This window comes from Schistosoma mansoni, chromosome W (genome assembly GCF_000237925.1).
Source record: "Schistosoma mansoni strain Puerto Rico chromosome W, complete genome".
Classification (NCBI taxonomy): domain Eukaryota; kingdom Metazoa; phylum Platyhelminthes; class Trematoda; order Strigeidida; family Schistosomatidae; genus Schistosoma; species Schistosoma mansoni.
The window spans coordinates 30189277-30261365 of NC_031502.1; the positions used below are offsets into that span (position 1 = coordinate 30189277).

Genomic DNA, 72089 nt, shown 5'->3' on the forward strand with positions numbered 1-72089 from the left:
GAAGGCCCAGGACAGAGTGGGTTGGAGAAAGCTGGTCGGCGGCCTATGCTCCATTGGGAGTAACAGGCGTAAGTAAGTAAGTAAGTATCAGCTGATGAGCCTCAAATAAGCTGAAATATTTGTCTTCAATCTCACTGCTATTCATTTGGCAGAAACTAATATTTAATTTGACGATTTCTAAATAAAAATACGCTTTACTGCTAATAATATTTAAAATCTTAATACGTAAAAATATTTATGACTTTGTGATTGAATATGACGACCAATGATTTCATGTCCAACTGAGATGCAGTAATGTTATATAAAAACGATCTTCGGAGAGTTAAATGGTAAGGATTTAATAATTTGAAGATATTAATTAACTAAAAAGTATGGTAGTTTTCTGCAGTAAACTGTGAGGTGAATTAGCATAAGTGAAACAGAGCTACAGCAAAAATATTATGACTGGTATCAATTGTAGCGAAAAAATTGGTTTCAATACATTGAAAGCAAATGACTATTTCAATTAGTCAACAACCACTTCCTTCAGCAGATGTGATATTAGATTAATCAGGAAAATTGAAAACCTATAAGGTCTCAGGAAATCTCTAGCTCCCGACAGATATCAGTTTATGAAAAGATAGAATTCTGTAAATAATATAGGCTTTTTGTAAAGTTAACACTTTTGCCTTCACACTTAGCGTTAGATAAAGTTGCCATGGGATGCTTTGAAATACTATCCAAATACTGATAGGGAATTTAACAATCCAACATCATTGAACGTAATCGTTTAAAAATGTAGGCAGACTACAATCCAGTTTTTTGATGCAGATGCTTTTGTTGCTACTCGCTTTCTAATCAAGTCCATAGATCATAAATTAGAATCAGATTTTTGAAAATTCAACTTACTTTAAATTATAAGCCACTTTCTGCCTTATCTTCTACGAAATTATTATTGATGTAAATCTATGACTGCACACGTACTCAAAGTTCCCAGTTTTTATAAATCTTTTGACTTAACTCGCTATAAATGAAATAACATAATGGTTGATTCATAGAAGCGGTCTAATGTTTCTGAGAAGAATATGAATCATTGGTACTTAATGTCATATTAGAATGCGTTCTCGCCACACTCACTAATATTGGTTATAAATTACTGTAGTCAAATCTTACAATTCTTTCCCTAGTGTATTCTTAAATCGTATACTTATGAACCTGACTCAACTTTGTCACTCAATAATATTACCAAAATCTTTTCAAGCGTTGAAAGTGTTTTACAAACTTTTAGTAAAATATTATTAGACACTGTTTTCAGTTAACTAATAAGCACAAATCTGTCAACTGGAAAGACTAGATTATTAATCCAACTCATTCTTATTTGTAAGCTTCATTCACTAAAATAAAGTGATTCACCTCCCTAATGTCTGTATCTCAATAAAATGTCTCAGTTATAAGCTATGTACAATTAAGCTTCAAGAAACAAACTGTCAGAACTTTGTTTGAAGAATTGTATTTATGACAGTATAATAGTGAATTATGTATGTATATAGTTATGAGCCGTCCTTACATAATCACAATCGACAGATTTAATTTATAAACTCATAATACTTACCTGAATACAATTGTAACAAATGATTTTGTTGTGAAAATTGGTTGTGTAGGAAAATGATGCTGACAAAGACCTCTTTCACCACCGGCTTCTGCCTGAAAAAAGAGATCATCAAAATTATTTAATTTACACCAAAAAAGTAAAAATGTTCACAAATCGGAAACAAAAAAGAGAGGACAACAAATATTTGGAAAAATTATTTCATTTTTTTCAAATTTTCCAAATGATTATTTTCTTTATAAAGATGAACATTAAAACAGGGACACATTTGATTATTTTTCGCGAAATCTTTTAATCAATCAATCAAACCGATACAAAACGTGCTGAATGGATCATGATCTCTGTATTCCTTAAATTCTTAATAATTACCAGAAATGAAAATGAAGTGTTATCTTTAAAAAAGGAAACGATGTGTATTTTTATATAACTAACTCATTAGCCATGTATTTAGGTATAATCCTCACTTAAGTTGTGAGGATTAGTTAAGCTTCTATCCGGATTCTCAAACCAAATTAAGTGAAGCGTGGTTCGATCGTGTGACACAGTGACTGGAAGCCGAACGCCTTAAGCACTCAACCAACACTCATGGAATATAATCCACTGTAAATAATAGAACTTGTTGTGCTTGAATTTAGTTATTTTTCTTCAAATGGAAATTCTGATAAAATCTAATGGAGTAATAATATACAAAGCACGTCCGAAGGTTCATTTTTAAAGAACTTGCCACAAACAAATGTCATGGAAATAAACACGATGCACAACTAGTTTGTAAAATAAATTTTACAGAATACTCGCTTTATGAAGAACTATATAATGTACATGACCTTAAAGGGTCAACAGCTAAGAATATCATATTTACTTATAAATGCTGACATTATTAAACTCGATAAGGATCAGGAATTCCGTAGCTGCCACAAGTATAAGTTTGCTAATCAAGTTTATCATTTTGTATTTTCATGAGACAGTTTTTCATTTATTTGTCAATTACATCCCATCACCGTAAAACTGATAAAATATTACTTGAATTAAGTTCTAAACTAGATCAGTTTAATCCAGTGAAAACAGCTGAATAACTACAAATTTATTCATATTTGAATAATCACTGTTATTCCTTTGCTATGAAATCACAAAAGCAGGAAATTGAAATGAAAAAAATATCACATATTCTGAGGTCAAAACATCTAATACCCATGGTCTACTCATTTGCCTCTATAGTTATTAAATACATTAGTTACTCTAACATTTATATCTACAGTTCGTTAGAAAAATATGTACCAACGTTCTATTGGTTACATTCTGATAATCTACGTATTTTGTAACAATCTTTATGCTACAGGAAAAAGTACTCCTTTTGTATGACATATGTATATAGTGCTACACTAATACTTAGTAAAATCCATTTTTAATAACTTCAAGGACTATAAAAACAAGAAAACATTGATAATACGTTGGAACTTTGATTTCTTCTTAAGAACCATTGATTTAATAGGTAATATGTAGCACATTGGCTAGCAGTGGAATCCAGGATGGGCGTTTCGTCCTATTTGGGACTCGTTAGCTGGATGTACCTGGACATTAGTGTTGATGTTCAATCTGGGACTCGCACCCAGTACCATTCGCTTCGAACGCCATCGCGTTATTCTATTAGCTACTGTAGCATATATCTAACACTAAGTCTTTCAATGGTGATCTCTCTAGATTTTTAAAGCGATCACACTCAGCTCAAATTTTACCGTAAAAATCAAAACTAGGATCCAGGGACTTACTGAGTCTGCAATAGGAAAATTATATAATTATCAAAATACTTTTTAATAAGTATTTCAATGTTGTGTAAAAAACTATGTGAGCTCTCAAAAATCGTTCCGTGTAACTTATGAAACAAACCCTTAATAAGTTATCATAAAAATATTTTGGTAATCTCCATTCCTGTCATTTATTGGTTGGCTTTATGTAAATAAAAAGGATAAGTATATGAATTACTATAACTATATTTCTACCATTCATCACGAAAAATAAGCGCTTTTTTAGAAAAAAATAAATCATCAGCATTTAAACGTTAAACGAATTTTATTACATAATTTTGTGTTAATTGAAATTTCCCTATGTATTGACAAATAGATGTTTGTATCGGTCACGTCCATCCAGTCGTTGTCATTTGAATTCAACTACATCCCAGTAGTTCTGTATGAATATTCAAATCACATAGTTTATTCAATCTAAACTATACAAACAGCATATCAACGACATACATAAAAGGTCCATTATTAATCATAATGAAGCATCATAAAACAAACTAACCATAGCACGATATTGTGGTGTATTTGAATCAAATAAATATAGATAGTTTTCATCACATAATAAATGCTGTTGTGACGGTATGTAGAACGACTGAAATCTTATCATGATACGTGAATTCACACGTGAATGCACATAAATTTCACAACTGAAATTCACTGGATACTTAGAATTAAGTTTGTTCTCTAATTGATTATTATCATTTGTTACAGTTTCAATTGATTGTTTTAACAATTTTGTTGTCGTTGTTGTTATTACTGTTGAATTTACATGGTTTTCTCGATAGTTATGGGAAGTATACGATTGTGGAAAATTAGTTTCGTCAACTGTTACAAATTTACTTGGTAATTTATTTGATTTTTTAGGATGATTGATACTCGTTTTATTGTTTTGTTTAAATACGTTCGATTTCGAATTTGATTGGTGTACATTTTTGTGAAAATTATCATATAGTTGAGCATATTTTGGATGAGAATAGATTACAGCTCCAGTTAATTCGAAATATAATCGTTTTATTGTCAATCCTGGTATATCATGACAATGTTGAGATAAATAATCTAAATTTCAACGAAAAAAGTGGCAGTAAAACTCAGTATTGTATAAGATAATGCTATGAGACTATAATTTATGGACGATCTTTGAGCGATGCCTTAGTGACCTTGAGAATGTCCTCTTACTTACTAGGGCTTAATGAGGGTTATAAAGCAGTGTGAATAATAAGAATCACTTTGGCAAGACTATAACTATAATCAGAAGCGTTTGAGGGGTCTCAAGGTCAGGCTGCCAATTTTAGTACCTGATGCTCGCGTGCAATCAGTTTACAGCAGATTTCAGAGAAGACGTTATAATTGGGCGGCTGAAACAAATGGGATTATTAAGAACTTTATTTGTGATTTTGTTAATCAAATTACTTGTGGACCTTACTCAGACTACAGTGATGTTGTCATTCGATGAAATATATGTTGGAGGAAGACATCTGCTAGAATAGGAACTTTTTCGCTCGATTTAGATTGAGACTAAGTCAAATTATGATTATTTTTGCTAACTAGATAATAAAAGCACTAGTAACACTGACTACAACATTTAGAACTTCGGCTATTCAGTGGTATGAGTGTTGTAGCGATGTATGCGCAGTAAAAATGACAAGCTTAGATGAGTCGTTTGGATGAATGAATTTTACGCAAAAATCTGAGACCTGTTATCCTAAATCTGACTGGTTCATCAGTGAATTATAATCTTGCCGATATTGTAAAAATAAAATTGGAGTAACTGTTTAAAAGAAAAAAGCTAGTACATAAATATGACAGTGCTGGGAATTATAAACGCTTTAAGAGGACTTTAAAATTTATTTTTATCCTTTCATAGTGGGTGTTAGCAACAGAGAAAACAATCTTTTGCAACTCCATTAGTAACAAATCAGTTCAAAGCGTAACTGAATATTATTTTATCAAGGCTAAAATTCAACATTGTGACTTAGCTATAGTTTAAAATGAAAAATCAGTAACCACGAATTAACGAAACCTGAATACCAGCCTAAGTTACTTCTAATCTAAACAGAAGTTGATGTTACTCATGAGATTTCATACTGAAGTCGCATTTTATGGAGTTAGCCTATCGAACAAAAATTTGTTTGTATAATTTGTATTTAGTTATCTTTAGACTATGCTCATACAAAATGTATCCATCAAGCAAATGTTTTACTAAAACATAGGGCAGTCTGCAGATAAAAACAAATGTAAACCTAAATAATATCTAAACTGTAACACTTATAGTAAAATTCCCTATCAATTCAGGCATGGAAATTAGTTCTTTTTGATGTAAATCGCTCCATATATATTAACACAGGTTCTCAACATATTCTTTTTCGTAGTATACAATCTACATTTATAATTATGATTCTATAAAAAATTCTGTTTCCTAATCAGTTGTTAACTTGTGAACGGTTAGTTTCAATTTGTTCTAGTGTTACAAACACCGTACTCAACGTTACTTTCTCGTGACCACTGACAAATAACTAGCAACTGAATGGAGAACGAACATGAAATATCCATTCTAGGATGTTTCTTTATACGTTGAACTACTACTTCACTGGCTGGTTATTTCACAATTGAACTGTAATTTCAAAAAATAGGCAATATAATTAAACAGTAAAATAGTGAATTAATAAATGAGGAAAGCCATGGAACGAACATCAAGCGCTGCAGGATTATGTTTTTTTTTTAACTTATAATGAATCCAGGAAATAAAGAAAAACTGATTAGTCCCGTTTCCACTCCAGTTGTTTCTATAACGTCAGTAATATTGGGCGTACAAGCTGATAGTTACATCATTGAAATTTTAGACATAATCCTACATAGTTAACTAGAGGAAAAAATGAAATAACAAGAAGCTTTATTCTTAGACATTAGATTGATACTGATCATAACATCGACATAAATGCAGTTTTAAAGATTATCTATAGAATTCCATCGAACCTACCCCATGTTAACATTATCAGTCTCTTACATACCGAGGAAGCCATAGTAACACATGTCAACAAACCTAGTTATTGTATAAGAAAAACGTTTATGCAGCATTTCTATTTCCTCTGATCTCCCACTTAGTTATTTATACGTTTCTAAAAATATATTTTTATTTTCTAAACAATTTCATATCTGTTCTACTAACGTAATTACTTGGTTTTCTTTGCACCGTTTCATGGAAACTAATTTCGAATTTTCACCCGTTGAGTTACTTACTGATTAATATCAATTAGAGAAGATATTCAGATACACGTTTAAACTGACCTACCACCACTTTCTTAGTGTTTATTCAACACTTAACTGAATTATTCTATACATTTCTATGCCGATTTAGTGAGAAAATAATTGAAAATAAATATTTCTTCGTCCATCATATATCGTTATTGTTTCAATGAGTAAACTAGGAACTTAAAATATTGGACAAAACCAGTAAATCGAAATAAAGAAGTTCAAAGCAAATAAGCGATAAACCCTTAGTCTTTCCTATGGCTTTCTAATATATACCAAATTCGCATTGTCGAGTAGCCATCTCTCCACTTATAATCAACAATTTCACTAAGAGACCTGATGCTTTCTTTAATTATTTGAAACTTAATCTGTTACATTTATAGTTAGCATCATTACTTACTAGAACATCTCTTCAGATTGCTTTAAGATCGCAAAATCCTGAAAAACCAACACCTGAAATTTATTTCACATGCAATACCAATCACAACACGTTATAAATATTTACCATTTGACATAATATCTTAGTAGTCATAACAGTTTTATGAGATGAACAGTCTTCATGTTGCCATGTAAACATCGTGTCTTGTATATATGTTGCCCTAAATTTGAGAGCTGTCGATAAACGGTTTTTATGAGTTCCCGTTGTCATTTTTCAGATGTACAAGCGTAACGATGTAGTAAAGAAGTTAAATGTATTACATACTCACACCGATAACATCTAATTTTTTTTAAACGATAGACATATTATAAATGCATGGTAATTTTCTATGACGCCCTGTGTACTTTTTATATATACTTAATAAAAGGCGGATAAATATACTTGAAAAATTTATTGTACTTTTTACCTCCCAAGGGAATGGTTTCGAAAGGATTTGTTAATTAATTCCTTAGAATTAGGAATAAGCGGAATGCAACTAGCCTATCCAACAGAACCAGTTATAATTCTTTTTTATTAAGGACAGTTGAATAACCTGAACTTGGTTTCACGTAACGAAATTTTCGTCCATCTAAAATGTATGTTTCATGACTTTAATGTAGTGGTTCTCTATAATTTATCAAGATATGTTTATTGGAATTTCATAGGCAATTCTTTCCTGAAACATTCGTTTATTCTAAACCACAGTTCTCACGATTGATTGGATAGTACTGAATTTTGTTTTCATTCATTTAGAAGGGTCAGTTCTATAGCACCTCTAATAACCCTGATCAGATAATTTTCTATGGTACCACTATTGCTTTAAGTATAGAGCTTTATTATTAACGACTGTAGGTTGACAAACATCTATTTTTAGTTTTTGCGTAATTTAATTCATCAATCGCGGGGTGTCAAGAAATCAAAAAATATCTAGATAAATGTCATTATCGGTGTTAAGAAAAAAGTACAATTTTTCAGTCTTAAGACATGAACACTAATTATTCACTTAGGCAGTATATAATACAGCACTAAGCTGGGAAAAACTTTATCTTAATTATTTTATTTGCGGGGTTGAGTAAGTTGTTGATAACTGTAATAGGTAGTTAAAAACAATACTCGTACTTTGTGACAGAATTAAGCTAATCACAGAAATCAACACTCACAAAATTTAATCTCAACTAAGGTTTCCCGATAGGTGAGCAAGCAAATATAAAAAGATGAGCACTAATTAGTATTTCTAAGTAAACTAATGGATAAAAAGGTTTCATAATTAGTGAACAAGAGCAGTGACGTTATTACTGATTCAACTATAAAGTGACTAAACGTCTACTAGAATAAATCAAGTTCTTTTATCAATAACCATTATCGGACTATCTAGTTTTCAGCGTTGAATACATTTTTATTGATCAGATGTGCAAAGTGATCATTAGTCCAAGGAATAAAAAATTGAGTATATGTCCTCCTGTCTGCGCTTAGGTTATGCTAATCCAAGTCAACAAAGTAACCACTTATCAAAAGCCTTCTGGTAACCTATTCGCATCAAATATTCATCATGAAATATAGTAGCATGATTTTAAATGATCTTTGCTCATAAATTTTCGAACAGCTGAAGTTCATAGCAGAATACTGCTAGTCAAACTTATCACTACAAGGAGCCTGTTTAATTTGTGCATTCAAATCGAATCACTGATAATAAACTGTCAATAAACTTTTATTTACAGTAATACATATGTGTATTAAACTATAAGTCAATAAGCGAATCGTCTTTTTTTCATAATATTAATGCGATGACTGACTATGAAAATTTACTACATGGTTTTAAACAAATAGATATAGCAGATAAGATTTTATCATCACTAAGATAAACAGCCCATTACTTCAACTTACCGACTCATGACACCTGCATTTACTGAGCTGGAAAGTTGAAATATAGGGCTGTTTATCTTAGTGATGATAAAACCCTGTCTTCTATATCAGTTTCCGAGAAATGGAAACAGATATAAGAAGAATGAACAACAACTGGATAGAATTAGAAAGGAAGGCCCAGGAAAGAGCGGGTTGGAGAATGTCGGTCGGCGGCTTATGCTCCATTGAGGGTAACAGACGTAAGTAAGTGAGTAAGATAAACAGCGTAAATGCAGGTGTCATGAGCCGAGAAGTTGAAATAAAAGGTAAGTAACATGATATGTATAACTTTAGACAGCTTTTAAAACGACCCTTGTATGTAATTTTAAAGTTTAAAACCAACCATATTACATTTGAAATCAATATTCATACATATGTATTTTTAGGACTTGAAAATGATTCTGTGATTACTGCTTTTCCCTTATATAATCTTCAAATAATTAGGTCGCATCCTCGTTTTCAATAGTAAGTTTCAAAATAATTGGTTCATTATCGAAGCAGAATGTCAATATGTATATAGTATTACACCTTATCATAAAGATTAAAAATATATAAAGCCATAGATACACTTTGTACTGCACAGTTTACATGCCTTCATAACAGTAAATTCTATTTCATAATTTGCAAAGAAGTTCGTGAAATGAAATTTTCATGAACCGTGATCGTTAATGATGTTAATTTAAAAATAGGCTACATACTAATATGACTGACATTTTAAAAATCGGAATTCAACTAAACATGTTATTAGTATCCCGTTTATTGCAAGCCTTTAAAGTTCTTGTTGCATGTTATTGTAGGCCAGCTGTTCGACTTGTTTAGGTGATTATAAAACTAGAATAAAACAACCATCTGTTGCTTCTTAGCCTTAAATGGTTCTTTATATGATGTTATTTTTAAAGGTAACTTTTTTTCTGAATCATCGAGAATTCATCAACTAAGAACAGGCGACACTTATTTACCAAATTTTTAAAAAAATTAAAGAGGTCAAAAATCTACAAAGGTTATCCTTTTTGAAAGTAACAGTTTCCTCAATACCCTTTGTCAAATATAAAAAACAGACATCCATTGACCTCTACAGCAGGATGTTATTTATGAGTTTCCCTTATATTCGTAACGTAAGGTATGTAAGAGCTAATTACATTTTTAAACCAACATGTGTACTAGTTGAGGTAAGGTAAACAGATAATAAAATAAATCTAACTAGTAAATGTGTTTCACAACGGTAACAAATATGCTTGTTTTTTCCTAATTCGCAGTATTTAATTGTGACGACTCATACGCAAGTAAGAGGTTATCATTACCCGTTGATTACACAATTATATACCAACATCAGCTGATTCAGTATTCAAATGTGAAAATAAATGGCTATGAATAAAAATAGGTAATAAACTAACAAATTAACAAAAGATTCATCAGAAATGATGAAAAGACAAACTATCGTCTTTTTGGCATATATATGTATATATACTTCAATTTATTTGACTATATCTGCTTATTTCAATTTCCATTGCTTGTTATTGTTGTCGACAGAACAGTCTTGTTCACATACACTTAGTTATCTTTTATGGGCCTCATTACTCATCACTGTTTTTGAAAAGATTTTTCATTTTACAAAATATTTTTTTAAACATTGGATTAAAGGATAGTACTGCATATGAATAAATGTATGTATAGGCAGTGTGCGACTAAATATTACATAATAAGTGATTAAGTGAGACTTTGACGAATATAGTTGTTAAACCTTTGAAAGAAGAAGGATGAAAATTACAATGTGAGAAGATAAGCAGAAGCGGAAATAATAAAGTATTTGGACAAATACTTAATCCACTATTCGACAACACTTAAACGTATCAGCATAATAAAAATAAAATATGACCGTTGTACTGTTCCACTCTTCAATCACGTTTGACCGATTTACAAAAAAATTAAAGCTATATTACATTAAATGTTTTGTCCCGATGTAAACCTTTTTTTACGGAACAATGCAAAACAATTATCATATAACTTTTGGTAGTAACCAAAAGGTTCTCCTACTGTTGGAATTTGAATGACCTTTTTCAAAACACTTTTATTCAACTAATATCCAACCAAAGAGTCTATAGATAAAGTCTTGTATCTTCAATAAGTTTTTTTATATTTTATTAAAACCTAAAACGATGTTCAGTAATAAACCTCACGTACGTTTTTTGTTTTTGTATACGAAATACTTTTGTTAAGCCTAATTGCTGAGGAAGTACAAAGTTGATGGTTACATAAATTTATAAAAATTTCAGGATCACTGCAAAACCCTAAAAATAAGTAGTATTTTTATTCGTTTAATTCAACATTTATATGTTTGCATCAATTTTAAGATTTCCCAAGTTGAACTAAAGATCTTGTAAACTAATAACTTGCATCTCATTCTTCATTTAATGAAAAATAGACGTTTGTCAAACTTTTATTCAAATCGCGTAAAAACCCTGTTAACAAACTATTTGGTGCCAACACAAATGTACACAACTGACACCTGTTAAAAATACCATCATATTTAGCTTTAATTAAAAATAAAAATATGTCCTACAAAGATTTAATCAAAACTTCAATCTTACTATTAAAAATCCATTCGTTTTGTTCAGTTACACCGTACTTATACTACTCATGGAAACAAAATAACTATCAAGATACAGAAAAGCTCGGTTGTGTTATTATTAGCTTTTTTTGATGTGAAAAGTAAGTATGATCAAATATAAATTAAAAATTAATTCTTTTCGCTATAAAAACCTTTAAATTCCTTAAATATGAACGAATGCATTTTAACCCCACAACACAGTCACTAATCAAAGCAGAATTATACTAGAACATTATACATCCAGAAGATACAGGCGTTTATTAACAGTTGTCTACGCAAAATACTTCGATCCGTTGACCAGACACTATCAGCAACATTCTACTGTGGGAGAGAACAAAACAGGTTTCAGCGGAGGAAAAAATCAGGAAGAAGAGCAGGAAGTGGATATGGCACACATTGAGGAAAGCACCCAACTGTGTCACAAGGCAAGATCTCACTTGGAATCCTGAAGACCAAAGGAAAAGAGCAAGACCAAAGAACACATTACGCCGAGAAATGGAGACAGACATGAGAAGAATGAATAATAATTGGATAGAACTAGAAAGTAAGGTCCAGGACAGAGTGGGTTGGAGAATGCTGGTCGGCGACCTATGCTCTATTGGGAGTAACAGGCGTAGGTAAGTAAGTTATACCTTTTCATGTTCTTCTAAATAATCTTATTCTTTTTCGTCGTATTTTATAATCCAAGCAAATTACCTATTCACTTATATAATTAATTATTCATTAACATCAACTGATTTATTACTTCATCACGTAACACGTAGTAGTGCACATAATTCATCATTATTTATCATATACCAAGGTCATTTATTATTCATCTTATGTTTATCCAATGCAAAAATTAGGGTAGTTACACAATACAAAACAAAGAAATATATAAATTGCCCATAAAAGGTTAAGTAAAGACACATTTCACTAGCCACTTTCTTAGTCGTATACGTTTATACTATAAAAAATATTTTTGGCGACTAGTTTAGAGCATTTAACTTTTGGTATATATTTGTCAAATGAATATACAACTAATAAACACTAACCAAACTAAGCAACACTATCAACACTGTTCTGTGTCAAATCACTCCCCCCCCCAAGAAAAAGACGAAAAACAATAATTTCATGAAACAGTATTCATTTTAAGTGTATCTATGTACAGGTATATAATATACATTTATGTATCCTTTATAAAACAGTTGTTGTTATTTTTCCAATTCTAGACAAACATATTATCAACAACGAAAATAACAATAACAAACAGATTATGACAGTATTTTTATGACTGAATAAAAATACACTTAAATATGGTGCCAAAATTAATTTATTATACACAGTTACATATATATATATGTATAACTGAAAGTAATAAACAGACCATATAGTCAATTTGATAATAATAATAATATCAGAAGGGGGTTTTGCAGAGATTTTAGTAATCTCATGAGACGGGATCGTGGATGCGCACTGCTGAGGAGTCTCATAATAGGACGAAACGGCTGTCCAGTGCTTCCAGGTTTTCAATGGTGGTCTAGCTTCAATTGACCCATGATCTCAATAATAATAATACCTTATCTAAAATTTTATAATTCAATCTAATTAAGTTCATACGTAATTACTGGAAGTTTTGCTATGATCTGGACGACTGATCTATTGAGACTTTATAACGTTGAAAATCTAGCATAATTATAATTTTAAAATAACAATAAATCCAATAATATTCTGATTTAAATGACTAATTTAAACGTCTACAAGAATTTGAAGATGAGACTCTAGGTGACTACATTATTATTCAAATTGATGACTGTTTTTGTTCATTTGTAAGAGCATAAATTTGACGACCCGGAAATTTATTAATCTCAATTTAACGTTACACTTAGTACACTGGTTAGAAATTTACTTTCTCTATGTAAGCTTGATAAGCTGTTCAAAGTGTTACATAATTATATAAACTTTAGAATACTCTAAATATATTTTTAGCGACCTTCTTTTTATTAATTGCACGAACATAACTATCATATTGGATAAACTACATGCAATAGTTCACAAAAGTATATAAGCTTCATTAATAGGAGCAATATGATTTTATACTATGTTGCTGGGAGTACATGCAACACTTTCACTTCAATCACTTTTAATATTCAAGATCTTCTAAAACTAAGTATATTGTGCATCATATCCCGCTGTACTAAACAGTTTGAAATCAACCGTAGTCTACAAAACAACATTGTCAAAAAATTAATTACTCCTTCTTTAAATATATTTTCTAGAATTTATTTGCATTCTACTATCTTTATATAGTATGGATTTTTCAAACAGTTGACCTAAACAAGTTGTACAAACTTGACTGTCATTGATTCTTTGTGCGGTGTTAATTTCAAAGTAATTAAGTAACAAAGTGTTGAAATGCCAATAGTTTAAAACAAAGGTTAAACTGGAATTTGATTCTCTTTTATCAAAACTGATTTCGATTCACTAAAGGAAATGTAAATTTTAAAAACTGTTATTATTATCTTGTACATTGAGAAAAAGGGTTGATTGAATAGGTGATACAACTAACTTAAACATATCTTAGTCACGTTTTCTGGAAATATATTTTCAACAGGACGGTCTTATTTCTTGTTCACATCATAATATTATTGTTTAGTGAAATCAAAAATGCTTTTCTTTAAAAGCTTATATTCAGTCTGCACAGAATCATTAACAGTTATCTGAATAGAAAAACTACGCAGATCCGTAACAAAAGTATATATACTATTATAAATACAAATTAAACGATTTGTAACTGTTAGCATTTGAAGAACGTTTTCATGATGTGTTTGTTTCATATCCTGAAGCTGCTGGTATTCAAACGTGAAGTATAATTGAAATAAAATGATAGATCCTAATCAACAATTGAGTTGTATATAGTATTCAATATTCACTTAATCTGGTCGGAACCACTTGATGAAAGTATAATGCAAATTAATTTTGTCACATTATTAAAACTATGAATGCATGTGACCCTGTATAAATGAGTAGTTATGCATACTTATGAACATACTTAGCAAGTAGAACTTTAAGACGAAACATCAACGTTTTAGAAACAAAATATCTAACACCGAAATAGTATTCAATGAAGTGGAAAGACAACTAGTCAAACCGACTGTTTTCACACAAGTGTTGGGCAATGAAACGAATACGAAGGTTATTTATTCAGCTTCCATCCAATTAATGAGAAAATGGTACAATAAAATTATTTTACTTCACTTCGCTATTTTAACTTTTTTCTAATTATTTATTTATAAACATGTGAATCATCCTACTGTTAATGTTAAGGACTGAATTTTGATCAGTCTCCTTTGGCAGATGCCCGACTGCCTCTATATTACCATCTGTATTTAAATACTTGTGAATTAATTACAACTTCAAGCCAGTTCACTCGGAGTCCATTTATCCCAAGTAAGACTAATCAAAATTCAATCCCTAATGTTAACAACAGGAGATTCATCTTCTTCACACAAACCAGAGGTTATCTAGGCTCAACACCTCATTTGACAATACGTCGGGGATTTGAGTTAATACAGACTAGGTTCGTGTCCCAGTAAGCACATTAACACAGGTGAGGATACATCCAGAAGATAAAACCCAAATAAAATGAAATGCATGTCCTAGATCCCACTGCTAGTCACTATCTATATTTACTGAAGTTTTTAATTATGTTGTCCAACCATGCTTCTGTTTACGGCCAATATAACTTTATATATTAGGAAAATATTACTAAGAAAAATAGTTATTAATCTTCAAAAAACATATCTGATCACAGATAAACATCAGATGGAAACATTCCAGTACCAACAATCATAAAATGGGATTACTGTTCAATACTTATAAATAGTATACACTTATGAGCCTACATAGAATTAGGGATAGAACCACCATACTTTGCCACAAACAGGTCACAACTGATCGACATTGTTTAACTCTAAGCAGTTTAACGCATAAAAAGTTGGGTACGTTGTGGACTGTTCTTGGAAATCTGTTCCTCTTTCCAATTTTTGATTGTTTTCAGCTGGAACGTAAATTGATAATAATCAAAATAAACACTATCTTTAATTCAGTCGAATTACTACACATCGTCTCACTAAATCAAACAGTATATATCTGAATTTAAAACATAGTTGGACTGTGAAAGGTTTAAGGTTTGTACAGTTATTTACGAGAACAAAGTTCCGATAACACTTTTTCCAGAGAAAATTGTATTATTTAGGGTAGACTATTCTTTTCCTGATCAATCACACTTAGTTTCCTGTTTCATTCTATTTTATACAAAGAAATCATAAAGAAGGAAAATTTTCAGTTTTAATAACGACCTATTTATAGAAAGCAAATTTAGACATTCATATGTCACATATATTATGATTATTCACTGGGATTAAAAGCTCATAAAGTTTTCTCTTTCGATCACAAAGTAAATGTGATTTATGAGCTTCATTGATTCACAGTTGTTCTCTGTGACAGTAAGTAATACAAATTGACATTTATTTGAATATATTAGTCTTGGTGACTACCGATTAGCAATTTTTCTAGGTTAATATTCTCGTACTGGCTTGATTTACCCATTAAATATCGTTTTCTGTGATGTTATGATTCCAAACTGCTTAACTGGCTTGTATTTGATACCGAGATTTCAAATTAAACGACACAGTGAAAAAAACTGGTGATAATGATTCGACTGCCAAAATAAATCAAAATGATTTATGCATACACAACTTTCTGCGTGTCTATTTACAGTCAGGCGAAAAAACAGGTTTTTTCTTTGAAATCACGAACCTATCCAAACCTGAGTGTAGGAAACGGTCATTTCTTCCTAGAACGGACCTCCTCAGTAGTGTACATCTGTGACCCTGTAGGCATGAATCGAACCGAGGGCCTTCGATCTCTCTCTTCTGAACGCTCAACTTCTAAACCACGTTCAGGGTCTTGGATACATATACCTGAGGAGTCCCGTACTAATACCAAACGGCCATCAAGTGCTTCCAGAATTAAGACGGTGGTCTATCTTATATCGGTTTATGATTTCGATGAACTTCAACAACTTCCAAAACCCCTTACTGACAATCAAATTTGTATAATTAAACTAAGCAGTATTTGACATCGATTTAGCTCAATAATCAGTCTTTTCATTCTTACATATAATCAATTATATGCAACAAGTACTGATGTGTTTGTAAGGGTTTTTTTGTAATCAGTGTTAGCATTGGCACATGTTAAATTTTCTTCACCATCTATCAAATCTGACAGTAACTAATTGGAGATTTTCAGTCTTATTCAGAAAACAAACTTATTTGAATCCCCATGTCGTTTTTTTAAGTTTAACGAAACGTTATTTTAAATAAATTTAAATTTATGTTGGGCTTTATAATAAAAGTGTTTTCCATCTTTTGTCTTTTCTACGAACTCTAACAAAGTAAAAGATCTGTAACTTCCCATACCAGACATTTTATTGACAACCGTTATCATGATATTTCAGAACAAATGTTATGAAATGTCAAATTTCAATTTAATTCCACGAATGTTTGTTTAGTTCACAAGATTTAATTATTCTTCAGAAAATGAAAAACAAATCAATGATGAATTCCAACATAAAGTAATTCTAGGGCACTCTCTCTTTTGGGGAATTTTCGGTCGGATGTATGTTTGCATTCTAATACTGATGTTCACACCAACATTCATACCTTTTGCACATCACTCCAAACACCGACGTGTTATTTACCAAGCTTCCGAATCCAATTGGTCACTAACATATTCAAAAGGTATGAATTTTTAATTACTAAACTGCAGTCCCCAATATTAATACGAAATACGAATGCTTACTAGTAATGGTTGTTTCATTAGTAATAAACAAATTTTTCGTTATATCCAAATGAGTAGAAAGACTTTGTTTTTGACGTTTCGTGAATTGATGTAAGCCACTTATTCAGAGTAAATAAATAACCGAATTAAACTAACACAAGTTTAAATTGTAAAAAGTAAACAATTGTTCCCTCCATCCAATGCTCAATTTATTTGAAATTATCAAGTTTAACCTTGGCATTAATACCTCTAATGGTTGTTTTATTTTTATCCAATGAAATCGGTCTTTAGACCTTCCTTTTATTAAATAAATAATATATTTGTAATATCCCAATGAGTAGAAAAACTAGATTTTCTGACGTTTCGTGACTCAGCGTAAGCCACTTCTTCAGAGAATATATATATTTACACTGAGTCGCGAAACGTCGGAATATCTAATTTTTCTACTCATTGGGATATTACAAATATATTAATTTATTTATAACAATCTACCCAATGCTCAATTTATTCAAAATTATCAAACGAAACTTGGTAATGATACCTACTTCCTTTTATTGTATGACTTAAATGTTTTGTTTACTTTACGTGTATGCCTTAAATAATTTTTCTCAAAAACAAAAATTTTTTCCATTGCATAATTGTAGTTTAAGAGCTCCTTTTAAAAGCAACCTCATATTGAACATATTACTACGTACTTATTTAGTTTATGATTAGTTTTTCAATACTTTTCAGCCACTGAAGAAATGAACAGTCTTATTTGAAAGTCGTAATAGACCATCATTTAATCGTCCTTTCTTTATCGAGATAAAACAATGATTTTGAAACAAAAATGTACTTGTTCTAAGTCTTATCAGTTTAAATATTGTACTTCACATCAATAGTTTGCTGTGGGAAAACGCTTACGCATTCTTATTCCTCAGATGTATTTAAGTTATTTGAGAATTAGACAGTTTCTCTGAAACTGATCCAAAAAATCTATATTTAGTGAATATGGTTGTTTTTGTCCAAACATTAAGTTGATTAACCTATCCCAAACATTTTAATCCTAGTTTCATAAACGATAAAGTAAACTAGAGCCGTGAAATATTACGAATAATAATGCTCTATCAAATGAACTATGAAACCTAAACAACAACCGGATATTCACTTATGAATTTTACTATTCATTTTGTTGTACACTTTTCAATTTTTGTTTTATTGTGAACAAATGATCTTTTAAATGATTATTAACTTGGCTCATATCTACATAAGTAAGACATTATTTAGCTTTATGATCCTTAATTCAGAAAACCAAGCTTATAGCTGTCAGCTATTTTTTGGATATTTTTATAAGTGCTCAGCGTATGTTCACTTCGAACTGTAAGAAACTGAATGGTGATTTAAAAATTTATCAGAAATATGCATTTGTTTAATACTGTTTTTCATAATGAAACGTTGAATGCCTTTTACATATTTCAATATAAAAAGAGTAATATCCTGAACACAGTGAGTCAAAATATATATAGATAAAGGGATTTTGATAAAACAATGAGAAGACGGAGTGGATCTGAAAAATATGACGTATTTACGCCATACATTTTGAACAATGTGGTCACACATAATTTTCGAGGCACTTTATGTGAAAACTACTCAAGGTTAGACAAACGGAAGTTTAGGTAAACAGTTATAACTGTAAATGAAGGAAAGAGAAAATTAACACAGTATGGAAAGAAAATGAAATTGTTTCACTACCGCAGACTAGATAATGGCTTCAAGTGTACCGGAAAAATCCAAAGTTGCGACAATTTTTTTCTGTACACAAAAGGTGGGGGATTGACGTTAAGAATGGCCAAAACTTCTATAAACCTAAGCATTCATCCTTGACAAGTTCTATGCAGCGTTTTAAAAGCTATGATGATGTTAATTTTACACCCCGTTTCAATTGTATGCTTTTGCTATCAATGAACATGATTGTCTACTTCTTACGTTTATCGGAATATTAGATACTAATTGATTTTGAGGTCATTTAGGCGTACACTTCATAACTCCTGATCGCATTGAAATGGTCTAAAACTTCATTCATTAAATGAAATCCCTAAATCAGAAAAAAAGAAATCAGGTTAACTATTTTAAACACTTAATTGCGATTATTATTGAGATGTGGAAATCTTACAATGACTAGTTGCTCTGACTTAGCTCTTTAAATTACTCTTCGCTGAATCAATAAGTGAATCGCAATACGCTTAACGACGAAACAGAATCAGATGCACTAATTTGTGATTAAACGTATTCACAACGTGGATATTGTTAACGGTATGATACTTGAAGTTACAAGCACTAGAAGTAAATGCCTGATTTTATTAAGATGTCCAAAACGTAACTTCCTAAACGACGAATAAGATCAAATTGTTTGTCTACTCGAATAATGATTTTTTTATGACGACTGATTCATTGTATGATACCTAAGCTTAAACATGATCGAAAATACAAAGATAACTCTTGTTATATTCCACATAAAACTACTGACTGTATACTTTGATTCTGTCCAGAAAAAATAAGAAAAGTCCTATTCATTTTAACGTACTTTAAAAGATAATAAAAATGTTGGATTCAAATAAATCTTCTATCAAGTACTGAACATTGAAAGATAATGATCCAAAATCTCATGAATTATTGTTCTTCTTATAATTGTAAATCGTTGAAGTATTACGTAATAGAATACAAGTCCAAAACACTATACTTTTGCTTGATCTCAATTACTTTGTCTACCTGAATTTACAATGAATCCAGAAAATTGTTTCTTATTCACTGTTACATCATTTATCTTAAAACAAACCCTGACTTGTTTCATTTCAGTGTAATATTTTCACGTGGCTTCTTATGTAATGTATCATGACATTAACCTTTCCTTTCAATCTCAACTTCACTGCATTGTTTGTATTGTCTACTTTCAGCACAGTAAACTATTGCGAGGTTTGAATGTGCTGCAATTATAATAAGTTTTCACTTGGTCAGCTAGTTTTATAATGAAATTTGTTTTTTTCCTAATCTTGTTTAAAATGAACATGAATCTAACAAACAACTCAAAAAAATAGTCAGCATAAATGTGTAATTTTGTTACCATAGACATGGAAAAAAAATGACAGTATACAAAATTAATGGAAATTTACCATCTACTTGTGTGTTCTTTCTATTAGCATAAAAGTGTACTAAGCATCACTATATGCAAATTAGTTGTTCAATGCATTTTTCTGTTTTAAAACTGTTAGTATTATTCTACAATTTATTCTTCCCAGTCTTCTTTGCTTCAATGTTTTCAACAGTTACAAACGTCAGTAAAAACATGTATGTGACATTACTACCCACTTTCAATCGATTTACAGTGAGGTACTCAACCCTGGTCGATTTTATCACCATATGTTTATATATGTTTAATTGTGAACATTTTACTGTGAAAAAATAATTTTTTCAAAAGCCCAATTCCATTATCGTACTCAATAGTGTTTCCGAAGATGCCAGTCCAAAAGCGGTTACGATTCTTATCAGCCACAATAGCTTTAAATAGATTTCAGTCTGTCCTACTTAAACTCATTCAGGTTTCTTTTATGATTAACATATGTAAACAAAATTAGGTGGATATAAACAAAACACTGATCGTCTAAAAGGTTTCTCTTTTACTGTTAGTCACATTTCAGATAAATCTGAATAATATGATGTTGGCAGTGATAACAACACAGAGAATAATGAAACATTTATTAATAACTGCTTTTGGAAAACTAATGAACAGCTGATTGAGGAGCATAGTTTAGTTTTAGTCGTAAATTCCGAACTCGAAAATTAGTAAAGAAATTATTCCATACTTCACCAACAATAACGTGTAATATAATTTACCAATATAATTTAAATATCTGTCGATGTTTAGCTTAACCAAGACGTCTATGAGAATGTTAAAATAGTTTACCTACTTTACAGCTTAAAAATAAAAAAGCCATGAGGATAGATATTTAACCATTGGTTTTATGACAGAAAAATGGGTAAACGTTATGGCTGATAATATCTTATACAAAGATAAACTTATCTAATGAATGTTACCGTTCGCCAAATTAATGTTACCATGGGTATCATGTCAAATTTGCCTAAAAATTGGAATTTTTGATGGTTTTGGAAAATACTTCTAAGTGCATGTACATTTGTCTTCTCATTCTCGTGAAGAATAAAAAAGAATGATTCTTTCAAGGATTGTATGTCATTTAAACACAGAAAGGCATACAAGTCATAAATACATTGTCCATAAAACATAAGGAAATCTATTTTAAGAAAGTACTAGGGAAGTATACTTATTTTAGAATTTGACTTTTGAAACAAGTTTTGTGTCTTATTAGAAGAAAAAATCCACCTAAAGTGAAATCTATCACTCCTGCTTCGCCTAATTCAAGCCCAATAATTGGATCCAAATGGAACTTTTTAAGCAGTAATTTTACGATGCTGATTGAAGTTTTTTGACCCTATATCTGACTCCAGTGATATCATATAACGGATTGTTATTGAAATATACATATCATCAGTCCTTGTATACAATTATCGACTTAATTCGCGTTGGTAAATAACGGAATTAAATAAGTCAAATACAAGAATGGATTTTTGAATACGTATGTTTTGTACGCTCGTTGATCTGGACAGAAAATCATCAGAGGGATGAAGCGAAGGGATGGAAGAGAATAAAGCAAAGTAGGATAAAGCACACTGGAGAAGTAAAGTGAGTCAACTCGATTTAATCAGGCGTTAATCAGTATTTATAGTCACACAAAAACAAGCTACAGACATGTGATGAGCAGGATAAGATATACACACATTCTCATAGAAAAACAGTCATGGTTGTTTATATGTGGATAATTAGCAAGGTCAAAACGTGACTCAAGAAGAGTGAGTAGATTGGCCTGTCCGGAAGCTAGAATAAGCTATGTGGGCTTGGCATAGGGACCAGTCACTACAATGACTACCAACCATATTTTTCTAGAGTCTTCCCCTTAGATAAAACGTAAACAATTTTTAAATGTCAACTAGATTAAGTACACAATGATAGTTACAGTGAAATCTGAAAAGTAAATTACTAAAAGCCTTACCACATCTGTTTAACGTGGTTTTAAGTATTTGAAAATACGATTTTACTGAAGGCTGTTTATTATTTTCTTTAAATAGGGACTTTAGTATCAGTTAATTCTTTCATTTGTTGCTAACTCTGACAAATGAACTACAGGGCATCCAAAAAGTGAGCTGATGAATTAAATAAATTAAAACGTGCATGGTTATAGCTCTTGTGCGTTATGCAAAAACTGAAAGAGACTACTGATAAAGGATTCAAGTAATATAAGATATCCATCTGTTTATTTGAATGAAGAACAATCAGCACCTTGGGTTTTGAGGAATGATATTGTAATCTAGGAAGCCATGAACAATTTCAAGCACGTAACCAAAAAATAAATACCTTAATGTTTAGCAGCTTATGATGCACATATTCTAGGAATTTTTCAAATTTGTTGATAAAGTACGATGATCATTCACCATTTACGTACAGAAAAAATATCCTTTATGCAATCAGTTTGCTTATTTTACGAAATCCTAAACCCTCCTCAAAAATAAAATTACTCTCCCTAGTGACCGTATATTTGAACCGACTGCCCAAAGAGTTTGGGCTGTAATTCCATAGGCATTGAGCGATGATTAATACCGATTTATTTAGTTAGTCGAAGATTCTAGCCTGAGATTTATCAATACTGACTTACAAGACCACTCTGGTTTTTTTAGTTAAAAGATGATTTGTTTGATATAAAACGTTCATGGACTTTAGGTTTCATCATTGTCACACACATAGTGTGTTCATGATTGATACTATGATTCATTCAAACCAAATAAAATGTATTATATTAAGGTATTATGAAAAGTAAATTTACGTTAACAAGTCAATTGACGTTCCCTATAAGGTAGTGAAAAACTAAGTATATTACAAGTAATATTGAATTATCATCTCTCGAGTACTAACATTTACTTATGTTAAAGATAAACACCTTGATTATATATGTGCTACTTTCCATTAGTGTAGCCTAAATAACCCTTGCTTTAATTTGTGTTTTTTAATCCCATGAACGGCCACCATCTAGACTGTTACTGATTGAATTCCAACCAATATTAAAAATTGCTAAATTTATGAAATGTAGATTTGCTAAGTAGTTACATTTTTCTAATGTTATAGATGAAGTCTATTTCAACATTCTTAAAGTAAAAAGATAATGAGTATTCAGTAAGTATGTTTTGTTTGTACCTCATGGAATTTTAAAAATTCGTGTATGGAATTTCCAAGTATTTCAATAGAATTTAAATTTTATGACTTTCATCGTCCTATAATAAATGGATATTTGCATCTCTGACTCCTTTATATAGCTTCAGACAATTTGATTATTGATAGAAAGATAATTTATATTGTTTGTTAGCTGGTTTGTCAACAAGTCAAAGGTGTAAATGGTTTTCGGTATCTTAACATTACTGTCAAACGTAATTCTGATAGGTATCTGATGTTAATTATACACTAAATAAAATCAAAATAATGCTTCTTTAAATTATCAAACAGTATATTACTTTCAAAATGTTTCAAATAAATGAGAAACAGCAAGATGAAACGCCCTGAGGGAATAAAGACAGATCTATTACAAAACGTGGAAACAGCTCTGATTCATTTTAATTCATAATAATTTTGTGGAAACTTAAATCCCACTATAAATTTTATGGCTAAATTATAAAAAATCAACAGTTTGCTTAGATGACTAATTTGTAAATTAAATAACATGGAGATTGCAGTAGTTTTTTAATGATTGAATTCATAAGTCAATCTGAACTAGACCACCGTGGAAGACCTGGAAGTTCTGGACGGCCATCTCGTCGTAGTATAGGAATCCATGGTAGTGCGCATCTACGACCCCACGCGGGAGACTCGAGCCCAGAACCTTTGGTCATACGCACGAACGCTTATTTCCTACACCGCTGAACTGACATCCCACGGTGGTGGTGGTCTAGCTTAGATCGACTCATGAATCCGACTTTTAGATAACGTTTTGTGAAATTAATCTTATTGTTTTGATCAGCATACAAATTTTAATTATTGACCCTGTATATTCCCTTGAGGCTAGTTCAAATATCAATTTAATATAGATATGATTTCTTCAACGTTCAAATCCTAACAATTGTATCCTTTATGGTTATCTAGGTCGTATTTTGAAGCTTCGGTGAAACCTCTAAATTGTGAGGTGACCTATTCTGTAAGCCTCTACCTTTTATATAGTCCAAATCCTGCTTTTTATGCCTCCCGTTTATTATTTGTATATTGTTTGTACTTTTGAATGGCAGACAGAGTATGGCTGCGATGAGTTCTTATAATGAGACCTCACATACCGAAACGTTTCAAACCATCAGGCACGCGGCTTCTATTAATATGCAAGGTTCTACGTATGAAAGACCATTTCTAATAATTGCCTCTCTGCTTTATGGATAAATATGAGTCTAGATACAATTCTACTGCTGTTATATTTACCATGTTGTTAGTTAAAGTGCTGCTGATGTTGAAATTTAGGTATAAGCATTTATTTTTATTTGTTATCGCTTCTAGCTTAATATCCGTGAGCCTATTATTAGTTTGTGGGCTACATCAAAGTATTATTTGTCGCACAAATTTAAGTGTCAATGTTTTAATAACATGATTTACCAAAGCTTATGAGTCCTTAATGAAAACCGTTTTTGAAGTAGACCAATCTACTTCCTTCATTATTTAAAGATGCATCTGATCACAAAAAATAAAGCTAAATCTTAATTGTCCTGTTTCCATAAACACTATTTTTCACGAATGTTGTGCATCAAATAAGCGCTGGTTTTATCAATGAACAAGACTAGGTTACAGTCCTATTTTCGTAAAGATTTCAAATATTACACTAAACTAGTGACTTGATTTGAAAGTACCTCAGACTGCAAACCATTCATATAAATAATCAACCAACATGAGACTGGCTAACAGATTAACAAGGAGCCCGAAATAAAAATATATACATTTAGGCCTAACCAAACTAAATCGTGTCTAAAACAGATTTCATAATCACTAAAGGAAAGAAATAAATGCATTATGTTGAGTGCTAAGACCACATAGTACTACATGCTTTATGCAAACAAAACCCACAACATAGGAATGGCTCAAAAAATTCTGAGGACAAATACAATGTAAGAGAAAAGGATGTTTTACTGGAAAACCTGTGGAAAAATATCAAAATATTTTGCTACCATGATTTTTAATTTAAAAAGCATTTTTACAAACAAAAGCAAAGAAAATATGGCTAAACATTGAGTTTTTTGTTTCGATTTCTGATGCGATAGGTATTACAAAGACCATAAACGAAGTTTCAAATTTTTTAGAATGAACACTACAAGTAAATTCTTTTTAGTAAATACGTTAAAAATTGATGAATTGTTGAAACTTTTTCTGCTATACTCAATGTTTTCTAACGTCAGACAGATATTACAGCAGTAAACCAAACCATAAAACTGTTTTAATCTTTTGTTTCTGGATATATTACAGTGCTGATCTCGGAAGCCAAAATGATATCTTTAGCACTATGTCCTATATTGTTATAACTGTATCTAAGTCAAAACAAAACTTGCTTCGAAAAGTGTAAGTGACATTAACAACTTTAGCCTTCAGTTGTATTTCTTTGTTCTAATCCACTTTATGTAATACGTGCGAAGAATAAGGTGAAGAAATGAACCATGAAATGCATGTTTCATAAGAATTTTAAACATAGTGGTAATGATATATATATGATATATTCAAGACGTGATTGGACCTCCACAGTGTAACAAACTGCAAGGATCAAAATATGTCAATAAACCTCCTATCCTTATTACTGAAGACTGATCATATGAAACTACCTCAGCAAGCAAAGAAATTATATCTTTGTGATAAAACTACGTTGGGGCTGTGGAGGACGCTCTGTTAGTTGAGAAAAGTATTACGTATTCACATATACCTTTCGTTGGTTATAAGGAGAAGCAATTTAATTATTAGGTAAGATAATGTCAATGTGCTACGAGCTATTTGTTTATTAGTATTTTCAAATTCTTTGTCTTCAATAAATGGTTAATACCATTTCTCAATTAGATCACAAGCAATGAAAAATTTAAATATTCAGACTTCATAGCACGATATTGGAGGATGTAAAACAAAAATCCGACGTTTTAATTCATGATGCAAGACATTTCACACCTCAATATGATTTCAAAATAAAATTTTGTTCACAGTAATTTGAAGTATTTATAACTAACTTGCCTGGTTATCTTGTATTTACACACCTACAAGGTTGGTTTTCCATCACTTGGACAACGTTTTACAGTACTCAAAAAAAATCTATGAGTGAAAACCAATGGAAACTACATTTTCTTATTAAAAGCTGAAAAATATGGATATCAAACACAATGGAATCCAATCTTATTCCTGGTTACTAATACAACTTTGAATAGCTATTAACGTTGAGAAGCTTCCACTGTATCTGCTTCAGAAACATTAAACCTTAGTTTGTCGAAACGAAAACCCTGTTAAAATATTCAAAAAATGCAAAATAATTTAATGAATACACACTATTCGACTGCAGAAACATTTAAAAACGTCTGCACATACTCAGAAAACTCACATATTGAAATTCCAAACACACTAAGAGTGCTTATGTAAATGACTAGTATGAAACGAAATATCATAATGGTTTTCAAAATCATCAAAATGTGCTCGGATGTAAGGTCAATGACCTTTAACGAAAACTGTTTATACACAATAAAACAACAAATTGCGAAGAAAATATTCGACATTTTCACAAGTTGATATTACAATATGCGAAACGTTTTTGCGTGAAAAAACAACAAACGCACAAAAAAGTGTTTATTTGTCAGACCAGTGTACCTCATTTTCTTTAAGTGGTCCTATCACCATAAGAAAGTCCAATCCATATTAAGATGGTAGACGCACTGATTTTATTCAAAGTCTAGAGGAATGTTGACTGAAAACGCCATAAATAAACTAAGTCTTTTGATCTTATTGTTCTTTACAACTACTCTTGACACTAAGCTTTTTTTTGCAGGAAGTGAGTTTGTGGGGAGATTTTCATTTAGAAGTGTATATCATTGAAATGATTTGAACACACAACTATTGAAGAACAATAAGAACTAAAAGTTAGTTTCATTCTGGCCTAAGATTCCTTTATTATTACCCAACCTAAAGGGTTTTAGATATTCAGGTCACTTGGTAAGCATCTAACCACAATACTACTGAACAGGTCAACCAATGAGGAACGAACATCTTTCAAAAAGAATTGAAGGATCTGTGGCGGAAAATTGAGATTATTAGACTTTATGTGTCACGGCTAAGCCAAAGTCCTGATCAACGACAAAATGAGAGAATATTTAGAATCTGAGTGTGCCGAAATCCTCCTGAGCATTCGATTCCATGTTGCAATCCATCTCATCGGGATGGTGAAATGTGACTGTTTCGTAGACACATTCCCATACTAATTAAAGCATAAGGAATTACTTACTGGAATCAAGTGACTACATCATAACTGGTCACTGAAAGAACCCACATTTTCACTATGGATCACTACGAGACTTTGCTATTTCTTAAGACAAATAATAATATCCCGCAAAATCTTTGTCAACTAGTCATCATTTGTGCTAACAATAAAATCTCTAGAAATCCTCTAAATCAAGGGAATATTAGTGAAAAATTCAGAAGAATGTGATGCCATTTTGGAAGTGAACATACGATGGTGAGCTGAAATTCAACTGCAGTGACTTTCACTGAACTACATATCCAATGGCAACGAACAAAATGATATCTAGTGTCTCGTACCACTAACTCGTGCAATCCGAACTGCATGTCTTTAAATGCGTGCGTATCCTACGCATTAAACTGCTTCCAGAATAGCTGAACTTTACTAAGAAATATATGAAGTGTCGTTCGCAAGCTGGAATCTTGGGTAATGACACTGGATGAATGCCTGTAAACGTATGGGATCGCTTGTCTTTATGATAAGTGCTTTTTCCAGTCTTCTCATTTCACTCAATGACTTAATCGTCCTATCCATATTTCTCCATATTAAATCATTGATATTGACTCATTTTCCACTATCTAGACTATATACTGTCATAAATTATTATCTTCCTAAGTATCTCAGTAATTCGACACAAAACGAATGATACAGAAACATTCGACATCATATTGATGTGGGTACAAACGATGATAAGCTACGATGACATGAAGTATTTGAACTAATTTGCTAAGAATTCACGAAATAGTGCAGCTAAATGAACGAAAAACTAGATGAGCGCAAATAGACGGATTATGTTTGAACATCGTAATCAGCGTGCTATCAAGTACAAAGGGATCATCGTTAATACAAATGCCACAAAAGTCATTGTTTCGCTGGGATAATTGAAATCTTCAGGCTATCGTTGTTAACTAACCCTACCATTGTTCTGTTTGTTACAGTACAGTATTCGATTTAAATTTAATATGCCCTACGAGATTAAAAGATGTGCAGTTCAAATGTGGAATCTTTCATGCTTTCGACAGCTATTGATTAAGCCCCTACAACTTTCACATATGCAAAATTTGATTATAATTCAATGTTCCACTCCTTTTATAACACTTGATAAGATTGTATAAAGTAGTTTGGACGAAGAAGCTAGCAACACAGTATTTGAGTTACAGACACAAATGGTAAAAGTTTGACGCACGAGTATTAAAATTCTGATAATGTTACAGCCTTAAATGTTCGGATGCAAACATTCTGTTTGTTCAACATACATTGTCTTTTGTTGGCTAATCGAGATTATCCCGCAACAGAGTGTCGATCAAAATAGTGATTAGTGAATCAAACGTTTTGATTAGATAATTTGAAGACTGATTATACAAAAATTATTTATCATAACAGCCCAGTGTTCTGTCATTCTTCAGTCGTGTCACCTGAATTAATACAATCATCCATGATTCAGTTTTACTAATTGAGCCCACTCCAGTTCAGCAACGTAATAACAGTCTACTTATTCGCAGTTTCAAAGTGTGTTTCTCGAGTTCTTTCATATCACTTGATTTTAATGCGACCAACTATGCGTAGATCAGCAAGACGTCACTGAGCACAGGCCAAATTGTCCGTTTACACCACTTATACTGTGGACAGGGGATCCCTGACCAATGAATAGTCTACTGAATAGCGCTCAGGCCAAAGGTGACTGACAAGGATTAACAAATTACACACAATGTACTGGTGCATGCAATAATAGCTCATGTAAATGCTTCTCTAGTATTTTCCTACAATACATTTCCTGCGTAACATTATATTTGTCTTAGCCATTCAAAGTATCGCTATTTGGATTGTTTTCTTTTCTGGTTAGTATTTTTAGGTAAGGTCGTTTTCTAGGGGGTATGCTTGAAAAATCCATACATAACCCTCCTCCTTTAATGTGCTTCAGACCGGTGATAACCGTAAAAAGGTAACAGGTGGGGAGGAAATTAGGAAACAGGAATGAAAGTAAACGTCCAATGAATGAATAGCACTTGTAAAGAAGCCCTGAGCATGGTTGTTTGGAGAGTACTTGTCGAGGACCCTGACACCCCTCGAGGGGTAACGGGCGTCAGTAGGGAGGTATGAATACCGTGCAAAAGTGTTTAGCGGGTCAGCAGAATGATCATGACAAAAGAAATATGTGTATATTATAATAGTCTAGTTACCTAACAATTATACGATAAGAGCATACATAGTAATCCATAAGTTGTTCTTCTAAGTTGCCACTCCTTCGACCCTTTTTCGCACGAAACATAGATGCTTGTGGTTCTTTCGGATTCTCAAAACCATATCCTTACCAAAAATTATCAGTGGACATAAATCGATGACAGGTGCTTTCCTCACGAATTTCAGTTCTTCGTTTCTGGCACAGAGATTGCAAAGTTGTCATATCCCTGTATTGACTGATATATATGTGTTTTCTCTTCTGATAATGAAGAAAGTCGTAGTAGCTTAAAGTCTGTCTATTCCATGAGGTTTCATCGCAACATTGAAAAAGAGGATACTATGTTGGTTTCAAATTTCAAGAATATATTTTATTGCCGGATGACAGTTGTTGAATGTTTACGTACATCGTTCAATCAAAACTTTTGCTGTAAGTGTAAAAGGTTCCACACACTTATAATTTATATAAATATAATTCATCTACAGACCTTTTAGGTCCATCGATTTCTAAATTGTTTAGTGATGGCCCAAGGGGGTATTCCATAACAATTTAGACCATTTTTGATAGATTGTGGTTTTCATCAAAGAAAATGGTGTTCCAAGAATAATCATAGCATCATCTTCATGTATGCAGATAGACGAAATTTTCCGTGAGTAGAACATTTTTGAAAACCAAAACAAATTTATATAAGTCCCAAATATTTCATCATGATGACCTTGATATCTCAGAGAAACCATAGAATACAATAGACAGTTTGGATGGAACTATACGATTTAGACTTCGCAGATAACCTAGCTTTTCTATCCCATGTGCAATAATAAACGCAGATGGAGACAGACAGTGTAGTAGAAGCCTCTGCAGCAACAGGCCTCAACATTTACAAGGGAAAAGCAAGGTCCTGAAATAAACACAGAGAAGATTAACCTGATCAAACTTGATAGAGAGACTCTGAAAGAGGTGGAAACTTCCATATACCTGGGCAGCAGCATCATCAATGAACAAAGAAGATAGGACGCAGACGTGAAGGAAAGGACTGGCAAAGTAAGGGAACCATTCCTACAATTTAGGAACACATGGAACTCAAAACAACTATCTGCAAGCCAAGATCAAGTTGAGAATCCTCAACACGAACGTCAAGACAGTCATACTGTATGGAGCTGAGACTTCGAGAACTACCACAACCATTACCAAAAATACATGTATGTCTGAACAATTGTTTGCGCAAGATACTGAATGTCTGTTGACCGGATACCATCAACAACAGCCTGCTGGGGGAGAATACAAACCAACTTCCAAGTGAACAGGAAATTAGGGAAAGACACTGAGGGCGAATATTACAAACATTGTGGAAGTCATCAAACTGCATCACGAGGCAATCCCTAACTTGGAATCGTGAAAGGGAACGGAAAAATGGAAGTCCAAAGAACACACTTAGCCTGGAGTTGGAAGCGGACATTGAAATGATGAATAGCAACTGTAAACAAGTAGGAAGGAGAGCCCAGGACAGAGTTGTTTGGAAAATCCTGCTGGGGGGAACTATGCTCCTCTTAGAGAAGTGGCAGGTCTAAATATTTATGTCAGTATGTTATTTTATGACAGTTTAGGTCTATTTGATTGATAGTATCCTGGCCTTTCGACATCAGTTCATTAGAGTTTCACGCCACTCAGTCGATCTTGTGAGCTCTTATCACTTGGCTATATCATGTTACTGTGTTTCACCTGTCGACTGGCAACGAAATGCATTTATTTAAAAGTTAATTTATTCAATGTCAATACTTCAAACTCTTAATCCATAGCCAAATGCAACTCAGACGTTGTTGTTTATCGAATGGTAGACGAAATGCATTAGTTTACAGTATATATCTTGAACATAAATTTTCTTTAATCTATGACAAACATCTCCATACACTGTTATTACTTATTTCAGAAAAGTATACACCAACAGTAAATATTAAGAAACACCTACTTTTACAAAATCAACTTATTTTCCCTCTACAAAATATTCATTATGTATTACCTATTAGCAATACTAAAGTACATTAAAACTAAGAAATGTAATTTATGACTAAGAGTTGTTTGAATCTTCCCATTATTGATGTTGGGGGCTACAGTTGATCCGATTCTGCCTAAAATATTAAATTTTGTGGTTTAAACGAAGAAGTTAACTGAGTGGGGACGGGACTAGGATAGGAGGTGAAGACAGGAGGTTAAATTATAGCAACTATCTTACAATCAATTTAGATTATGCTTAAGCCTTTTTATTAACTTTCTCAACAGATATCGTCATTTGGATAATAACAATTTGCGTATTTCTTTGTACTGTTATAACCACTAGAGCACATGACACTCTAGCCAAAATGTTGATTGCTTAAATATCATTCGATGACTCATCCTCCTCCTCCCCATATATGCATGCAAGCAAATCCTACTATCAGCTTTTGTTTTGTTGTGCCCTTATTCAATCTGACTATAAATTGTCTATGTAATTGCTTGCGCTCTCTGCTTGCTGATATTTGCTCATGTGCTTATAGCTTTCTGGCCTGCATCATTTGACAATAAACTGTAGTTGCTGCTTCTCTTTGCCTTCTGATTTTTATGCACCGTTAAGATTTGTATTGTAACGGTTATCGAGGTGAACGATTAACGAAGCTAGGCTCTAAAAACTCAGGAACCGTCATTCAGGTGTTTAAGCATATGAGCAACCTATAACCCAATAATTAATTTGTATGATCAGTCTAATAATGTAATAAACTAGTGAACATTGGTTAGTTTATTTTTTGAATTACACAGAAACCCAGAGTTATCTTCTAAACTTTAGTGAGATGACCGTCAGAATTAGCACAGTAGCAGAAACGGATCTATGCTATTAATGCACGAATCAACAAGAAATATAGTAAATACCTCCACACAGAACTCTTTATTTCACTGAACTGCTAATTATCAAAGGATATTACTTGACCCATGATTGCCAAGAATTATTGTTTAGTAAAAATACCATTCTCTTATATATACTTTTAGACAATCTAAGATCACAAGGAAAAAGTGGTTTGAGGGTTTGTGGTGATTGCTCTAATAAGACCAATTAGTGCAACAAGTTTATTCTAACTACATAGAGGCATGAATCAAAATCTGGAATAAAATAATTCCTACTTACCTTACCGACTAATGACCTAAAAATGTCGATTTCTAATTCAGCCACTTTGTATCAAATAGTTAACAACATATTGTCCAATATCATTTATCCTGAGTAATTGGGGGCCCCAAACCTCTAAATACTACAATGAATGGGAAATCGATTTTAGAATTCAGATATTGATTTAAAGCGGACTTTGTTGACTGAATTTTAGTGTGTTTTTGTTTGTATCCACTCACTCAGCATGAAGTAAGTTTATTTTCAGTGAACCTTCATTATATTGCTTAATTCACTGCATTTAGCAAAAATTTCTCAAATTTATAAAACTCTGATTAATAATGGCTTAACAGTCAATGAATAATTTGAAAACTTGAATGCAACTTAATTCTTCTGGGGCTTTGACTAAGACAAGACTTCCCTTCTCTAGCCCGCCTCTCAGAGAATGGCTGTTAAAGTATTGTGTGTTACTCGACCAGTCTAAACAACTAGCATAGATAACGTCCCCTATTAGAAGAATCTCGCTGTAGTTTTTAATTCAGAAATACTGAATTTAATTACATCTCAATTCATAATATAAATATCTATAAACGTTCCATTGATAATCCTCCTTCAACCACCAAGTTCTTGATTCAAATCCTACCCGTCAGTCAGTACTAATTAAGACAGAAATTAGAACAAATGTGTTTCAGCCATACCATATCTGAAAAAGGAGATAAAATTAACAAGATGAATACCAAAAGTTGAATAGTAGTCTTATTGATAAGGAGAAAGACTGAACATTGAAAAGTGCGGTTCGAAAAGAAAGGATGAATTTGAATAGCATGCAAAGAATGAAAAAAATATTGAAACTCAAGACTTGAGAAAAGACGAAGAATTAATGTGCCTGAGAAACTGTTTTCTACTCCGAATCACACCATTAATTGCGAGGACTCCAATCAGATACTTTACATCTACCATAGTCAGTGATTTCGCGGACTGATGTCATGTCTTAGTCTAGCTGTCACTAGTTCGCTTCTAAACTATCTCTAATACAGCTAGAACTGTATATCGACGTAGATGATGGTTGGGTATTTATATGGGATACAATTCCCAATCAGCTATGTCGATGGCGGTTTAAAACATTACTAGCTGACTAGCTATGTTTTCCTAGTACTCTGAGCTGAGCTTCATTACTCACTCGGTTGTTCTACGACCTCACCCCACCTAAGTATGTTTGACAAACTGAGTAGTATCAATAGACATCATGTAAAAGATGTGTCTCAAAGCTTAACAAATGAAATCGTTATTCAGTTATCAATTTGCATTTGCACTTAAGTATGATTTATGCATAAATACAACTAAACTAGGTGCATTGCATTAACTTCATTTGTTTACAAAAACAAACTCAATCGAAACACGCTACATAAATATAATATCTGATAATTTAGTTTGTTCATCTATCATACTTTACAAATCCATTCGAAAGACAAAAGCAATCAGAAATGTATATACTGTGTACAAGAAAATCAAGAAAGCATATATAAGTGGGATTAAGAAACAGTTATATAGATTAGCATACATACATCTGTTAAGTTATACTAAAAGTCGAAAAAAGTGAGACTATAAAAAGACATTAGGGAATTCTCTTTCAAAAATTTAAAATAGTAACGTAGAATACAAAAAAAGTAAAAGAAACTTTACATTTGTAAATGTGTATAATTTTTATGTATAATATTTTTATGTATAATATTTAACTTATCTATAATTTGGGAATTTTGTTTACTAATTACATTCCATAGCCTTGAATACACATGCATAGATTTGAACAATAAATGGTTTTGAACACTGAAGGACAATAAATGTGAAAGAAAAGAAAAACTTTCTGTTAGTTGGCCATTGATACGATCCAATTTTTCGCTTAAACTACTCAATATTTTAGACAAAATTAACTGTTTCTTATTCAATTCATGTGCTATTATGAATACAGCCTTGCGTATACCACTGAAACATAAGGTTTTTGAATAAGAGAGAGGTTGTAAATTACAAGTTCTAGATGTTTCGTTCAATAATTGCATTAATTCATACATTGATTTATTCTTGACATTGTTTATCAGTTGTGATGTAATAGAAGCGGCGAATTGGGAACTATTTTGAAATCGTTTTAATTGTTCATGTTCATTTTGTTCTGCATTAATTTGTTCATAGATAAAACTAACTAGTTGAGGGAAGAGATCAGTTGAACTCATTGCTTCCATGGGAAAAACAGATGAATAGGACGATCTAATTAAAATAAAACAAAAATATAAGAGAGTGATTGATTCTGGATACAAGATAGATAAAAGTATAAGTTGCATTCTTTTTTGTAGTTAAAATAAATTTGTATTATAGAATAGATGGTTTGCAGCTAACAGTGAAATCTACAACGTGTGCCTCATTCTATTTGGGACTTGTAGGCTAGAAGTACCTGCATCCCAGCGTTGATGTCCACACTGAGATTGCATTGCTAACTACAATCCAACCATTCTATAAAAACGTGTGAGAAAACAGATACATCAAAACAATCCACACAGGATGTATATATGCTAACTAAGACTCATCAAAATTCAGTCAGGATCATCAACAACAGGATAATTCAAATCCTCTCCAACAGTGATATAAAGTTATGTAATGCCTTTATTAACACATATATATCTACTCTCTATCTTACTTTGGATACTTAAATTCTTGCTATTTTAAACCTATCTACTCTCTAGTTTTCACTAAGTTCCTGAATACTGTCCATATTCCCCTAATATGCAGGTTAGCATAATTAGCCCCCATCCAAATAGTATTTGTGCATAAAAGCCTATGTTTGGCAGATAAGTTACTTAAATTAGAAGTTGTACAACAATGTACTACTGATAAGTCAAAAACTAAAAATCATTAAGTCGAATCGAAAACAAGAACTAATGCCGTTTGTTATTCATTCCATCAAACTAGTGGGTGATATCTTGGTGAATAGATCACTCAATTTTCAACCGCTAGGTACCAAAATCGGATGCCACTCCGTCATCTAACTCGATAAAGCCAACTGTGAAGAAAATCATTAGCAAAATGAATATGACTGGAAACCAAGTGCACACACATGTACTGAGTTACTGAGTGATATTGATAAAGTGACTAAAAAAGACCAACAAATCCTAAAACATGTAGAAATATTATGCAAACAGAAATTACGAGATCAAAAAAGCACTTTAATAATTTGTCTACTTATACTTATCCAAGCCATTGACTACTGTGGCATTTTATAAATTTCATCCATGAAAGCAATTAAACACTGAGGAATTTCGAACTACATAAACATTAAAAATGAAACTTTTTGGAGAAGACTTATAGAGATTTCTTTGAATCTCATGGTTAATATCAACGACTGATCTTGGCCTAACAACCATTGAAAACCAGGAAGTACTGAGTAGCTGTTTCGTCCTAGTTTGAGAGTCCTCATAAGTGCGCATTCACGACCCCGCCACTGGGGCTTGAATCCACGATTTTTGGTCTCATATGCGAAAGGTTAACCTCTAGGCCACTGAGCCGACATTCAGTGGTCTATTTGTTTAACTTGGCCTGATTTTTAATACCCCACAGCCATCTTGCAATGTGCTTGATGGGTAACTGTTGCACTTAGAATGGTTGAACTCCACTGGTCACAGCTTCTGACTAGAACTTCGGAATTACCTCTCAAAGTTAGCCATTAGCGAACACATAATTAATTACTAAAGGGGGTTTATGAAGAATTTTTGAATCTCGCAGTTATATATATATATATATATATATATATATATATCCGGTTATTCGATAGCTTCAAATGAGGTCATTAGAAGTAATCAATGACGAGATATGAAAAGTCATTTTTTCGTGGTGATAATCAACCTGACCTACTACATGGTAGAGTAATAAAATAGTGAAATACATATCACATCTACTAAGTTGATCATAAACGACGTAGGATCTTACATAGATTTGCATTGGACCGAATTGCCATGCCATATCAATAAAATAAGTAACAAAAGTTAGAATAACAGTACCATAAATACTGTTACTAAGGGTTGGATATATAGAATAAAGCTCAAAAAGAAAGAATGAATTCAGGAAATAAAAGTGTGAAATAATATTGGAATCTAGTTTCTAAGAGAAAGCCATGAATGAATGCATGTGTTCTGGTAAAATTGATTTTAAGCCATACCAATGAAGATTATCAAACGTGACATGCTCACTAAGTACTCTATCAAATGATTACAATCAGGATATTGACAGTTTTTCAAAAAAAAAAAGATATACAAAAGAAAGATTCCTTTCTTTAAAAAAAACAATAACATTACATAGTTTTGTTACTTTAAACGATGAATTCAGATCTGTTTTACATGAAGCTAGATGTTAGTTGAAGTAACAATTTTATGGAACTGTAACTGAAACATGTGTATTAAAGTGAGACACGTTTGTTCAGTCACACACACATTTATTTACGAAAAATACACTTATTTATTCATTAATGATAAATGAATAATACCAACACTGTCACTATTATTTTCAACAATATTCACAGTCTCAATCCATATTCAGTCTTATTATAACTAAGCAATAAATAATATTAAAAATTATACAAAGTAAATTGCTTCGAAATACTTCAATGTATGCTTGAGACACTACTAGTAAGAGATATCCCAATGGATTATTTTAGCAATATGTAAATGATTTTTGTTTGAAGTAACATTCAATAAGAAAAACAACAGAATAACCAATATAAAACATAGCTTACCGATTGGTAGGAAAATATATTATACACGGTACATTCTCAACTCTCAGATGCCAAGGTAGGTCCATTTTCGACACATCCACTCTAAAGAATTGATACAACATATAAATAGAGTCCACATCGAATTGATAAATAAATTTTATATAGACCATACCTGTTTTGTAAATATGCTAATTTTAATTTTTGTATTAATTCTCTAGGGCTAAATCTTGACATTCAACTGTCAGTCAGCTTAACGATGACTAACACTTCTTTTATTGATCATTAAAGTTAAAATACATGCTATTATGTCTGAATTTCAAGGTGTCAACTGCATTATATTAGGTCATGACTACTTCATCTATTTTTATAGGCCGTAATTCTATGGGAGATAGGTTAATGGTTAACACACTGAACTAATAACTAATGAGTCACAGGTTTAAACTCTATTTAAAGTAAGATACTGGGAATTTAAGTGTTTTATGTGTACTAATAAAGATGACTGTTGAAGAACTAACCAATCCAACATTGTACCAACTTCAGAACAATACATATGACCTATGTGTAGAAACGAAATCCAAAACAATCTCAGCAATTAAAATTTAAACAATTCCAACGTTCCCCCTCGCAAATTGATCCGAACTTCCCTCAAGAAGCTACATAGTTAGCGTTCCATCAGACGAAGTTCCCTATGAAAGTACGTATGACTGATTAGTAAAATATTGTGTTTTACTACGCTGAAGCTACAACGAAGTTGCTTAAAGATTGTTCAGGAATCCAGTAGGATTTAAGTGGTAAAGTCGTAAAAATTCATATATATATATATATACCTGATAAAGGAATTTATAGGCGACTATTGAACTGTTCCTGTGAATAGATGGATCCATACTTCTAAAAACAAATACAATTACGCTAGTCCACCAAAAACTACACATAATTTATCACTGCTTTAGAATTTGAGATAATTATCATATACACTTACCTAGCAAACAAAAGATATTGGTTTGATTTGAAAAACCGAGCTGTTGCTTCAAACTGCCACAAAGCACTATTTCCACCAAATGAGTATATACATGTTGATGAATAATAGAGTAAAATTAAATTTTTCTTTGACTTTTCCAAAACGGATGATTGGTCAATTAAATTCGTTAAGTGAACTGGACTTTTAACATCAAGGATAAGCAAATCACTAGACATTGAAGAGTTGACAGATGTGTGTTGACTTGCTTTTGGATATCGTAACCAAGGTCGCAAAGTGGAATTGTGAAAAGCTGCGATGAATTGACCTGAATAAGAGAATAGACATATAGATAGTTGATATAACACGAACTTGAATGTATTACCAGATATTACACAATGATTCATGTGAACTCTCTTAAAGACTTGAAAGAGTAGTTTCTCAAGCTTGGGCCAGATTGACAAGCTAAACATTTGGAATTAAGTGACTTCAATCGATGATATGTTTGCAAATATAATTTCATTTCTAATATCATATAATAATTTACAAAAATTAGTGGTGAGTAAGAAGTAATTAAACATGATTATTATTTTAAACCACCTAGTAGTGGGTTTAAGATAAACATAAATCATACAGTTTTTGCGTCAAATAGTGTCTTCTGTCCTTCACAGTTGTTTTACACTTACTCCGGTCCTTTTTTATTGCTTTACTTTCCCTATGCTATTCACTGTGCCAGTTTTCAAAGATACTTAAAATAAAGACGACAAAACTCTAAGAATAAGACAAAGTCCCAATTAAGAGAGTAAAAAATTCCTCTTGGAAACAAGTGCATCGCGAGTTCGTACTAGTTCAAATCCCTGAACATCTAGAGTATAAAATATTTGACAATTTTTTTAATAGTTGGATTCATGAGTCAGTTAAAGCTAGACCACCATGGAAAACCTGGAAGTACTGGATGGCCGTTTTTTGTTATAAACTTTCTCGTAATTCTCATTTAAAATGATTATAATGCAAATTCCCAATGAATTTATTTATATAACTGTAAATTCTGAACAACACTTTCTACATAGCCTGAATTAATAATGTAACGCCCTATATTGTTTTTTTAGAGAACAGTTTACTAGTCATATTGAATGGGTGGACCACAGTTTATAGCTATCTCAAGTTATAAACAGTTTACAAGACTTTACATTTTTTTATTGTATAATAATTATTTATTTACTTGACAAAAACAGATTGAACTCCACTTTAAATTAAATATAAAACAACGAAATTTAACATATGTATTCTTTGAGTACAGTCACAAAGTAGTTGAACAGTGAATTGTGTTAGGAATCAAACTGAATTTCATAGGCTAATTCGCAATGACGATGTAGAAATTTTTTTAAAATTTCTTTCATTTAAAGCACGGCATTGGAACAAAAACTCGAATGAATGAACCCATAACTACAACTTACTCAAAGATTGATAATTTACAGCTTCCTCAAGACGAAAAACATTTTCATTCTAAAAAGACAATAAGTAAATATTGAATAAATAGAATATAGGTGAACTTTTTCATTTCTTTTTAAATAATATAAAATACGCACTGATAATAAATAATCACTGTTAGAACTGTGCAGGATCTGGTAAAAATATATTTTGATCCAAGTTGCTACAACGGGACAGTGAGGTGGAAGTCAAATAATCAAGAAACGAAAGGATCAAAATATTACTTGAGGTTATAGGAAACTAAACACTGGAAATATAGTTCCATTACAAAGAACGACTACTATCTAGCGGTCTCTAACTAAAAAGATAACACCTCCCAATACGGTTCAAACCATCAGTCAATAACCTCATAAATAGAGGCCACATTTTAGTGTACTAACACACTTCTCAACCTTCTCTAAGCTAGTCAGTGTAATCACTAACAAAAAAAATCTAATAGTTTATGTACTGCACTTGTAGAAAATTTAGTTATGAGTGGTCTTTATGCAATAGCTGTGCCTTTTTATTTAGTTTGTGACTTTTTTTTAATCTAAAGGAAAAACTTTATAATTTTTTTTATAAAAACGAGTTGATTATAAGAGTTCATTGAATGGGGATGTTAATCAACCTGTTTATCAACTCTTTAGAAAAGTGAAAGATAAATCTTTTTACAGCTAATGGTATTATTTTACTTAATTAAATAAATCAATTACTATCATAGACTAGCTTAATTTGAAGAAACATTAAAAGTGACGGTGTCTTCGATAACAATTTAGAGACCTGAAACAAGCTTAGAAAGAGGTGAAGCATGTTATATTTGTATAACTACATGACTTGGAAGATACAAACCAAAATCTGTTAACGAAGCAATGAATAATCTTAAAATTTTAAAATACTTAAGGAGATGTACCAGAGATCTCTGAAATAAATCAAATCTGTCAACTGTGATAAGCTTAGGAAACTTTTAGAGGGAGTTATCGGTTCAGTAAAGTCTCATTGCTTATAAAGAGGTTCGATTAAGGTTTTAAAATAACTTCAACAAGTGTTAGTATATATTGATGCGGAAAGTTACATTTCGGGAAGCCAATCAGTTGTCCCTAAGAAATATTTTGTTATCTTCACCTCTAGAGTTCTCATTAAGGGGGGAGTTTGGATTTAATGTGGAATGAAAATAGGATAAAAAACCTAAGATAATAATCATTATTTATTCACCTGCATATCAATAATTGCAGCGCCCCATCTGTAAGAATTAAGCCAGCTGGAATCATTTGAATATCCACCAATTTCCCAAGCCAATGTTGGTTGTAAATGTGAATCCAATGTATGGAATTCTAATGTTCTGTTTAATGAACAACCTAAATTGTAAATAACTGAATTCTTCAAATTTTCATAAGATGTATCTGCAAGTATTGGATCTAACTGACATTCAGTATCAAATGTTTCATGCATATTAACTAAACGATCAACGTGATACCAATGACAACACATAAAATTTAATTGTTCCACAATAACCCCACTATCAATCCAATGATAATCATTGGGTAATGATGATGACGAGTACATTTCATTCTGTTTATCATAAAGAGAAATTTCATACAATAAACTGACAGCATACTTGATAACATCTGAAAACCAAATATAAAATCTCTCTTACGACATATGGAATAAATACTTTCCATTTATAAATACTATAAAAAGTACAAGTAAAAAGAAGCAATCTCGTGAGAAAAAATATTAAATGGCCCTAAATTATAGGATTAAAAGTTATTTAACAGAATATAATGTAACTCGCCTATCAAGTACGTATTTATGCATCTGGAATTTTGAGCCGTACTTTTAGTATGAACACCAACGATATTTCTTGACTCCTGAAACCGAAAAAGTAGACTTCGCTTAGCAGCCACGACTCTGGTTGGAAGTGTGGTCCTTTAACTGCCGCATTAACATTTTACAACACAAAACAACTTCATTCTTGATTTTATCCATGAACTGAAGTTTCTACTTCTGTAGCACACAAAATTGGTACAGATCATTAGATCTAATAACTCCTTTATTTAGTTATACTAGACTTTTTACAAGTTTTACTCCAAACTTTTAAACAATTTGAAGCACTTTCAAACACAACCATACGGAATACAATAAATCCCCAGAATTAACAACTTTAAATTACAACAAGTCGAACTCCTTAAATGGATTGTTTTAGTAATTGAATTAGGTGAGACACAATAAGTACTTGAGTTTCCGCTGATTACAGGCATTCAGGCACAGTAAAAAATAACGTAACGTGAGGATTATTAATAATAATTAATTATTTTGGATGCCGTCGAAAAAATGACTTTTTTCTCTACATTATTCATTTATAATCAAGATACGATTTTGGAAAAATGTGTATCTATACGAGACCAAACCCTAAAAAACCAGAAAATCATCCTTAGAACTACATACTTGACTAAACGGAATATAAAAGAGGGAAGTGGGGGTTCCTGGAAGACATAACTTATGTAGTTTAATGAACTTCTGAGATATGCTTTCTAATGATAGACAGTCCCACAAGACATTTTGACTGACAAAGTCAGATTGTGCCTTCAGGTGAACAATATGGCTACAATTAGATGTTGATAAATGTATATGGCCCAGTATCTGACAGAGGGTAAGTAAAAGTGTTTTGACGCAAATTGACTTTACCTTTACTAATGTAATGAAGTGAGATTTTCTGGTTTAATATTCTCTTTAAAACAGGAATTTGAATGTCATTGTAACCTACGATCGAAAAACTAAAGTAGTGTGAAGCAGCACCCTACGTGATTAGGCGTCACTTGGTACACGATAACCAAGTAACAAAACCATGGTTCACACAATGTGAAAATATTGAAATGAACTTTTTAGCTCAGGTGACTAAGCTACTTAATTTCTTTATTTTACGAAATCTGATGTTATACCTAATATTCATTAAAACGATCATGATATGCCAAATACCGAGTACGTAGTAAATAACTCTCTTACTATCAGTCGCTTGGTCATATGCAAAGTAGAATCTGACATACATGTGCGTCGGTTTAAGCTGTCATGCTATATTAGCTCAGCGAGATAAAATTATTTCAATGCAAATCCCAGAATGGTTGAAGTAGTAACAGTATCAAAAGCAGTAGGAAAGATTAGATATAGGAAAGGAAAAAAGGTACAAGGATATTTCGAGACTTATGTTTTAATGTAAGATAACTAGTGAATGTATCTGCATCAATGTGAACAATTCTAAGCCACATCATCCAACATCTCAAAATACTGGTTACGGGAAATCACGCGGACCCCAACCAGGTAGCCTGTACTTACTAATATGGTTCAGTTCAAATGTCAATGACTTTATGGGCTGGTGTCATATATGATTTGCCTCTTCCTAGCTTCTTCCAACCTACTCCCACGCTAGACATCGCTCGTTGAGGTAGACAGTGATTGAGCATACGTAACACATGTCCCAACCACCTCAACTGATGAATATTTACTACCTCATCAATCGATTTGCCCTGTTCAACCAACATAATATATCTCGCTGGTCCCCAAATACACGGATGATGTTCCGAAGACAATAATAGTCAAATATTATAAATTTAGGAATATCCACTATTCATAATGGCCATGTTTCACACCCATAGTAGAACGGAGAGAACTGATGCAAAGTAAACTCGTTCTTTGGTTGGTAGATGGATATCGTACATAAGCCACAAGTGATGCAAGTTGCCAAGATCTGATTAAGGCTTCGGAATGTGTACAGGGATTGAGTCAGATACCAGTTAATCAGAACTCATGAGACTCCCAAGATAAATGAAGTGATCGACACACTCACACAGTGTTATTTCTAAAAGGATGTCTATGATGAAGTTAAAAATGAGGAAAGTGGACAGCCATGGTGAAAACCACTTGAACATGAGAATTCTGATGACAATTCGTTATAATCTATAATTCGAACAGTAGTGCTACAGTGGACAGCCCGTACAAGGTTAATATACTTTTTGGTACATCGTTAATTGACAGACACTACCACAGAACCTCACAATCAAGAGTCGAATGCTGCCTTGAGGTCAGGAAATACAACTATAGTCGGGCGGTGGTTAGTATGTCTACGATTCAGAACCTGAGGAGGGGTCAATATTTAGTTGATGCATCCACATCGAGGTCAAAAACCAGCCTGGTTTTCTTAGGCTCGCTCTTTACGAGTCCTAGTTAAGCGCCAGATTTTTGTGGAAGCTAATACCTAAGGTACTATATTAGTCAAACTAGTTTTTCTGTGGTTGTCATAAAAGGATTTTCGCCCTTTCTTATAAACTGGGACGATCAGCGATCGAGACCAGTCAGACTGGATGATGTCCAATTCCCGGGTTTTAACTAAGATCTGGACCACTACCCTTAAAGATTTTCGGATTTGATCTATCTAGACCTGATGCTCTCTCATTTTAGATTACCTATAGTCTTTTCAACCTCATCAAAGAGTTAGAGAACTTATGTCAATTTGCCATTCATTTTACTTGGAAATAGTAGGTAACTGGAGGATGTTTGAAGGCTGGTTGAGCTATTCCCTAAAGTATTCTGCCCATCACTCCAATCTTTTGGATTGAGAGTAAATAACATTTTCATTTCGAGATATTTTCACTAGCAACCGGATTTTTTATGTTCATTTCCCGGATAAATGTGGATAATTTTTTTCACTGATATCTACTGCCGCTGCCTTTTCCATCCCTTTTTTCGCTTCACACTACTGCTTATGATCATTGTGTAGGCTTTTTATCAGTCATTTCAATAAACGCTATATAAATTTCCTAATTCACAACTCTTTAAGTTAAGTTACTAGTACATATCACCTCTGTTTCTACAACTATCAGGTATCATCTCAAGCTACTTCGGGGTGTTGATTAACTCCTTCTCTAGTTGTTTCTGAAGTATATTCTTTAATTTTTCATAACTAGACTGGACTCTAATGGGTCTTCATATTGTAGCTTTTCTGAGTGCAGTGAGACGCAGACAAACACCCTCGCATCAGAGCATGATCAGAGTCTAAACATTTGCTGCAGAATATGCCAGTCTTTTATCGAGTGTCTCCAGCGATGGTTAACCGAAGTTTTGTCCATTTAATTTTATCGACCGTGAGGGTCTCTATGTCAGACGATGTTTTTTTCTTAAACTTAAAGTTGATTGTTATCTGGGCATAGTTGTGACAGCTGGTCGCTATAATCAGTTCGTTGAGTTCCTATACCGTAAAACACACCTAAGTGCCTTTCGGTTTGGTGTAGACCATCTCACTGGGCATTGAAATCAACTGCCACCATTACTGTACCACAGCGTTTAGTTTGTTCATGGAGGGTGGAAAGCTTTCTATAAAACCTTTTACTTTACCCAAATTGCGACCAGTGGAAGCGTAGGCAAAAACAACGAAGAGACAATGGCGTGTGTCCCTATCTTTCTGAGTTCTTATTATCATGTTTGGTCAGACAAAGTACAAACAACTACCTCTTGGAATCTGACAGAGCTTCTGAGTGAACGCTTGGATTGGTTTCCTGAGCTTTTCTATTAACCCCAGGCTAAATCTACACAACTTGAACACGAGAGGAAAGGCGTGAAATATGAAAAGGAACGCTTTACTCCAAGGTTCGTTTATGTACATAAAATTTAGGATATTTATAGCATTTCAGATGGCCTTGGGCTTCTGAAAGGTGCTGGAACCCTGTCTAACATAGCAGCAGGATAGGTAATTATCCAATCAGGAATGCCACACGTAACTTCTCACTTTCTAGATGTTTCTGAGAAACTTTTATTCGACGCTGATTAGATCAAATGTTTTCTGGCGTTTTCAGGATCCCTCTGGGCTTCTTTCGAGGAATATTCTGCATCTCCCCAACAGAATCCAGTAAAGAAAGGCCTGTTCCGCTTCCGAACTTATTGTTGTACCTACACCAGAGAGGTTACAGGAAATGGCAGTAGAGTTTACAGATACATGGAGGGTAAATCACACCGGCTTTTTACATTGGACAAGGTGACGTCCAGTGAACGCCCGTACTTAAATTCTGTATGGGCGTTTCGGAGACGCAACATTCATCGATGGGACCGGATTCTAGAGTCGCAGCTAAGGGAGCCTGTTGTTCTATATCACACAAGGCTTGAACACTGAAAGCCCTAACACATAGTTCAGAGCATGATTTTGAGAGGCCAAGAATAATATGTCACGAACTCAGATCATTAGTATTGGTGGCCTGTGGTGATAAAGATATATGAGAAGGGTTAGTTGCGGTAATAGGAGAAGTATTAAAAGGTGAGGGAGGGATTCAACAGTGAACAAAATGATTTCAGGTGCAGTTAGAGGTGTGAAGACGGTTTTCACTTGCCGGTTGCCCACACCGTAAGAAGATATTCTTTTTTGAAGGACCTGAAAAGAAAGCCGGCTGAGCGGTCTTAGCGACCTTGGAGCGTAACCACAGAGGTTAAGGCACAACTGCTTCAAGCCGGTCATAAACGGCCTTCTTGTTATAGGACCTTTTGATGTATTAACTTCGTTCTTCAAAGGACCTCATCATTGGAGACTGGAACCCTAGAAATAAGAGTAAGGCGTGAAACTTCTAGTATAAACCTTTTCTAACCCCTTGCTTTCGTTGTGAGACAGAATCCTTGTAGATAATGGTTGTCTGGAGGAAACACCATACTGCTGTCATATTTCTGAACAATAGACAGTACAACTTCGCCAATGGAGCTCAAGTTGCTTCTTTTGGTCTTACCGTTTGCCAACGGACCTGCCTGACATGGTAAGACCTAAAGGAAAACGTGTCCCAGACAATATAGTTCGTCTAGGTCATTATGATAGGCTGGCTCGACCATTACGTCAAGGTACCAGGTACGGCCGGGCTCTCATCTTATTATGAAACCTAATCGGTCCACCAGTTTTGTGATTTGCTGTGAATTTTACTAAAGGCTGCACCTCACCCAGTCAGCTACAAAGTGGGACCAGGCACATGTATGCATCGGTCCAAGTTGCCATACCTCATAAGCACAACAAGATGATCACCAAATTCATAGACGTAGTTAATTTAGTGGCGGTAGTATATAAAAGATAGGTTGTATATAAGGATATAGTACAGGAAGAAAGAAAGATATGAAGCAATTTTAATCTCACGGTTTCAGGAGAGATAAAGAGTGTATACACCTACGCCATTGTGACCGACTCTTGGCCATGTTACCCAGAGTCTCCAACCAACATGAATCAAACCAGAAGTTAGTGACTTCAAGCTCTGATGCCACGTTTTGGTTTGGCCGCCACAAGGTTGGCTTCATAAGGTTTATGTACTTCTGAGGTACGCCTTTCAATGGCAAACACTGCCACAGAACTTCTCGGTCTACAGAGTGAAATACTGCTTTTAAGTCAAGAAAAACTAAAATTGGACCACCATATTTAAAGACCTGTGGAGCCAATCCATCTGGACCAGCTGCTCTTCCTCGTTCCAGATTAGCTATAGCCTTTTGAACTCCAGCTAGAGTCGGGGGACCTACTTCAATGTTCCATTCAGACTGCTTAGGAATGGTGGGTAACTGTAGAGTAGCTGAAGGCCAGCTAAACTGTTCTCTAAAGTGTTCCGCCCATCGTTCTAAACGTCTGGACTGAGAGAAGATAAGGATTTCGTCTTTTTCCGAGATTGTCTCGCTTACACTTGACCTCTTAATTCCGGTTACTTTTATTAGTCTGAAGAGTTGTCTGATATTGCCTACAGCCGCTGCCTTTTCCATCTCTTTTGCTTTCTTTGCCCACAACTGCTCACGATCGTTCCGTAGACTTTTGGTTAACCTAGATCTGATTTGCTTTCGCTCCTCATCGTGTTCAGAGTCTAATGGGATGAGTTTATGAGAATCCATCAGTGCAATAGACTTAGAGGAAATCCATTGGTTTTTAGTAACCCTTTTGTTTGAATTACTAATAGATGTTGCTGCAGTTTCCACAGCTGCATCTCACTAGTACAATATAACTACAATAGACCCTGTACAAATAAAGTCGATTTCAAATTCAAGTAATCCAATCTATACATAGGTAGTCATCAGTATCTAAATCTAGAATCATACAAAAAATAAACTCTAAGTGATTGGAATTCCTGTTGATTTATTTCTAAACAAAAAACTATTCAGATAGTAAAATGAGCGATCACATCAAATCCTAAGAAAAATATTTCAAAAACCAACTTACCTTCTGCAACGGTTTGATTTTTAAGTAATGCAAGAATCTTTGATGCAGTTGAGTTTAGTTTATGGCTCTGAAGTAAACCAGACATGGAGCTTGATGAATTATCACCAGTGATAAATTCAGAAAATCCTTCTCGTAGCTCACAAATGCTTTCGTTACTAGTTCCAATATGGAAGCTGACAAAACTCCACCATTTTGGACAATAAGCTGCTAATTTGCAACGCCTACGTGCTGTAACAGTCGCGCCTCTATTCAGAATTTTCAGTGAATCTCTCACGGTGAGATTCAAACTGAAATTTGTAAATGCTGGATTTATCACAAACGTGTGACAATCATCATGCGGAAAGTAAGACAGCTTCAACAATTTTAGCTAAAAGTAAAGATAATTTTAAAAGATCACTCCATAAGCTGTTCAGATAAATTACGAAAGAAAACTATGCTGATTAAACCACTTCGATTTTCCTGACTAATCAAAGGTCTAGTCAGAATGGAGAGGTAAATAAACACTCTTCATTGTAACACTAAAGCTTTTGATACAAAATATTATGGTCCTTCCAGACATCAGAATATGAAAAGTGCGAGATATTACTTGGAAGCAGCCTCAAATTAATGTTTTCGTGTGACTGTAACTAAACTACCTGCACTTACAGGAACAGCCAGCAAAGACCAATTAAAATCCAACGAAACTGTTAAACTTATGACCCCAGATCCCCAACTAGTCTAGATATTTGAAGATGGTCACGAGTTTTCAGTATAATATCAACTACCGCTGCTTTAAATATGAATCACAATTATCAACAATTTTGAGTTCAAAGTCCATTAGAATGAGGCACCAAAAATGAAATAGACAGTCTCTGAGGTACATTGGGTTTAGTCAACATTTGGCGACAGGTTACTTTTCATTTTCACCAATGTTTTTACAGCATATTATTAGTCCTGTTAGACTATATTAAAAGTAATGGCTGCGAAACTGGCTCAGTTGAACGATCTACATCCTAAACATTAAATTTATGAGCACTAATAAGTAAATCATGAAGTCATAAACCAGATTTCTATGAAAACTCTGAAATCAGTACTGACTTGATCATTTAAGACAATAATGTTTAATAAATACATATAACAAGCAAAGCACAAGGGAAACTATATTCCAACTATGTGATTTTCTACAGACTACATAAATAAATTCACATATTTCCCGCTTCTGGGTTTTTATCACACTTTTTAATCAGATGACACAAGAGACTGTTTAGTGGCATCCGCTTGTCAAATACAATTTCTTCTCCATGGATCCTTGTTGTATCTATATTTTTAAAGACCATTCAGGCCAGTCATCGAATTCTCAAAACCCGGACATTCAAATATCATCTTCTTGATTGCAAAAGTTGTTCATTTTAACACATTCAGATAACCTTCATGACATGATACAGGTAGGAAATAAGTGTTCTCAGCAATATGACTTAACCAGATTATCACAGCAACCAAGCTCAATTACCACGTCTACATAACGACCACGAGTTTTCAAAAGCAGTTGGAACCTACAAATACAGTAGGTAAACAATTCACTACATTTAAGAACTCTTATTAGTGTACCATTGTTTAGGCGAAATAAAGTACAAGATCCAAATATAAGGCCAACAAGTTGTAAATTAACATTTTCCTAAGCAAAAAGAAATACAGTCAAACTTTTCGAATCGAGACAGTGAAGATTTGTAGCTCAGGTATTTGATTTAGGTGGAAGTTTGTTCTCTGAGCTGGATGATTTGATTGTCGAGCTTCCATTGTTCTGAACAAGTCATCAGCTTAAACTTCAGGTAGAAGTGAAGTGTTTGAATTTCTGCTTATTTGACTCACAGCTTGTCCTGTAGACCTCGGTCTCGATTGGTTGTTGTTAACCTCCAACCTATCACTGTCTACCTCTTTGTTTTCATTGTAACTCCCTTTGATCTGATTCTTGGTCCTATATTTGCCCATGATTTTTCTGATTGGTTGATAGATTGGATCGATTTCAACGTGTTTGTTGATTGCTGATTGACCTAAGTGCCAAGCCTTTAAAAGTCATTCTGTGCCTTTAGTATTCCCTCCAATCAAGACCTCAACATTTTTCCAGTCGAGTGTGTGTCCACAGTTTTCCACTTGCATTGATAAAGGCGAAGATTTGTCGTGACGTTTGGCCACTAATTCATATTCGTGCAGGTGAAGATGAAGGGGAACGTTCTTTTTGTCCGTTTAGTGTTTTTCGCAGTTTAAATAATTTATTTTGTAGATGGTGTTCCGTTTTTATTATTTTGTCATTCCTTCTTTTGGTTTGCATAGGATTGATTGACGTAATTTTGCTAGCTTTTGCGCTACACTTATTCCAAACGGCTCCAATAATTGTCCTAGTTTCTGATACATCTTTTATATATGGTAGAATTATCCGTTTGTTGGTTTTTGCACTTGATTTACTTTCTGCTGGTGAACTGGGTTGATATTTTTGATGAACCTGAGTGAGTAGCCGTTTTTCTGATAGTCATTAGAAATTTTTCTTTATTTTTCTGCGCCGCAAGTGTGCTGCAGTGTTTTCGCCCTCTTGAATAAAGTTTGTATGCAGTTGATTTTGTAAGTTCTTGGTTTGTTGCTACTGTGGCTGAGAATTTGGTCTGTGTGGGTGTGTGCATGTGGGTTCCAGGATCCTGAGGGAACGAATGGAGTATGGACCAATTGTAAGTCACTGGCTACCATGGGACTGCATCTCCTTACGTTGCTCCACTGCCTCGGAAATCAGAACTTTAGGTCGAAGGCTCCGGGTGTGACCTAAGGAAACCGCCTGCTTCGGTCTGGTCACTCGGGCAGCATTACAGCCCACACAAAAATTAAGTGACTTGTGTGGTGCATATGTATTCGGTGCCCCTTTGCACCAATATTTTTGCTCAAATAAATAAATAATAAATAAAACATATCCTTAATAAAAAATATTCTTGGAGTTATCTGATTGTCACCAAACTACGGCAATTTCTTCAAAATATTGTACATTTTAGTTCAACTACAACGCCAATGAGGAATTCTTTTCAAGTATTTTACCAATAACATTTAGGAAATACATTTTATCTACTCTTACCAAGTACAGCGGTAAGTCCATTGGCTCAGCCAAGGACATGTGAGGGCCAATCAACAAAAGTATGGGCGTTTTTCTCAGTATATTATTCCATAAGTTAGAGCGTCGATTGTTCAAGGGGGTTATATCCACTGGATTAAAACAAGTAGTTGTACTATGGTTTTGAGATTCGAACAGAATCTCAGATAAGTTGTGCAAACCGCGCTCGTCAAAACGCTGAACATCAACATGTGACTGTAAAAGGCGAAAAACATTTGTAGATTACCATGTGACTAGGGTGAACTACTTTTCTAAAACAATAATTATAGATTAATAAAGTAACCAGTCGTAACAGCCTACAATCTCAACAGATTAGATAACTTGTTAATCAGACATCAAATAGTGATCCAACCTCTATATTGTAAAACAATAGTGATAATGTTTCGGCACGCATTAATGAATGGTGACAAGTTTATGTAGCAAGGTTTAAAGACGAGGATGTTCATGCCACAAATACCAATGACAGGTAAAAACACAAAACCTATTAATCAAGGATACAGGAACAAGATGATAGTAAAGATAGTGTACTCATTTCCCAAGAACAAAACGAGAGGATTTAACACACACATTGATTTTGCTTCGTCAAGAAATAGTTCCGTTGTAGACTAAGCACCTTATTGATTGCACTGTGCAAAGCTGAAAAACTATGACGGTGGGACTGAAGCCTCTGAAGTTTTAGGAATTCTATACATTTATTCCTGCAAAATTATGTCAATCAGAAATAAATAAATCGGTTTTAGACCAGATATTGCCAGTTTCGATTATTTTGGTTACGGTAAACTCGCTGATTGATGATATAAATCAACACACTAACTCAAGGTTTATGAAGTACTAAGTGTATATCTTTCCAGTGAATATTCAGCTAAGTAGTGTCAATGATTAGTGTGGGCGTTTCTCAATGTTTGAAACTTCATCTTTTGATACAAAACACAACATATAACCAAAACCCATCCGATTGATTGGTATAAATGCATTCGGACATTTGTTGACGTAACTTACATTAAATCGAGAGCCGAAAACTGTAAAACTCAACAGAACAACTTCCTTGTCCAGATGAGAAGTTATAGATGAACTGTTAGTCTACTTACTACAAATTGAGTACTTAGATGATTAACGATTCATTCACTACCAAGTAATGCATAAAATTCACGTACGAATTATTTAGAGAACTAAGTCTGGTGCAAGTATAGGTATAGTTATTCGTAGTTGCTTTCTGTATCCTGACCAATACTAATGAACATGGACGTCATAACTAGTCTGTTAACCGAAACAAACTGTTTCCTAGTTTGCGTTCAGTCTCATCAACGCCACAATTATCTTGAGACGTTTGTCCAAAAAAGACTAAGACTATACATATTTAACTGATGCTGAGTGAGCACTTAGTAGGAAATATGGGTATTACTCAACCCAAACCCGTTTTTATGACTCAGATTTATAAGATGTCTTAGTCACATCAAATTTTAGATACCATAAAATATGGGATACTTAGGACACTTTCTAACTGGATAGCTGACATGTAATGCCAAAAGGATTAATAGTTAATGTTTTATTGGTTAGAGACATTACGTCAACCCCTTTGATGGATATAAAAAACTCGCTAGATAATGATATCAGAAACTTACTGTGTTGCCACATGAAGTAATTAAAGTAAGATGTGGTTTTATTTCACCAAAATTAAGATGATACAAATGTGGAGATGTGGTTACAGAAAATACAATGTTTTTGTTCATCCCGTAGTGGAACTTCTTTATATTTTGTCGTTACCGATACTTGATGAAAGTGATCAAAATGAAACACATCTTGTGTGCGCTGGAAATCAAAAGATCCTAGAGCAATCACCTCAAAATTTGAAACATTATCAAAGAGTATGTACTTTATGACTTAGTATGAGAAGGTGAAGATCATCCAAACTATTGATGGTTTTCAACGGGAAGCCGATAAAGTGAAACAGCTTGAGTAAATGACTGATTGTATATGGTCCTGAGTATTGGATCGTGGTTGTTGGTGAAGTGTGAACATTTAATAGAGGGAAATGTCTCACTCTATGTGTCTGTCCACATAAGGAAGATGATAAACCGCAATTGACTGCAAAGATCTATCCTGAAAATAAAAATAACGTAAACCCATTTACATTATATGGAATCATGTTCTGCACAGCTTCGAAATTTGATCTAACACTGTTTGAATCAGCGTCCCAATTAGCATATAGAAGCACACCTGATACAGTAGTAGAAGGCGTGTATTCTATATCATACGAACTGTTAGCCAAATCATACACATTTGACTTAGAACTAAACAGAGCGCCGAATGATGAGCTGTCTTTAGTAACCCTAACTGACCTGAAAATAAATATGCATCAACGAAACATTCAGAAATCTCTGGATTAACCCATTTACTGTGAACATTTCGGAAATTCAGATAGCCACATTCCAACTGCACTGAACAATATAAGGAGGACGTCAACGTGGTTTTTCATTTGGATGAATAATGTACGAGCATCCGAAAATTTGTTTCCGAACCAAGGAAACATCGCCACACCTACTGACCTTGATTACGTAGTCGACCTTGTGGAGCAGGTTAAATAAGCAACACAAGCTCGAAAAGTTAAACAATACAATCACTTGATAAGATATCGTGATCCAGTTTGTAATATTGAAAGTTCTGGCGGACTTTTTTTTAGCTCTAATTGATCTAGAGAAGAAACTTTTTCCATGTTCGTCTCCGAAGTATCTCTAGGTTACAGACGTGTATGGTCAGTATTCGATTATTAAAGGGTTAGCTCAGTATGTATCGCCAAAAAGCGACTAGTGAGTAGAAAAAACGAATAAAATTTTTATTCGTGATACATATTTTAAGTGGCCTTCAGATGAAACAGCCGAAATATATATATGAATCCTTGATGTATTAGAAGGGTCATGGTCACGCCAATGGACTGGGAATACACTATTATACAGTAGCTGCGAATTCAAAAGGGTCAGAAGATGGAAATACCATCACCATTTCTAGGGGTATGTTGTCCAAAAAGATTCATAGTGTAACTCGTGACGCCTACTTAGTTATATGTAGTTACTGTTAGCTAGAGCTTACTCGTTTGATTTGTTCCGTGCCCAAATGGTAGCTCATTGTTGTCTCATTTGAAGTTTTATCTGTAGCGAAATAACGCTGATTCCAAACAACACGACCCTTTACTCTGAATGCAAATCAACGTAGAATGCTCAAGGTACATGTTGAGTGACAGGCGAAAAGTAGTGAGAGTTAATAATAAGGGCCAACGAGGAGCTTTGTTGAAACTCCATGGCTCTGCCATGTGGGTGTGCTTACGTTATTTAAATTTTTCGTCTTTATGTCAAGTTTATTATTCTTTCATCAAAGTTGTATTTGTTGTTCAGGGGTTCCTACGAAGAGATGTCCCTTACTATCACGAGGGGGACTCAGTATAGACATCTAAACGACTAATATGTGATATTTTATAGGTGAGGAGACCACACTACAACCAGGTAACCATATTATATTAGATCTTATAGTCCGCTACCATAAATAAGCTTGTCACTGTCGAGCATAGCCCGGAACATTAGCATAACCACTTAAGCACGATATTTATTGCAGGGGGATATACACTTATGTCACAAAATGTCAAAAATACAATTTTCTACACAGTGTGATATCGCAAAAGTACGTTTATGATTTAACTCCTACGAATTGCTCAATTTACTTGAAACTGTCAAGTCTAACCTTGGCACCGGAAACTACAAGTAATGGTAATATTATCATCAAATTGAAATTTGCAGACTTTAAAGTCCAGTTCCTGTATACTGTAGGCATCGGTATTAAGTCCAATTGAACCTTTTGCTCCTCAATAATAGATTCGTTCTGGCACAGTCACTTTTACATTTGTTCCATTTCAAAACAATTAAAAAGTTAACATTCTTTAAGTCCTCAATCTAATTCGACCTCAGCAAATGTCTGCTAGGAGAATCGATAATACTTACTTACAGCTGTTACCCTCTTCGAGGAGCATAGGCCACCTACCAGCATTCTCCATCCAACCCTGTCCTGGGTAATCCTTCCCATTTCCTTGCAGTTGATATTCATCCTGCTTCTGTTTCCCAGCGTAATGTGTTCTTTGGACTTCCTCTTCTCTGTTTCCCTTCAGGATCCCAGGTTAGTGCTTGCCTAGTGATGCAGTTTAGTGATTTCCGCGATGCTTGTCCTGTCCGTTTCGAAGGTTTTGTGTGGTAAAATCCCTCCACGCATACATTTGCAACTTGTTCTTATTGATCCCTTCAGTTGTACATTTTCTTAGCCTTTTTGATACCATTTGAGATGGTCATATTTTGTATTTTCTCATGATTTTATTTTTCTTTCACCTTCACTGAGTTTCTACGTTCCTTTCTGAACTGCATTATGCATTTTCATTTTTTTCTAAATTACTATTATATCGACTGTGACCAGACACTTGATTACAAATCACTTTGAACATTATTAAATGACCTTTCTAATTTACAAATAACACAATTTTGAAGTATATATGTCGTAACAGATGCAAACGTTCACCATTTTTAACATATAACATTGTCAAATTAATTAATACATGCCTCATTTTGGAGTTTCTAAAATATTATAATTATGGACTTATAACTGTAGAGCCTGATGATGAAGTTATTGAAAACAATTGTTCGCTCAAATTTGTTCATTTTAGATTTGTTGGACTTTGAATCCTTACCGTATGATCTTTGAAGCTGTGCATATAATTGCTGAAAGGATTTATATTTAACATTTAACATTTAAAGAAAGCCAGTAGTGAATGTGACAACAAAGAATCGAAATTTCATGGCTCGGCCATAAGGACATGGTCGCCCCATGTAATCTCTACTTTTTGCATGTAATATATTACTCCCTGCCCGGCCCAAAATGTGTTCTTCAGAAGCGTTAGACGATATGTTGCTGCTCGTCACATAACATGAGTCAGTGTAGACCAGAATATGACTCCCACGTAATATCTTATAGTTTAGTCAATCACATCATGACAAAACTACAACTTTGCGACTCAGTTTATCATTATAGTAGCAAAGATAAATGTATTAATACCGGAATAGACCATAATATTACAGATTCAAGGGTCTATTGCAGTGGGACAGTGAATTAGTTAAATGTTCTATATTACTGTTCACTAACATGCCACGAACCTTCACTCGTGCTGTTTGTTGTTGTACTCTTCATGATGCCCTGAAACAGGTACCCTTTACTAGGAGTTGTAAACATCTTCGGTGAGGTTAGCGATGTATATGGTAAAACGAAATAATGACTGGTAGTTCGTCTTTGACTGATAAGTTGAGATTTTGTAGTTTGAGTCCAAATGGACATATCCGAAACTACAATTTGTGATGGTATACGGGCTACAATCTTCTAAGGCATCAAGCCCAAAACAGAGAAACATAACGAAATTAACGTAAAACTTCGTTTGTATATGCCAAATGTGTCGGTATTGAGCCAGAAGAGATATCACTGGTAAGAACGATTTTGTGAACAAAGAAAAACCCTACTTGGCTATTCGATCCTTAACTCTCCATCTGTAACTTACTTCAATGTTTGTAACTCACAGGCATTACGATTCGGTGAAACAAATTCAGAAGGATGCTAAGGATATTAAGCTGAAAAAAAGTATTGAAAGGTAACAGATACTAGATAAGTCGCCCGTAAGTGACTATCCATTGGCTGAAAATAGGTGAACTGAGGCAGCGAGAAAGCCTTGGTCATGTCATGAGAACATAACATAGGTCAATAGTTCACCATCACAATGGAATCAACCATGTAGTCGATAGAACAAACGGAACTGAATGGCTAGGTGGCATAGAATAGTGGTGTATGCTACTTATGTTGATAGATATAAGTAGTATACAACAGCGATCGAAAGCGGTAAACTTGGCGGCAGAAGGTTGGGAAGATCTAATAGGAGAGAACGGGAACAGGAAGTTGATGTGGAAACGAAGCAACAACAAATTCCGAGACAGTTAAAGTGTATTTTGCAAATGAATGATTGAACGTATGGTTCTCCCATTTTACCAAACAATTCTGGAACTTCGTGATAAAATACAATTGGTTGTCCCCACCTATGTTCTAGTTCATTACAGGATCACCTTGTAAGTTCCTCTTCACCTATCTCTGTGAACATCTACCACATGTCAATAGAGTGCAGTCCTTTCCTTCTGAAAGAAACTGCAAAGAACGGTTGAAGCCACTCAAAAGACTAAGACGTACCACGACGTTTACGAACTGGCTTATTGATACGTCTTTTAGGTTGAACGCTTTATTCAGATCCTAAGCTATTCGGATAACCCCAGGGCAAGCACTACTCAGCGACTTGAAGACCAGAGAGAAGACACGAGTAACAGAGAAAACGCTTTACTGCAAGGTTCATTCTGTACAGAAAATCGTAGGTATTTATAGATGTTTGCTTAAGTTAAATCAACATCATAATTCAGCCAATCCACTTAACGACATATATTGCTACTGACCAATGGTAGCATGCCACGTTGGAACTCCAGAATGTTCTGTCGTACTCTGATTGGTTGGGTCTCTTTTTGAGCCTCTGGAGGCTCTGTTGGAGTTCTCTGGAAACCGACTTAACACCTCCCCCGAATAAGATTTTTTCTTTGGGTCTACTTGCAGCTTGGAAACAGGTTTTCTGCGGCGTTCAGACTTCCTTGGTATCTCATGTCTATGGGTGTCTGTTGGGGTTCTTGCCACTGGAGTATCTGTAACTATTTCTAGCGGAAGCCTCATTTGACTATCAGCGGTGTCTAGAATCCTTTTTACTGTGTATTTGATTAATGTATCTGATCCACGTTTCGAAAGTCCCACGCACCTTGTATAGAACATTTCCCATTCTCTTTTCAATGACTCCAGATTCCCAACGCTTTTTTCCGCTGTATGACTTGACGAGCACTTTATCACCGACGTTAAAACTCCGGATATTCTGATTTTGTCTGCGTCCAACCATTGGTTTAGGTGGCAACATGGCGTCAAACACAGTTCGAATTTTTCTCCCGAACATCGCTTCAGCAGGGGATTTTCCATCTGGGACGATATGGTTAGGCGTAGTTCTATACGCTGTTAGAAATTTCGTAATTACCTGGCTTGTCCCCTCGCCATCCCCTTTCAGTAGTGCTCTTTTGAATGTGTCGACGAAACGCTCAGCCTGACCATTTGATTGAGGGTGATAGGGTGGAGAGCGTATATGTACAATTCCATTAATGTTGCAGAAGTGCTTGAATGATTCTGCAGTGAATTGTGATCCATTATCGGTCACTAAAGTCTCAGGAACTCCAAAGCAACTAAACAGTTCGGATAACTTGCTGATCGTTTCACTGGCTGTACAAGTTGCCATGGCATAGATTTGTGGCCATTTTGTGAGTGCATCCACCATGACGAGAAACATTCTTCCTCTTATTGGGCCAGCGAAATCGGCGTGCAGCCTCTCCCATGGACTATTAGGTTTTTCCTATTGTTGTGGTTCACACTTCTTTGGATTTCTAGCTGCTTGCAGGCACGACGAGCAATTACGGCATCTGATTTCGATATCTTGATCCATTGTAGGCCAGTAAGCATAGCTTCGAGCCAACGCTTTCATCTTATTGATCCCGGGATGGCCGCTGTGGAATTGTTTCAGAACCCTGTGGCGTAATGTTTTTGGAACAACAATTCTGTCACCAAACATAATACATGAGTCGACCATCATGAGTGAGTCTCGCTGGCGGAAATATTGTAGCATCTCTCCTTGAAAACGACGGTTCGGCCACCTGGTTAGGAGATAACCACTAACTTCTCTTAATGTCTCGTCGTCTACCGTGGCTTCTTTGATAGCTTTGAAAGTGACTGGTAAACCATCGACTGCGTCTTCCAAAACTCGATGTACTTCTGCTTCCGTCTCAATTGCTGCCACCAATGTATCTTCTTCATGTTTTACTCGCGAACCAATCAGTCTAGACAAAGCGTCTGCTTGTCCGAAATCAGTAGTGGACTGGTACTTGATCTTAAAGTCATAACCTAAGAGTGTAGTTCCCCACCGTTGCAGTCTGTTTGCTGTATATACCGGGATACCTTTCTTCGACCCAAAAATGGCTAATAATGGTTTATGGTCAGTTAGTAGGGTGAACTGGCGTCCAAATAACATCTTGTGGAACTTTTTTATTGCAAAGATAATCGACAATGCTTCCTTTTCGATCTGACTGTAGCTACGTTCTGCTGTAGTTAATGATCTAGCTGCATGCGATATGGCTTTTTCAGATCCGTCTGGCATTATATGAGAAATAACTGCTCCAATGCCATGGTTTGAAGCATCTGATGCTACTACAATGGGTAAGGTTGGGTCATAATGGGTGAGGAGCAGATCCGAGACTAGTATTTTCTTGATTTCCTCGAAAGTGGCTTGACAATTCGCAGACCAATCCCACTTCACATTCTTCTCCAGAAGGTTATTTAAGGGGGCACGCAGATGATGAAGGTTAGGAATAAAAGCTCCATAATGACTAACTAGTCCCAGAAAGGATCGTAGTGTAGGGACGTCCGTTGGTCCAGGCATAGTTTTTACTGCCTGAGTATTCTCTGGATCTGGTCTTCTGCCATCTTTGTCTATTATAAATCCGAGGTAGCTTGCCTTTTTCATACAAAAGTTACATTTCTCTGCACGCAGTCGAAATCCATATTCGGCTATTCGCGACAGCACCTGGTCGAGCTTCTTTTCTAAGTCTGTTTTATCTACTCCCACAATTATTATATCATCCAGATAGGCTGCAGCGCCTGGAACATCCTGTAGCATAGTATCCATCACTTGCTGAAATATAGATGGGGCCGTCTTGACTCCAAAAGGTAGTCGATTATACCTAAAAAGGCCCTTGTGTGTGTTTATGGTGAGCAGATTTTTACATTCATCAGCAACCGGAATTTGTAAATAAGCTTCCGATAAATCTAACTTTGCAAAGAGCTTACCACCATTCAGCTTAGCAAAAAGATCTTCAGGTAGGGGTAGTGGATACTGATGAGTTTCTAGGGCTTCGTCTAGCCCGGTTGAGTAATCGGCACATAAACGGATGCTACCATTAGTCTTCTTTACTACCACTATAGGTGCAGCCCATTCTGAGAAATTCACTGGCTCAATGACACTCAATTTATGAAGTCGTTCTATCTCCTGTTCAACCACTGGGAGGGCAGCATAGGGTACAGGTCTTTTAGGCCGAAAAATGGGAGTAACTGCAGGTTTTAAAGTTAGCACTGCTTTAGCCTTCGTGCATTATCCTAATCCTTCTTTAAACGCGTTGTGATGTCTTTGCAACACAGTATTTTTCTGGCTACTCTCTAAGGAGTTATCAGAAGTAACTCGTCTGCAGATGCTATTAATTGAATGTTCTGCTAGCTTGAGTGTTTTTATCACATCTAGACCCAATAAGTCGAGTCCTGGGTTCTTCGTAAGGTATATGGTTGCATTTGTCGTAACCGCCCCTTTAGACACAATGCAAGGTATTTCTCCAACAATATTTAATTTTCCGCCGGATGCACTGTGTGCTAGTCGTGTTGTTCGATGCACTGTGGGTCGCCCAATCTTCCTTCAAGTTTCTGGGCTCATTAAAGTAATGTCAGAAGCTGTATCAAGCTGAAGTCGACTACGGTGTTTATTAATATTCAAGGTCACGTACTTTCTTTGTTGGCACCTTCGAGCTTTGTTATGCGATACCAATATTCTTTTCGTTAATGCCACAGGCCTGTATTTCTTGAAGTAAGGTTTTGCGAAATGTCGTTTATAGTTTCTTTTCCTGCATCTGGTTTCTATATGGCCCTTTCGATGACACTTACTACAACAATGTTCTTTATACGGGCAAAAACTCTTATAGTGCCAGCCTCCACATGCCCAGCATGGAGATGATGGTTTGTCGCCGTTACATGTGCTGGAACCTTGCAAGGATTTTCTCTTGACTGCATGGACATTATGGGAACAGTTACCGTTTTCTACCATTGAGGTATCATGCTTCAAGTTCACTAACCTTTGGCACTCGGTAGTAACTTCTTATAGTGTTATGTTTGGACACTGTTCAATTTTACTCAAAATTCTGGTTCTGATATCAGCATCTTCGGAAGATTGAAGGCTACACACGAATACGAGACATTTAAACTGATCTTCTGTCACAGTTGATAATTTGAAACGTTCACACTCACGATTTACTAAACCTGCATGCTTCACCCAGTCATCATCAGCTGCTTTTGTTATCTTCAGACATTGATAACGAATGTTGAATAAGGATGACTGTTCAGCAAAGATTCGTGACGAAATCTCAATGGTTTCATCAAAAGTAAAATCTCTTGGGTTCTTTGGAAGAATGAAATTACTGTAGCGTTCATGTTCAACTGTGCCAAGTTTTCTTAAGAGTATTCTGACCTTGGCGGCGTCATCAAGTTTTCTGAGGTCGACCTTGAACAAATCTTCGTATTTCTTGAACTAGTTTTCGAAAGTAATACCAGCCGAACCATTGAAATTAAATTCATGGATAGAATTAATAATATGGTCGACATTAGATTTGGAAGCATCATCTGTAGCACCAGTTTGACTTAGGTTCAATTTCTGTGTTAAAGTCTCTATGATACGAACCTGGAACTGCTCAAATCGTTTCTCCTGACGATCCAGCAAAGCTTCAAGTTGTTCAAAGGTAAATGACATCTTGATGAGCTAAACCCCGTCGCCAGTTGATACGTCTTTTAGGTTGAACGCTTTATTCAGATCCTAAGCTATTCGGATAACCCCAGGGCAAGCACTACTCAGCGACTTGAAGACCAGAGAGAAGACACGAGTAACAGAGAAAACGCTTTACTGCAAGGTTCATTCTGTACAGAAAATCGTAGGTATTTATAGATGTTTGCTTAAGTTAAATCAACATCATAATTCAGCCAATCCACTTAACGACATATATTGCTACTGACCAATGGTAGCATGCCACGTTGGAACTCCAGAATGTTCTGTCGTACTCTGATTGGTTGGGTCTCTTTTTGAGCCTCTGGAGGCTCTGTTGGAGTTCTCTGGAAACCGACTTAACACTTATTTTGGACGTGGGATCGGTAGTGAGTGGCTAAGATCTGTGATTCGCGAATTCTATTTAAAAAGTAGGAGTTATATCATAAAGGAGTTCAGACAAAATGAACCTAACATCAGCTTCCATTCTACCAGGAATCTTGAGTAAGCCAAACCGATGTCCGTTTGTCTATTGCTGTATATCTGCAGCTAATCTGGAGTGTATTCTGCCACACGAGTCTACAAGCGAACCTGAGGATATAAAGCATGCAAAGAAAAAGATACATAAAAACGTTAGGTCTAATATTAAGGTAAAAATACATGCTAGCCTTCAGAGTTCCCAACAAGGGACTTACCAATAAAATTACTATAGATATGACAGAACTCAGTACGATCTAGCCATACGAATGTATATACTCATTAGTGGAAATCCCTATGTGTTCACATTTCCACGTGACATTGTCGTTTTGCTTTACACTGTGATGAGTCTTCCTCGAAACATTTCTTTCCTGATCGATTTCTAGTTTTGGCTGCTACTTACTCTCTGTTTTACCTACAGTCTCAGAAGAAGCGTTAGATATCAATGGAAACGGAGATAGATGAAAGCAATTACTTTTAAGCTAACATTCGGGGAGGTTCATTTTGCATGAGATGTGCCGGTTTTCATCTGCGACAACTGCACCATCGTATTTAGGTGATGGTGTCCATAAGAACGGACAGGCTGTGGAATTAAGGCCCAAAATCCACATAAGCTCACTTATCTATCGTACTAGAATGTCAGATATGATCCAATATTGCGGACCCTCTGATATATATAGTGTCACATCGAAGTCACATCGTTGTCTGTATAGAATTCGTTCTATCATGGCAGTCAGCTCCATCGTGTTGTAAGAACTTTTGAACCCATTCATAATGGTGCTAGGGTAATATATTTAGAATCAACAGAAGAGATTTGCAGCGTCCATGTCTGCATGGTTTAGCCGTACGGGTTTCGTCAAAGTTTCTTTGTTGACCGTTTCAAATCAACGGCCAGAGTGATAGTTCAAGGTAATGTATCTTTAGTTCTCAAGACGACTTGTGGTTATAATTCAACATTATCCCATTGTCAACACAAGTTCACCAACGGTCTCAAATGTCCACAGCGTCATTAACTTTGGTTTGTTTATCGTCACAGGTGACTGTGTGACTACATTATTGACACTAAACACTATCAAAGACCCAAGATTATTCTTTAACACGCAGATGGAAATCCAAAAATTAAATTTACTCAAACTAGCTAATCACAAAAATATGGGGTACATACTGGAAATGGAGGGTTGGTGACTAAAGATTAAGAGACCGCACACATAACAAAGGTCATTTTACAAAGGCTTCGTGGGAGAAAATTAGCTCTTAACATCAATCTTTGTGTGTATTACGGACAGTTTTAGTGCTCATCCCTTACTTAAAATAACACATGTTCGTTAATTTATCTGTGCTGGTAAATAATGGCATAAGATAAGCCAAGGGTGTGTTTTTGAATACATGAATTTCAAGCATCCTTTGGTGGAAACTGACAATAACAGACGAGAAACAAATAAAGCAAACGCGCCTTCCAAATGAATAATTTGCGAGTCAGTCCATATACAGGGTGAATAATGTATAAATTGTCAGTAACCATGTTAGAATGGAAGCGCATATGACATAATTAACGTCAGATAAAACAGGGCATATAGGAAGGTCATAAAACATTCAACCCAGTTCGGATGGCACATCTAGTGACTAAATAAATGTAAACACCCGAGGAATATGGTTAAACCTCCGATACGGTATTACGGCGTAGAGTATAGAAAATATCTGGACGGTGCGCTTTTGTGTGGATACAATCTGCTTTGTTATAACAGAATTATACTCAATTAATCTCTTCAATACAAATTATCTTCATCATAATGTATAGTGCTTTTATGAAACTAAATGTGACTAGTCTAAGTGAAACTAATACCCGAACGCCATTAGGTACAGCAGACATGGTACATCATTTAAAGCGGTTATGAAACTGGCCTGGTTCGCTCTGTTTTTATATACTGGAGTGGATATGAAGTGGTTAATCATTCCATACCGTGTAAGTTCGAGAGACTCCAGGCAAATTACAACTTATTACTGAGTTGGTTATAGGATTTGAATATTACTGAACACTAAGTTAGCACAGATCCAAGAAATTCCAGACCAAACACGTGGCATTTTCAGAAGCAACAGTTCCAAAGAGACTTAAGAGCGTTGAAACTGTGTGGCTCGAACTCACCACAAGTTTTCTTTTTACGTTAGTATTGTTTAATAAGAAGGGTCTCAGAAGTTAGAAATTGACTGAGCAGTGGTTGGTTGAGAAAAGAGAGTAGAACATGGTTCGTGGTAAAAATGGCATCAGAAATAAAGAAAAAATAGAAAAATGAGTCTAAGACCTACAACTGGCCGAGTTCTGTCTTTAATAAGCGAAAAATTTCCAGGAAAATGTGTGTTTACTTTGAATTGAGCTCCTTTTACACGTAGTTGAAATTATTTAACATTTTACACCTAAGCATTTACATGATTACGCTTTCTGATGTATCACGATAGGTTATATTAAGCACGGCTAATTAATTATTTGTACCAGTTAGTTGGCTGAAATTGAATAATATCACATGGTACAGTACAACACCATACACAAGCAGTAATTTGCAAAGTTAGACACTAATGAGCAGAGAATAATAGCACTTACTGAAGGACACTGTAGTTAATATGAGTGGAAATGACAGATTCAGTAATTACATGCAATGTTCAACGGTGTAAAGTTTGCTATGCAGGAGTCCACGTGGAATGATGCTATTGCTTGGCATACGTCTATGTTGCATATGAAGCTGAATAAATTCATTATTCTGCTTCAGTTGTCGTACCAACCTTATTCAAACACAAATGGAACTAACTTCATGATCAGTTAGTTAAACTGTTTTTTGTAAGGTCTCAAGTTATGTTTGAACTAGGCTATAGCCTCCTACCCTAACTTAACTCTAACCTAGTTCCGGGTTAGTCTGTCCCCTTAATGCTATTAGATAGCCGACAAAATCTCATCAAAAATATTTTAGGTTTATTACGAAGATAAAAACAACACAAAGTTTGACCACTATGATGTAGGTCAAGCCATGTAAACGTGTGGTCAATCCACGTTATTCGCCCTTGACCTTGGGAAGCCTAGCGAACCATTCAGTTTTCAGCGGGTTAAACACCTGCTTCTAGGTTTGGTCACGGGCTTGTATTTATCTTAAAGTCGTGTTATTCTTGATCGTTGTCCGTTGTTCCCCGTGCTAAATGTAAGTGCTTTTTGTGCTCTTTCTGGCTCGGTGACTCACTATTTTTGTTCTCTTTCACCCTCCTCGCTTTAAGTTCCATGCGCTCTTTCCTGGAGTAGTTGTCATCGAAAAACCCGAATCAAGCTTATGCAGTTGAGAAAAGACAACTATCGACTCCATACTTCTAATTGCGTCTACATTTAATGTTGTGCTGTGGAAAATCCAACTATTATTCAGTTATCTTTCAGTCAGCTACAATGTTGGACCAGGCACATATATGCATCGGTCCAAGTTGCCATACCTCATTAGCACAACAAGATGATCACCAAATTCATAGAAGTAGTTGCTTCAATGGTAGCAATAAATAAAATAAAGATTGTGTATAAAAATATAATACGGGAAGAAAGAATTAGTTCGTAGGAAGGTATAGAGTAACTTCAGTCTCACGGTTTAAGGGAAGACAAAATGCGTATATACCTACACCTGTGATTGATTCTCAGCCATGTTACCCAGAGTCTCCAACCATTGGTTACGATAGTCATGTGGACCCCAATCAAAAATCTGCATCTACCAACATGGTTCAAACCAAAAGTTAGTAACTTCAAGGACTAATGCCACGTTTTGGTTTGCCGCTCCTAACTTTCTTCGGACCATCCCCAACACTAGTCAGTATTACGCATCGTGCTAATCGATGTTCAGGCATACGTAACACATGGCTCAACCATTTCAGTCGATGAAGACTCACAACCTCATCAACTGATTTACCACCATTCCCTAATATCCTGCGTCTAACCTCACTATTACTTACCCAGTTATCCCAGATGTTGACAATGTTTCTAGGACATTTGTGATCAAATACTGGTGACTTGCGATTATCTCGCACCCTTAATGACCACGTTTTACAGCCGTAAAATAGAACGAAACGAACCGCTGTGCAGTATACACGTCCTTTAATTGATAGACAGATGTCTCGCCTTTGCCATAGGCGACGTAAGTTTGTCCGTAGGGGATTTTGAAATTTCGCTTTTCATAAAGAGTGGAAGGTACGGCTTCAGTCCGTTCGACCTACTATGTAGAGTATCTAGCTCTTTTTGGTCCGTCCCAATATGTGTTTTGATTGGATTTAAGTAAATATTTCAGTGGATACTCAATGGTGTTTGAGATATTTTGGGTCATTGTTAGATCATCATCAAGTCTTCTATATTTTGAAGGGTACCAAATCGGTGTTTTCAGGCTTTCGTTGTGGGATTTGAACTTAAGATCACAAAATGATTTCTCAGCTAGTCTTTGTATATGATCCAAAGTATTCTTATCCTTTTGGAATAAGGGATGAAGCACTTTTTAATACTCTAAGTGAGTTCGAATACAGCTATTTAAAATCAAATGAAGAATCGTACTATTAAAATGTTCAAAATGCTTGTCGTAGTTACTAGTAAAAGGTTGATTCAAAAAGCGCTTTTATCATAGCATATGATTTTAAATAATAGGGATCAAGGTATGCCTAAATTATCTTTTACTAAAAAAACGTGATAGAAAATTGCTTAGGTTGTGTGCGTAGCCTGCGCCATGCTGTTGAAAGTTAGCCCATTGTTGCCCTCCTAGTTTTAAAGTCGGGCCAGTTTATCCTGAAGTGCCAGCCTATCTATAGTGGAGAGTCTTTCCGGATACCACCTGAGGTTGCGAAATCGGATGACAGTTCTCCATAAGCTATGACTCGGCTGCTAGTGTTCGAGTAAAGAACCTTCACAACGTTTATGTACTTCTGAGGTACGCCTTTCAATAACAAACACTGCCACAGAACCTCTCGGTCTACAGAGTCAAATGCTGTTTTTAAGTCGAGAAAAACCATCATTGTTGGACGCCGATAAACATGCCTGTGTTCCAAAACCTGACGAATAGTGAATATGTGGTCGATACAGCCACGACCAGGTCTGAAGCCAGCCTGATTTCTCGTGTTTGCAGTTCACGAGTCTTAGTTAGGCGCCCGATAATTATTGAGGCTAGTATTTTAGATACTATGTTAGTCAGACTAATCCCTCTATGGTTATCACAGGATGATTTAGATCCCTTATTATTTATTGGGACGATCAGTGATTGCGACCAGTCTGATGGGATTACGTTCAGTTCCCAGATTTCAGCTAAAACATCAATAAACCTAATCGTTAAAACTGGACCACCATTCTTAACGACCTCTGGAGCCAATCCATCTGGACCAGCTGCTCTTCCTCGTTCCAGATTAGCTATGGCTTCTTGGACTCCAACTAGAGTCGGGGGACCTACTTCAATGTTCCATTCAGGCTATTTGGAAATGGTGGGTATTTGTAGAGTAGCTAAAGGCCAGCTGGACTGCTCCTTAAAGTGTTCCGCCCATCGTTCTAAACGCCTGGACTAAGAGCAGATAGGTGTCTTTTTCCGATATCGTCTCATACTTGACTTCTTAATTCGAGTTTTTTTTATTAGTCTGAAAAGCTGTCTCGTGTTGCCTACAGCCACTGTCTTTTCCATCTTTCGCTTTCGTCGCCCACCAATGCTCACGATCGTTCCTTAGATTTTTGGATAGTCGAGATCTGATTTGTTTTCACTCTTCATGTTCGGAACATGATGGGACGAGTTTACGAGAGTCTATTTGTGCACTAGACTTGGCCGAAATCCACTGGTTTTTCGTGACTATTTGGTTTAAATCACTAATAGATGTCATTGCTGTCTCCACAGCTATTTGCACATCTTTCCAAGCAACATCTGGGTCAGCCTCGTTTACAGAACTGCTGAAGTGTGACGTCAGTTGTTTCTGGAATCTATTTTTGGTTTTCTCGTCACTGAGTTCAACTCTAATGGGTCTTCTTAATGCGGTTTTCTTGCGTCGAGTGAGGCGCAAGCAAATGAGTGCTCGTGTTACAGCATGATCGGAGTCCAAACAAGTTATCTAGAATGAGCGGCAGTTTTTTGTCGAGCCTCTCGAATGATGACTGATGGCAATATGGTCTATTTGAGTCCATCATTGGTTTGGTGCAGGTGGTCGCCATGTTGGACGATGTCTCTCCTCATGCTTAAAATTAGTGTTTGTTAGAAATAAACGATTTTCTGAGCACAGTTGCAGCAGACGGTCACCATTATCTGTTCTCTGAGCCGGAATACCAAAACACTCAATTAAATGTCTCTGTTTGGTTCAAGTTACCTACTTGAATATTAAAGTGTTTAGCTTCCTGAAGAAGTTCAGAAAGCTTTCTATGAAGGTCATCTTTTACTTCATCCGGGCTGCAGTCAGTGGGAGCGTAGGCAGACATGACGAAAAGACAACGACGTATTTCTCTGTAATTCCGAGTTCTTACTACGCCGTTCAGCCGAACAGCACACAGACGATTGTTGACATAGATCCATTACAATGGTGCTTGTAATGCCCTCGTACTTAGTGCTATGCCTACACCTGCCAGTCTACGAAAACTAGTCATTGGGTCCCCAGATGAACGGAGGTTGTATCTCTCTGGCTCCTCGTTTTGGCGAGACGAGGTCAAGTGAATGACCACACTAGGATTTTGTATGCGTGTTTCAGAGACACAGCATATATCAATGGTACGAGATTCTAGGGTCCTAACCAAGGAGACCTGCTGGTCGATTTGACTTGGGGTGCGTACGTTGAAGGCTCCAATGTGTAGTTTGGAGCGAGGTTTCGGTAGACCTGGGAGTGTTTTGCGCACTAGAATCGTTGGCCATGGTGATGCTTGAGGAGAAAGTTTAAGGAATAATAGAAATCGAAGAAGGAGATTGATTATGAATACAGTAATCTTGAGTGCTGTTAGAGGTATAGAGGCGGTTGTCACTTCTCTGTTGCCCACAATATGGAAGGGTTCTTCTGGTGGTACCTGAAAAGGAAATTGGGTTCGAGGTAGTCCTAATGACCGGAGAGCGTGACCTCAGTGCCCAAGGGACAACTGCTTGAAATCGGCCACACATAACCTTTTTGTGGGTAATTTTCGTGTTAGTTCCGTACTTGTTGGGACCCTACTTCCGGAGACGAAAATCCGTAAGATAAGGTGAGATGTGTGTTTTTAAGGTCAACCTTTTCCAATCCCACCACTCTTTGTGAGAAGGCACGATCGCTGTTATACTGATTGTCTGAGGGAGACACCTTTCTGCCGTCACACCTCTGCACAATGTGCAGTACAATCTCGCCTTCGGACCTTGGGTTTGCTGCTTTTAGTCCTACCACTCTTCAACCGACCTGCCTGGCATGGTAGGACCTTAAGGAACGATTGTTCCAGCCAATATAGCTGGATTATTTCATCACAATAAGGAAGCCCGACCACCACTTCAAGGTAGCAGCAACGGTTGGGTTGTTATCTCGCCCGTTTCAAAAATACGTCTTCACTCAGTGTTATAATTTGTATTTTTGCTATATAAACGACCCAGCTATTCCTATTGCTTAGTTTTCTTATACGATGACACTCGACAAGACCCCAAAATCAGAACACGTTGAAAAGGAATCAAATTGTATTCAAAATAATAATGATCAGTGAACAGCAATCAATAGTTTAAATAATGTTCATATATTTATAATATATACATAAGAAGCTTATAGATTTTTCTGCAATAATATACCCGGGCTGATCGGTTTAAAATTAACCAATCAGCGCGCAGCAACACCATCATGCATAAAACATGCTTAATCCAATCTATATCCCACTAACACCTCCCCCTTGAGCAGATTCGTAGGATCTGGTGCTAGGGTCCAACTGGTTTGTGCTTCCGGTTAGTCCACCTTCTAGGTAATAAGGACGTTGTATCATCCTTCGTTTGCACCTTGACTGTCCTGTCTGTTTCAGGTGTTTTGAACTCAAAGGTGTCTAGCAGAACATCAAGAGGTAATCTATGCTGCGTTTCGTTGTTGGAGATCGAGGTTGATTTCAGTTGGTTAGCATGACGCACCCAGATTTCTGAACCAACGGACACCTCGTAAACCACATTTCCTTTCTTTTGCACGATCCGACCAGCTATCCATGTAGGATGTTTTCCTCGATAGTCCATAGCAAGTACCTTTTGACCCGCCGTGAACAATCGTTTTTGTGCCCCATGATGACTATTGTACTGTTTCTCCATCATCACGTTTCGTTGCGGCTTAAGAGCTGGAGTCGGACGAATGCTGTCAAAATGTGTACGTATTTTTCTGCCAAGTAACGCTTCCGCTGGGGAGACTCCATTTGTTGTCTGAGGGTTCGGTGTCGAACGGTAGATAAACAAGAACCTCTCTAAGATCTCTTCGGTGGTACCCTCCCCTCTTGATTTTTTTAGAGCATTTTTGAACGTACCAACAAAACGTTCTACCTGGCCATTCGATTGCGGATGGAATGGAGGTGTTCGGATGTGCCTGATTCCGTTCTGCTGACAAAATGCTGAAAAGTCTCTTCTGACTTCATCTGACGACACTGGAGTGTTTCGAATTGCCGCTGCTGCTACACTCCGTATTTCTGGAACCTTTTTACCTGTCTTTTTTGAATATGAAGTGGTGTCTAATGATGGACACGACACGTTACACACGCTGTTGATGGGTATATCCATTAATCCAAGCTTTTCTAACATATCTAGACCAAGTAGATCAAGGTTTGGTCGTTCTGTTAGATAGCATACTCCTTTACAGCTATTTCCATTGAAGGAAACTTCACATTGTAATTCACCAACTAGCTTCAGTACACCTCCAGATACGTTTTTAGCCGTTTTCTTGGATGGCTTCATTGGCGGTTTTCCCAGCAAGTTATAAGTCTCTCTAGACACTAGAGTAATATCGGATGCTGTGTCAATTTGAAGACGAACCGCTATACCATTAATCTGGATCGTAACATACTTTCTCCGAATGTCATAGTCTGTTTGAAAGGCTGCTACCAGAGAAAGTGATTTAGATTCGGCTGACTTC

General features: G+C 34.9%; 2 protein-coding genes across 2 annotated transcripts; both read right to left on the minus strand.

Annotated features, from left to right (window-relative positions):
• Nucleotides 1-1587: 1587 nt before the first annotated feature.
• On the minus strand, nucleotides 1588-3991 carry Smp_187540 (hypothetical protein; the record flags this gene model as incomplete). Its single annotated transcript, XM_018789321.1, has 2 exons — nucleotides 1588-1683; nucleotides 3887-3991. 2 exons carry the CDS (start codon nucleotides 3989-3991, stop codon nucleotides 1588-1590), a joined length of 201 nt encoding a protein of 66 aa, XP_018654776.1.
• A 29984-nt stretch (nucleotides 3992-33975) lies between these two features.
• On the minus strand, nucleotides 33976-54356 carry Smp_155420 (putative hypothetical protein; the record flags this gene model as incomplete). Its single annotated transcript, XM_018789322.1, has 9 exons — nucleotides 33976-34006; nucleotides 35371-35565; nucleotides 38081-38161; nucleotides 39039-39342; nucleotides 40472-40520; nucleotides 41697-42109; nucleotides 48697-49063; nucleotides 53958-54165; nucleotides 54223-54356. 9 exons carry the CDS (start codon nucleotides 54354-54356, stop codon nucleotides 33976-33978), a joined length of 1782 nt encoding a protein of 593 aa, XP_018654777.1.
• Between the last annotated feature and the right edge of the window lie 17733 nt (nucleotides 54357-72089).